General features: G+C 35.9%; 1 pseudogene; it reads left to right on the forward strand.

The window, feature by feature from the left end:
- The first annotated feature begins 17927 nt into the window (after window positions 1-17927).
- On the forward strand, window positions 17928-18372 carry LOC102120085 (small ribosomal subunit protein eS17 pseudogene; annotated as a pseudogene).
- The last annotated feature ends 53717 nt before the right edge of the window (window positions 18373-72089 follow it).

Raw genomic sequence — 72089 nt, forward strand, 5'->3', positions numbered from 1 at the left:
CCTTTCTGCTGAACATTCATTTAACATGCCAGTTCCTTTATAAACCCATCTCCAAGCCTCACTTTCTGCTTCCTTCATGTCTTGGATTGAAAGTGTCTATTTAAATACTCATTTACTTAACTCTACCTTATGGTATTCTCTTTGTGTTTTTTGTATATGTTTTCTTGAGAGCAAAACCAGATCTTAATTGCCCTTCTCTTGGTTGTACAACAGCATCCAGGAAGCAGAAAAGGATTAATAAACTCTGGTTGATTTATTGATTAGGATTGATGCTGCCTTCTAGAGCAGACATTTATTTTAAAACATAAAGCTGTGACTTTTAAAATATTTTATAGGCCGGGCACGGTGGCTCACGCCTGTAATCCCAACACTTTGGGAGGCCAAGGCAGGCAGATCACGAGGTCACGAGACAGAGACCATCCTGGCTAACACAGTGAAACCCTGTCTCTACTAAAACTACAAAAAATTAGCCAGGCATGGTGGTGGATGCCTGTAGTCCCAGCTACTCGGGAGGCTGAGGCAGGAGAATGGTGTGAACCTGGGAGGCGGAGGTTGCAGTGAGCCGAGATTGCACCACTGCCCTCCAGTCTGGACGACAGAGCGAGACTCCGTCTCAAAAAAAAAAAAAAAAATTACGAACTTTCTCTAAATTCAAATATTAGCATATCAGAAAGGTTTTAAAACACCAAGGATTGGATAAAGGGTGAGCTCCTAATCCACATAGGTTAGGTTTTAGAGGTATGAACAGTTCAATATTTTAATACACAGACAACTAGATTCAAAAAATTATAATTATATTTTAATTATATATCTTTACTGAAACAGAACCTCAGTAATTTAGCTCATGTTTGCCTGTTGCTTAAACAAAACCTGAAATCATATCATTTAGTAATCCCAAAATCATCGACTGTTGGTAAACTTATGCTACCATTTGAAGTCATTGTTAAAAATACTCACTGCATCATAATGGTGAGCTCTCTTTTTATATATTTAATTCTATTAAGTTAGAATTCTACTAAGTTACTCTACCATGTTAGAAAATTTAAACATATATTGCCAAATATTAGCACTTCAGGTATTTCCAGCAAAGTTTACAAAACTGGAAGAAAAAAACCAAGCATATGAAAATAAAAAAACATGAAAAATGAGCAAAACAACTCTATAATTTCACAAATGTTACAGAAAGCACCAACGCTTTGTAGTTAATTATCTGATTCTATATTCTGGATCACAGAAATTATAATGGAATAATAAAATAATATAAAGCAATAAAATAAAAGGGAGGAAAATTTCTAACATTTATTATAAGCAGATAGTTCAAATTTAATTCTATGGTTAATAAGTACATACCTTGGACAAGCTAACACCTCTGAATTTCCAGTTTCTTCATCTGAAAAATGATTCAATAATTCTTATCTGTAATTATAATGAGAATTAAGTGTGACAATATATGTGAAGTGTCTAGAACAATAAGCAGATGCACATGAGTCATTTACTTATTTTCTTTACCAGCTCCACGGAATTCTGAATAATGAATGACCTAGAACTGGGGTCAACTTTTACTGCTCTGTCTTCCCTTTCAGATATTTTTTGTTCACTTGCCTGATCTCATTGTTCAACTCCAGAAGCATGCATATCATTTCTAAGTGGGAAGAACATGGCCTCTGTTTCCAAGTTGTCTATCAACTGCATACATTGACTTCCTTGCTTAATGTTTGGGTTCTTCACCTACTCTGTCTTGGATCCTGACCAGCTCTGGGTTCCTCAGGCCTCAGTGCTTACCTTTCCTGTTACTTCAAACTCTTATGTATATGTATGGATGTTGTTTGTTAGTTTTCCCTTCAGTGTGATAATGCATCTGCCTACAGCCTCTGCTGAATCCCTTGGAACTAGAATCCAACTTGACTTTTATCCGTACAGTGCTATCAGTTTTTATAATCATCACTGCAACATACCACTTGTTTAAGTGATAAATGTCCCAGAAGCTGGGGTCTCATCATCCCCAGGACAGCTAAGTGAGGTCTATATCCAAGTGAGTGAAAAATGCTAGTGTCTAAGAAGCTCTATACAATCAATTCAATATAATTTAGAGCTTGTTTGTCTCTTATCTCCCATGGCATGGCTGAGGGGATTAACAAGAGAAATGAGAGTGATCAGAGTTTTTAGATATCCAGGAGCTTATCTCTTAGTGGAATCATCATTGTGATTTCTATCCTGCTTGAAAAATCCAGTCACTACCGTATTGGTAACATTGCTTTAATGACTAGAAGTAGGTAAAAGAATCCAAACCAGATCACAGTGAATACTAGATACCTAGAATACTAGATACCAGTGAATACCTAGGGAGATTTTATAAGATGCTTCCCTCTACCCCAAACAATTAAATCAGAATCGGCTGGGATACAATGCCCTGAAAGAAGTTGAACACACACATTTGCTTCCTGAGACTTCTATGCATGGCCACCTCTCTGGCTTCTAACTGAGCAGGCTAGGGTTTCAGGTTCTTAGTATATTAATAGATTTAAAAGTTCCCAAGCAATAAAATTGTATTTGCACATTTTCTCAGCTAGCAGGAAAATTTCTTGGTAATGGCTGCAGCAGATGCCAGGAAAACATATAAAGTAAAACTTTACAAATTTCATTGACTTTTATTTCCAGAAAACATGACCCAAGAAAATGCATTTTGGAAGATTAATTTTTATCTATAGTTTGTTGTCTTTGATGATAAAACCTTATCTGAGAATTGCTGTGAAGCTTTTGTGAGTTCCTCTTACCATTTTGAAACATCAGTAAAGTAGAAAATGAAAGCACTTATTTACCAGAGTGATAAAGCATACAAGATTTACATGTGGTCTCGACACAGTTTTTCTTTAAACAACCTGGTTTCTTCAAGGCGCAATTTAAGGAGCTGATATCAGTTCATGTTGCTTAAGTTGTGTTTACAATGAGATTTAGTTTCCTTTCTTAAGTACTTTAAACTTAGTAGGTTCAAGGATGCTCAGTGAGTCCAGACACTCAATAAATGCTTTTTGATGATGATAATGCTGAAGTTGCAACATGAGTGTTCTTGTATTTACTTACACTGAATGTCTTACTAAAGTTCAGACTGGCCTGGCGCAGTGGCTCATGTCTGTAATCCCAGTACTTTGGGAGGCTGAGGCGGGCAGATCATGAGGTCAGGAGATCAAGACCATCCTGGCCAACATGATGAAACCCCATCTCTACTAAAAATACAAAAATTAGCCGCGCATGGTGGTACAAGCCTGTAGTCCAGCTACTCAGGAGGCTGAGGCAGGAGAATTGCTTGAACCCGGGAGGCGGAGGCTGCAGTGAGCCGACATCTTGCCACTGCACTGCAGCCTGGGTGACAGAACGAGACTCCGTCTCAAAAAAATAAAAATAAATACATAAATACATAAAGTTCAGACTACAAGTTGTCTTATTCGGTTATTTTTTATCTTAAGGTTATAGAATGTCATTGTTCCTTAAGGTTATATAATGTCAGTGTATTAGTCCACTGCTTCCGTGTCTTCATTTTCTTAGTGCAGAATCCAAAAACACAAAAAAGGAAATAATGGCTGTGTTTTCTTAAAACAAGCTGGGATCTTCTATCCATAAGACAGGTAATACAGAAAAACTTCAACATGCTGTTTTGATGCTGTTATTTTTCTCTAGTACCTCCACATTTTTTTTTTTCTTTTGCCTCCTTTCCCTGATCCTGAATACTGCTCTTCAGGCAGTGTTCCCACAGGTAATGCTGTGAAGTAGGGGTTCAGGGTCAGGGGCCAGTGGGCTTGCTTTCATGTGTGTAGCTCTAACTGTAACCCAATGCATCTCTTTCCCCTGAGCAAAGCATTTGTCTTCTCAGCATGAACTGCTACATGCAGAGCAGGAGAGGATCCTGCAGACTGTTTGAGGATCAACATTTGGAGAGTTAAGACTCACACGAGGTTTAATTGTATTACAGTTGATGAGAAAATAAATATTGAACCATTGCTAGCACCTCATCATGCTTTGAAAATTTAAAATTCCTGATTGGCCTAAGTACCAAGAAGTCGGTCTCTAACATCTGAGTTGACTAGAGACTGCATGCTGAAAGAGTCATGCATAGCTAGTTGTTGCAGTGGCTTCTCTATAAAACAAAGAATAGCCAAAAACAGTACACAGACCCCTTCCAATCAAAGAGACTGAACTTTAAAAGCTCACTTTACTGCCTGATTCTGAAGTTTTTATTTTCTTTGCCAGACAGGTTCAAAAAGAATGTCTGTTTTCATTTCATCAAGCTTAATCCATACATAACATCCTTTCCCACTATTTACTAGACTATAGCTATCAAATGAAGATATGATGTCTGTGTTTGGGTTAGTTACTTTAAATTCTAATGACCATGATGTAATCACTGTAATCAAGAAAAGCTTGTCTGTCTTTAGATTTAGGTCCTTTGCCATTGGCCTGGCACACTTTTGAGCCTTTTCATTGAGCTAACCACAATTTTGCCTAATTTGTAATTATCGGTGAGCTTGCTTTACACAATCTGTGGTCCTAAATTAAAGCTTATTGCATTGTGTGTGTTTGTGTGTGTGTGTGTGTGTGTGTGTGTGTGTGGTAATTGTTCTGGCAAAACCATTAACCAATATTTAGATAAGAAAGCTTTATCAGCAGTGTATTTTTTTACTATACTAATGTGTTTGTGCATTTGAGTGTTTCTTTCTAATTATGCATTTTTTGGTAATTATATCTAAAGTGCAGATTCTCCTTTGCTCAAGCAAATGTTTAGAGAAACTTTAAAGTTTAAAAACATTTAAGTTGAAAAAAGATGAAAATCGTAATGAGTATACACGTGAATATAAAATGTTCTTTCAATCTTTATTTCTTTGTGTTTTTTAAACAAGAGAGGTTTATATGAATAAAATAGAACTCACACACATATTCCTAATATGGGGAAAGTTAAACTGTTGTAACAAAAACCCCACAATGTTCCCATTCTAGACACCAGCTTTTAAGAATTACAGAATTGGCCAGGAATCCCAGCACTTTGGGAGAACGAGGAGGGTGGATCACCTGAAGTCAGGAGTTTGAGACCAGCCTGACCAACATGGAGAAATCCCATCTCTACTAAAAATACAAAATTAGCCAGGCATGGCAGCACATGCCTGTAATCCCAGCTACTCAGGAGGTTGAGGCCGGACAGTCGCCTGAACCCAGGAGGCAGAGGTTGCAGTGAGCCGAGATCATGCCATTGCTCTCCAGCCTAGGCAACAAGAGTGAAACGCCGTCTCAAAAAAAAAAAAAAAGTATTACGTAATTATCCTTTTGGTCAGTTGTTCACTAAAAAGCAGCCCTAAGAACCCCTCCACTCTATTTTCTAAGGAAAAATACTTGCTTATAAATTTGGAAAGCACAGATCATTAAATAAATTATTTTGGTAATAATACCCCATTCTATCTGATAAAATTTTGCTCCTCAAGCACACTTAAATCCCATTTCATCAGAGATACCCTAGATAACATTAGCATTTAGCTACATTCCTGACATCCCTAAATGTATGAAAATCTACTGAATTTGAATGCCTGCATATTTAACTTACACATCTGGGATAAATGTTTTTCTTCTTTTAGGTTGCAAGGTGAGTAGAACAAATGGGGAAAGGGAGAATGATTTAGTTGCTAAGTAGCAGACTGCCAAGGAACAGAGATTTTTAAACCAAGTCCTGATAAGTTTTCAGCAGTGATCTGGGAAAGCGATGGAGAGGGAGGGAGCATTCTCTGCCTCTCTGTGCCTCTTTTCTACTTTTTTAAGCTGGGGGTAATGGTCTATTCAAATAGGAACGTGTATAATTTTTGCTATGCCCTATGTAGGTATGACTGGGGAAGACTGTAAATCTTCCAGTTCCTAGTGATGCCTTACTCCTTTGCCTCAGCAATGGCAGAAATATATAGATGGATGGTTAGCATTAACCCCACAGGATACCATATAGCAAGGTTAATTAATTAACCTACATTAATTAATCACCGAGTTGGTTGAGATAAATGAATTGCCATATATATTCTCGTACAATAATCTTTAGCTATATGCTATTTTACTTCGACCTACTAAAATAATTCATGAAAATCAATAAAAAGAAAGAGGCAGCAGCATTAATTCAGTTTAAGCAAAACTCCATTTAGACCTTATTTATTATATTAAATAATCATTTAAATGCCTGATGTCAATATGACCAATAGAAGAACTAATTTTAACATGATAATAATGACTGAGTTCTAGGAATGTTAGGGAAACAGCAATTTTCTTAGGTGGGAATGCTGAAAATTGAAATAAAATCAATTAAATATGATTAATATAATAGGGTGTTTAGGTTAATAGGTGTGATGCATGTTCATTATAAAAAGTTGTTGCTGAATCCATGCCTGTTAACCTTTAACCCTAGAGCCTTATTTAACAGTTAACTTGCTTACCAGCAGGATATCTTCAGCATTTCTCTGCTAGGTCTAAGCATGGAGAGGCAAGTCCTGACAGTGATAGAAATGAGAAAAAACAATTTCTCTTGTTTCCTAGAACGTATTTTTTTTCATGGCAATAAATTCTTCTGGGGAAATTCTAATATAGTGAGAAAAAATACCATGTTCTTACTTAGATGAACTAATAGAAAACAACTCTAAATGTTTTCATAGTATTAAGTTTTAAATTGCAAAACTTTGAAGAACCACTGACCAAGAAATTGGAAGAAATGTGAACTATAGATGCATGCTTTTAATTTTCATTAACTTCTAGTAAATGTGCATTATGTATTCTTTATGTGTGTATGTATACATGAAATTGAGATGTACATTGTGTTCTTAGATTTTTTTTAATTTAAATGAATATATTTTTAACATTGAGATTTTAGTGAGACCCTTGAAATAAAGCTGCTCTTCCATGACAAAAACCAGGATTTAGAGTCTCTGCTTTAGGGAGATGCAGATGATGTGGGCAACTCATGAAGATTTTCATGGTGCCATTGCTTATACTGCCTCATTATACCATTCTATCACTCTTGTGATCTGTTATCCAATGCACTATATGTTTACTTAAATGTTTATGTGTTATATCCCAAAAATACTGTAATTTCCTTATGGGAATGGATTCCAGCAGCGTCCAACACAATGGCTCCCACACAGTGGCATTTAAGAAAATGTCTGTGGTCTTGGTTTGACTTAACTCTTTTATTTGGAAGGTTTGATTAGACTAAAAAGAGGCAGGGGGCCCTCCAACGTCATAAAGAAAGAAAATAATGGGATCAGGCAAACACAAATGAAGAGTTCTCTGCTGTGTTTGAAGAGTACAGAACTTACAGAGAGAGAGTGAGAGATGAAGTTAAAAATATAGGTTCGGGGGCATTGTCAGGGGCTGAGTATAGGATTAGAGAAGAAATTTATCCTTTGGATATACAAGTTACATATCCAATGTCAAAGAATGCCAGGGGGTTAGAGGTATACGTGAAGCATGCTTGATAGAGACAATAATAGGAACAGTGGCAAAGTGAAACACCGTCACTCATAAGAAATGGACACCCAATGCTCAGCTTTAGCAATCAGTGATGTTTAGGAATGCAGGCACGGTGAGGCCAGATCTCCAGATATCATCAACAGTAACAAGAGATCCATGATTTTGTAGAATATTCTAATTCTTTTTTGTCAAAGTTTTTGGTATGAATCTTTTTGTCATATTTTTATGGAATTAAGTTTGAACATTTTTATAATTGTATATATTTAGGGGGTACAACACTTTTTTTTTTTTTTTTTTTTGAGACGGGGTCTCGCTCTGTCGCCCAGGCTGGAGTTCAGTGGCCGGATCTCAGCTCACTCCAAGCTCCGCCTCCCGGGTTTACGCCATTCTCCTGCCTCAGCCTCCGGAGTAGCTGGGACTACAGGCGCCCGCCACTTCGCCCGGCTAGTTTTTTGTATTTTTTTACTAGAGATGGGGTTTCACCGTGTTAGCCAGGATGGTCTCGATCTCCTGACCTCGTGATCCGCCCGTCTCGGCCTCCCAAAGTGCTGGGATTACAGGCTTGAGCCACCGCGCCCGGCCTTGGGTACAACATTTTATAATTGTATATATTTAAGGGATACAAAGTGATGTTATGATTTATGAATACAATGTGGAATCATTGAATCAAGCTAATTAATATATGCACCAACCCAAATATTTAACATCTTTTGTGGTGAGAACATTTGAAATTTATTGTCTTAGGAATTTTGAAATGTACAACACATTTTTCTTAACTTTAATTTTAGGTTTGGGAGTACATATGCAGATTTGTTATGTAGGTAAACTTGTATCACAAGGGTTTGTTGCACAGATTATGTTGTGACCCAGGTACTAACCTTAGTACCCAATAGTTATTTTTTTTCTACCCCTCTCCCTCCTCCCACTGTCTACCCTTAGGTAGGCCCCAGTGTTTGTTGTTTACCCCTTTGTGTCTATGTGTTCTCATCATGTAGCTCCCATTTATAAGTGAGAACATGCAGTATTTAGTTTTCTGTTCCTGCGTTAGTTTGCTACGGATAATGGCCTCTGGTTCTATCCAAGTTCCTTCAAAGGACATGATCTCATTCTTTTTATGACTGCATAGTATTCCATGGCATATGTGTACCACATTTTCTTTATCTAGTATATCATTAATGAATATTTAGGTTGAAATCCAGGTCTTGGCTACTGTGACTAGTGCTTCAACTATTATCTTTATTTTTAAAAACACTGCTTGGGTCAAGTAAAACGTATACAAGCATGTTGTGACCTGCAGAGCATTAGTTTATGACTTCTAGTATTGGCAAAGAACTATGAAATAATTTTGATTTTTTTAAGCATAAGGAGTAAAGGTTTTACTGCCACTTTCTGAGTATAATAAAAGTTTTGATATGACATCACATGACACATTTGGGAATTCAGATATAGTGATGCTGCTCAATAGACAACCAGCAATTTTAATAATGAGTCCAGAGCTTTGCTCAAAGTATAGATGGGTCAATGTACTCAAACACGCTAAAAAAAATGTAGCTCCTTTTTTAAACTTATAAATAAGCGATTTTTTTTTTTCTTGAGCCATCACCCACTGGTTAGTGAAGGGAAAAATTAAAACTTCAACTTTATTCAGTTTAAAACTCAGCCTGGTGTGCATATGCAGATAGTCTCTTTAGGTAATTCTGCTTCTTATCTGACAATCCCTATCCCAACTCTTATTTTAAACAGACCTGCACATGTATACTGGCTGTATCCATTTGTTTCTAGCATAATGATCCCAATCCACCTAATTCCTGGGCATCTGCTGGCATGTATCTCTAAACTGTTTCTAAACTCCATGGCTAATTAGCCCATTGCCCATTGCTTGAGCAAAGGGGATTCCCCCTGGCACATCCACCATCTGTCCTTTGCTGACTTTCCCCACAGCTATCACAGGTTTCATAGCCAAGTCTGTGCTGAGTCTCCATCACTCCCCAAGCCTGATGGCCCACTGCAGTCTTGGCCATAGCTCACCAACCCCCAACCCCTGCACCCCACAAGTTCCCTGGATCTCATCTCAGCTACCAATCACAGGAGCTGAAGGAGGCTGAGGTGTGTCAGCCTGACCTATCCTCTCTAACTATGCTGCTTTGCTTCCTGGCTAGACCAAACTGCCCTATATTGGAACCCCCTCCCTCCTTGTTTCTTCTTGATGGGGAATTAGCTGATGCCATCCCGTTCTCATTGTCCTACCCTAAGTATATGACATACCTCCTAGGCAGATGAATTAGAGACACACCATGAATTAGAGACACATGAATTAGAGACACACATCTGGCTACTTTTCTCTTTTCCTCTCCCTCTTTCTCCAAAGCTTCTCATGTTTTCCTGAGGCTAGAGAGAAGAAGTTGCCTTTTACTTTCTATATGTCCTGTTTTCTACCACCAAAGTGCCTCACTGAGGGAAGCAGAGGGGACATTCTATCCACACAGAAGCCTAACTCTATGTATGGCTCCTTCAGGCTGGATCTTTGATATCTTAATGCAAGTGAAAGAAATTTGGACAATTCTTTCCCTTCCCCTAAACCTGGCTTTCAAGCTTATTATCTTCTGTGCAAACATAGCTAAATATTAAGTCTCTCTCTCTTTAGAAACATGTCCAATGTATTAATCTATACAACACTACCCAACCCCAAATCCCATGCCCAGAGGCAGGGAAATGCTCAAGTCCAATAAGCAGGAAAGTCATGTAGTCAGAAATGCTAAAGAGAAAAGCATATAAGAACCCTCAAAATATTATTTGCATTACTTAAATTTTATAGAGAGCTATAATAATGAAAGTTAAATGAAGCTACAACTCCCTTCGTCCCAAACTTACTTAAATCTTTTTGCAAATTTTGTTTCTCTAGTTGCATTCCAAGGCAACTTCTAAACATTCAAGGCTTATACATTGCAGGTCTCATATAAATATGCCATGAACTTTTTTGATACTGGGGAACATGGGTTCTGAGGCTTTTGGACATATTGAATGATTTATCTTTTCATTCTAACTAATTTTTACTTTCTGAATCTAGAAAGCCCTCAAAACACAAAATGATTTAATACAAATGATGTAATGCTGTGTATATATTTTAGGCTTTTCCTTGCCAAAGTTCCATTTAAAAAATAAAAAGAAAAGAAAGAAAAAAATTATTCTCCAAAGACACTGCACACGATGAAAGCTATTTATATCCTTCCTCTCCTCCATTGCACAAAATGAAAACCTCCTTTTAAAAGCTTGTCAACAAATGCTTCAGTATAGTAAAATACAGTAAAGCATCCCTTTTTAGTGTGTCACAATTAATAACAATGACTAAACATATGCCTCCATAAAAAACAAATATTCTCTGATTATGTAAACAGAATCAACATTCAAACCCCAGTGTTTTTATGTTACTTCAGGAATATAACAGCAAACTAAAATTATATGTTAATGGATTTGAAGTTAATGTACTTCTTTCAAGTCCACTCATCTATAGATTTTGATTAGGTAGAGAAATTAGTATATAATCTGTACTAATTTAAGGATGTGGATTTTTCTTCACAGCATTATGAGAAATTAATTTTATTTTTAAAGACAAAAAGAAAATATGTACAATTTCTATTAATATCTATCTCTCAAATTTTAACAAACTGCCACTGAAATGAAAACTGTGAAGAATTGTAACTATTGAATGAACATAAAAATAGAAAATAGCAACGTTTAAGACATTTGCTGTTCTTATTTTAGAAGATGACTACACAAAGCCAGCCTAAAGAGAGGGATAAGATTTCACATTTTATTGGCGTTTAGGGAAACTTTATACCCTGTCTCTGGAAAATCAGAAAGGGAAGTGGTTATAAGGAATCCACATAATAATGTATGGGAAAGCCAACTAGAATTTACAAGGGAGGGGACTCTGCTGGTGAATCAAAGAGCTGCCAAATCACATGTTGAACAATTTATTAATCGTGGGCTGTTCCACCAGCCAGCAGTTTCTCCATTTTCTCCTCATTTATGACTCTATTCCCAGTAACCCACTAAATTATTTTTGGTGCAAAATATGTGTTATGAGTGAAAACACAACACAGGACAAAATTAGAAGAAAGTAAACATTTGGCAGCTTTCACAAGCAGGTGGAATGGATCCAGATTGTACATTGTCTACAAGTGCAGCGTTAGATTTTGGCCAGGGAATATTATTTGTTGCTAAACGCTACATAATTCTCAGTTTGGTTTTTAAGAAACAGGGACTCAGCATGGTTTTGAAGTCCAATTACTGTGGATCTGTTGGTGCTAAGAAATGCTATGTGCCCTTGACCCTGCTCCAGTTTCCCAGCTGTGACTCCAAGCCAGGGAAGTTTATAGATGACTACTGACAGAAAAGATTTTTCTAAGAGTTCACGAAGACTCTCTTTACTCACTTTGAAAATGTCCAAACATCACATGTTACCACTGCTATGTTCTACATGTGTATAAATTTTCTCATTAAAAAAATATTAAGCTATCTTTGTAATCCCTTTCTTTGATCTTTATATGTAGCCAATATTTTAAACATTGCATTTCTATGTACCTTAGATTCTCTAAGGCCGGATAAAATCAGACAAGAGGTTTAGCTCAGTACTTCTCACCCTGCTTTCCTTTTTGCCCTCTATCAAAAGCTAAGAAACTGCTGACTATGATAATTTGGGCTCAGTGGATGTGAAATTGTAGTGAGGAAAATCCTCTCTAACAATCTATCTATACCAGTTACTTTAATGAAGTGCAATGGATCACAGAAACACCATCTCCCTTTCAGGTCATATCAAATGCCTTTTGTCCCATGTCAGGCCTGCATGTCCCTGGGCTTTATAGCCTCAATTAACCTCACTGAAGAGGGCTACAGGACAAATACATTCATCTATGAATATGTTTTTAAACATTCTAGATTAACACTCTCTGCTTAAGGAAATCATACAGAGAGGCCATGCAGACAAAGGAATGTGTAGACTCAAAGGAATCTGCTCCTCACTGCTATTTGGCAATTTTCAGTGCATCTCCTGTCTATTGCACTCCTGACAGCAGATGTTACTGATCCCACCAGTTCCCTCTCCTTACCCCTTCATTCCCAGAAGAGAAACATCACTTATTAATTTACTACTTGGGCTGAGCCCAACGAAATGCACTTCCTCAAATCCTTTCTCTAGCCTTCTTCTATCTTTACCCAACGCCTTTTTCGTCAGTGCTCCTGTGGAGCTGCATCAGCTTGCCACAGCAAATGTCCTCATCTCTGCTTTAGCTCTCCTCCAGGGATCTTGCTCCATCATTATCATTTTTTTTCTTTGTCACTGTCTCTTCCCTTGCTGACCATTGCCCTTTATTGACAAATAAAATAAAGCCTTCCTTATATACAACACCTCTACTTATCCACTTTCCAATCTCTCAAGGAGATCTAAGATTCACAGAGTCTTAGAATTCCAGAATATTAAAGCTGGAAAATAACTTGTGGAATTTTATTCAAACTAAATCCTTTTGTAAAATAAAGGAAAAATCCCATGTCCCTTTGTAGTCTTTCCTCTATGCCCATAATTTTGAAAAATCCATTCATCCAAAGGTAAGAAATGAGTCTTTTTTTTTTTTTTTCTTTAGACAGGATCTCACTCTGTTACCCAGACTGGAGTTCAGAGACATGATCATGGCTCACTGCAGCCTCAACTACTCAAGTTCAGGCGATTCTTCTACCCCAGCCTTCTGAGTGAGCTGCCACTACAGGCACCCAACACCACATCCAGGGATTTTTTTTCTGTTTTTTGTAGAGACAGTGTCTTACCATGCTGCCCAAGCTAGTCTTAAATGACTTAAATTTTTCTTAGTCTTTATCTTTCCTGGCTTTGCTATTTTTGGTAGTTGTTTCTTCTCAGATAAATTATTTCTTCCCAATCACCCAGACCCATAAAATTGTTCTAACACATAGTCATCGGGATGATCCCAGGCCCACATAGCTGTAACCAAACTTCCCAGCAAGTGCTTGACCCAAATTCTTAGAACCATCCTTGTCTCCCTCCTTCCTTTCATCTTTAATTTAAAAAGTTTGAAAATAATATGAAATCACATCCATTCTATTCCTTCTCTTCTGCTGTCCTTTATAACTTCCATTTTCTCTTTATGGATTATTATAATAGGGTTCTAAACAGGGTCCTCACAGGCATTTTCTGTCCTCCTCAGTTCACCTCATATATTTGGACCTCATTAATTTTCTTCAAGTGAAACTCTGATATGATCATTTTACACTTAACACCATATTTAAGCTTAGAGCTCCAATCCACAAGGAGGCTGCCAACTAAGTAAACTACAATTCCTAGCATTCAACGTTCTTCTTAATCTGTTCCCAATTTTTATTACAGATTATTACTCACTAGTCTCCTTTTTGAATCTCAAATTGTAGTCAGAATGAAGGACTGGAAGAGCTGTAAATGTTTTCCACATACCCTGCCTCTATACCATGCTGCTTTCTGTTGTATCTTTCTCTAGCCTCTGTTTCTTCCTTCCTTCCTTCCCTCCTTCCCTCCTTCCTTCCTTCCTTCCTTCCTTCCTTCCTTCCTTCCTTCCTTCCTTCACCACCATTTCTGCTAACCAAAGCACTCATGAGATTCACATGGCGAACCTCAAGGAACATCTCACTCATGCTGCCCATCCTGATCACACAAACAGAAGAGAGTTTTCTCTTTGGCAAATCACAGCACTCTTTGTTCCTGTTTGATATCACCTAGGAATCTGAAAGATACTTGGGTGTTTGCATTATTCCTTCCCAGAAAGCAAAATTGTTGAGGCTCAGAGCTGTTTGATTTTGAATTTTTCAGAACTCTTAGTATAATGCCTTGTGTTTCGGTGCTCAGCTATATGTTTAGCTGTTGTCCTATAGGTTCTAGGAAATTCAACAGGTCCAAGACTAAACTCTTTCCTCACACTCTCATATGATCCCTCATTAAACGTCTTTTCACAAAATTCTCTAGACCAGGCTAATTGTTTTACCAGTGATGCAGTAATCAAATCTGGAAATCTGGAAATCTTAAATTTCTCACCTTTCAACATAATTCTTATTGATCATTCACATTTGTAAACAAGTCTTGTTATTCTCATCTAAAGTCCTTATAAATTTCTCACTTCTTTCCATCTCACTCTCTTTCTGAGATCAATCCTCAACATTTCTTACTCTTACCTGGATTATTGTCATAGTCTGGTGACCACATTTGACTTCTTTGTTACCTGTCCTCCAGGCTGCTATTAGGATGATTTCTCTAAATAGCAAAACAGACCGTTTAATCCATCTTTAAATTTTCCCAGACTTCTTATAACCTACAAAGAAACACCTTAACACTGTGTATGGTTTGCAAAGCTCTTCGCCATCTGGCTTCTGCCTTCCTTTCCAGCTTTGTTTTACACTACCAGTTTACATACATCATGCAAACATAAAAAATCTTGGAATGCCATTATCCCTTGTTGCTTAAGTAAATCCTGCTCATTCTTCAAGGCTCAACTCAGTCCACTTGCTAGTACATATCATAAAGCATTAGGAGTCCTTTCTCTGTCAAATCACATAATAACTGTAAGTTTATTTGTCTGTGTTCACCAAAAGAATGAGAACTCCTGCAAAACTGGGAGATTGCCAAATTTTGATTCATTTCATAGAGGCTAATAAAATGTCTGGAATATAATATACTATTTGTAGAACTTTATAAGTATGAATTAATTAATTCTAAGCATACATTTATTCAGTTCTGATTCATATTAAACTACATTTAAAACCCCTTTCATAAGTTCAGAAACTAATAACTAAATAACATATTTTTAGGCATACATATTTGAGTTAGAAGGAAATTACAAACACAAATGTCAAGATAATTCTGTGAGAGGTACGATAGAGAAGCAAAACCAGGCAAATGTTAGTTACTATTCATCTAGTTCTTTGTCCAGGTGGTAAGTTCACTAATGTTCATTCTATGGCTAGTTAATTATGTTTTTTAAAATATGGCCATTCATGGGTGAACAATGATAGCATATTATGAATCAAGATGTGGGATTAATCTAATTATCTGGGGAGTTTGGAAATCATATTCAGCATCAGATTTATTTGGTTCTAACTGACAAAACTACTGAACTCATTATTTTATTAGATTAATAATAATCTTACTTTTCTAAAAAGTGATGTTTTATAGATCCATGTACCTTTTTACTACATTCTTTTTGATCTGAAAACAATTAGAAAAATAGGATAGGATAGACCACTACAGGTATGAACATAACCAAATATATCTGCTCTAATATTCACATGCATATCTATTTTGTGATGTAGGCTCCACAAAATAGATATCTTCTCTAAGGAAAAGGCAACTGCACTGGAAAGAATAACCACAATTGAGTATTTTCCTGGATACCCTGAAGATATACAGGTATTCAGTCATGAGGAATTTACTGATCAACCACCATATTTCAGGATACTGGATGCTGACGACACAGAGATAAATAAAACATTGTTTCTGCCAACAAAGAGCCTACAGAAGCAAGAGGCTCCTCTTTGTATCACATTTATACCTTGCAAAATTGACTTAACAACTTGAGAGACTGCAATTCAGAAATAACTGTCTTTAATCTAGTTCAAAGAAAATTCTTTAAAAGTTTGTGAAATATGTCTTTATATCAGTTTAATAGAATGTCTTATTTATATTCAGCAGAGAAAACGTGTTTTTTTATTTTCTACCACAGAATTTGATATTTCATAAACTATAATTATAGACTAATTTCCAGAAAATGAAAAGTAATTGCAATAATAGCAGTTAGATATTTACATTACTTTTTAAAGCCTTATTGTTCAACAGTTTGTAAGGGGGCATTATGTAATTTTATTTTAAATCAAGTAATAAATTTGGTTCACTTTATAATGATTTTACAATTATCTAATATGAAACTAAAATAGTAAGTTCTGACTTCTTATTCTTTTCAGAATTTTATAATAAAGATTTATACACCTTCTTTTTGAGATATGTACACTATTCATTCACTAATTATTGATTATATTTTCTATAAGAAACAAAAAGTTATGCAAAATTTCCATCAAATAACAGTGAAAAGAACACATGCACTTTTGGAAAGCAAATTCAATTCACATTTTCTTATGGTAAGTAAGGAAATTGATGGATGCTGTGACAATGTAGAAAGGTGATAGCTTTAAAATGGTCTGATTCTTTTTGCTTTCATTTCAGTAGTATTTAACATATATTTTACAATTACCATGTGATTATCATGTGACATGCTGTAGTGGGGGAAATCCGTGTTTAATGCATGAAAAAACTACATATGTATAACATTACTCTTAAAAGTGTCATGTGTAGTCTAAGTTATCTAAGTCATCAAAACTTTATAGAAGAAATGAAAATTTAAAAAAGGAAAGAAAATAATGATAGGTTCACTGTAAGGATAAGCTTTGTGATTTTAGTGATTTATCATAATGGAAAGGTAGTGAGAAAAGCAGAGGAAAATGAAAGCTTTAGCAGAAAGTACTTAGCATAAAACTTCAAAGAGGCTTTCCATAATGTCTGTGATCCTGGTTATAAAGAGAAAAGAAAAGAAAATATCTATCCACTTAAATCTAAAACAAATGGTCATTTATATGGCACAAGTGTCTTTTGTCCAGGCAGGAGGATCAAACCTTAGAAAAGAAAGAAGATAACTATTCCTTCTTTAGGACGCAAAACAAACTAGATTGCATGGTTACATTTTATAGTGTTAGCTACAGAATTTTAAGCTTCATTATTCTAGATTTTCTACACGTTCAGTTTTGTGAACTGAGCAGGCCATATCTATACGCATACTTATTTACATTCATATATTTGTTTATATTCCCAACCATAGGGCATCACTAATTATTAAAACACTGGAAGGTAAGAAAAGATAGTTTTGTTTTTCTTCAATATCTTGATGGGTTTTAGCCACAAAAATTGACTTCTAATGAAATGATTTATAAGAAGTTGAATATTATTTTAAACGTGAAATGCTAATTTTATGCTTATTTTTTCAAAGCATGTTATCTTTAGTAACTCTTTTGATCATCTCAACAGTGCAATGATGGTGCTTCATTACATTACAAATAAAAGCACAAAGACAAAATTATTAAATGACTAATAGGAATCCAAATGTGTCAAACCTCTTCTATCATATTTTCCGGCACTAATTCTAAATCATTTTCTAGAAATTATCTATGCTGGTTTATACAATCTTTGAATCATCAGGCCCAAAAAGCCTGTCATTACTGTGGAAACCTAGTTCTAGACACAACCTCTTGCCTTCAAATAATACATTTTGGAAAGCACCAAATAACTTCTCTCATTACTATCAGGGAGAATTCAGATGACCATTAAGACTTTCATTGCACTCTTTTACCAAGGACCCGCCAACATGGGCCGCATTTGCACCAAAACCGTGAAGAAGGCGGCCCCGGTCATCATAGGAAAGTACTACACGCGCCTGGGCGACAACTTCCACACGAACAAGCACGTGTGCGAGGAGATCGCCATTATCCCCAGCAAGAAGCTCTGCAGCAAGATAGCAGGCCATGTCACGCATCTGATGAAGCGGATTCAGAGAGGCCCAGTAGGAGGTATCTCCATCAAGCTGCAGGAGGAGGACAGAGAAAGGAGAGACGATTATGTTCCTGAGGTCTCAGCCCTGGATCAGGAGATAATTGAAGTTGATCCTGACACTAAGGAAATGCTGAAGCTTTTGGACTTCGGCAGTCTGTCCAACCTGCAGGTTACTCAGCCTACAGTTGGGTTGAATTTCAAAATGCCTCGGGGACCTGTTTGAATTTTTTCTGCAATACTCTATTATTTTCAATAAATCTGGGACAACAACAGCAACAACAAAAAAAGATTTTCATTGCTAATTTGGGGGCTATGTATTAGCAGGTCACCTCTATATTCTATATATCTCCATGTACCATTTCAGATCAACCTTTTAGTATTTGGGTTCTCCCTCATCCTAGTGTCAATCGATCACACAATTATAAAATTACATAGACTGTGTATATTGGTTACTAAAAGATGAAAGGCGAAATAGACCAAAAGTCATGATGCCTAAAATTTACTCTGAAACTCTTTGGTATAAGCAATGTGACATATTGTGCATATATATGACTTGTATTAAACCAACACCCAAGTACCTATTTAAAAAGCATATGTGAGTGGTGGTCAGCTGGCATGTTAATCACAAATGCACAGTCCTGATGCAATCTAGCTGCAGTATGCTATCAGAGAGGGTTATACTTGAGCAATGACTAACAGAGCCCTTCTGAAATTTTTGTCTTGGATCAATAACCAATATTTTGCTAATAGGTTACTGGATACCTAAAATGGCTTTTTGTTGGTGAAACTGGTAACATACCTTGCTGACTTGAGTAATGAAAAGCCTTTTTTTCTTGATAAAATTCGAGGTCATCAAGACATGGATTGCTTAAATTAACTTTAGAACTTTACTACTCAAGTAAAGTTGAGGTCCAAGATCCAACAGCATGAGCTGTTGGGTCCGAGGTCCAACAGCATCAGCATCACCTGGGAGTTTGTCAGAAAGGTAAAATCCCAGGCTCCCCTTTGGCCTTACTGTATCAGAATCTCCATTTTAACAAAATCCCCAGGTAATTCACATATGCTAGTTTAAAAGCATTCTAACTCTAGCAAGACCTGTGACTTACAGCCTTAAGAATAATGCTTGAGGCTTAACCTTAAGGGATCTATCCAATCATATCTTTGAATGCCTTTGGTCAAAAGGTGACCTAATGCTAGGGCTGGGCATGGTAGTGCATCTCTGTAATCTTAGGAACTCCAGAGCTGAGGTGGAAGGATTGCTTGAAGTCAGGAGTTCAAGGCAACAGTGTGCTATGATCTGGCCTGTGAATAGCCACTCCGCTCCAGCTGGGCAACAGGTGAGACCCCATCTCTAAATTAAAAAAAAAAAAAGACATAATATTGCTCTGGAATTTTGCATTTGCTTTGAATAAACCTTTTATTCAAAGTGCTGATCTGAATACATATCAGGGCAAAGAGTTTTGATTCATTGAACTTGTTATAAGTTGATTGTTTATCTAAGATAGTATCAATTTAAGCCCATTGTCCCAGTGTAATTATACCCTAATTAACTCTCAAAGGTTTCTGGTTTTAGGTAATAAACTATATGATCAGCCTTTGAACAAGTCATATGCAGTTTTACTTTCATATGTTTGTTTGTTGATAATAGACCCCCACAGTGACAGTTTTTACAGAGATGAGATGGGAAACTTTTCCCTTTGGGAACCTCTAGCATCTATGATGTCTCAAGGTTACCAGCTTATTCTGCCATCCTCATATGTCATCTAATCTTTAAAAAATTATTATATAATGATGAAATTGGTATTGATAATTGATGGAAGAAATCAAATATATTTTCAAACCCACAATCTGTGGCCCATCACCTCTAAGTCTTAGCTTCTCCACAAGATTTTTTTGTAATTTAATAAAGAAGAGGCTAGAAGATGCTCCAGTTCTAAAAATCGAAGTATTGTTGATGCGGAAGTGAATCAAAACTAAATTTTAAAGTGCCTTGATTCAAAAACTTAATCCAAAAAATATCTTTATTTAAAAAAAATCAAAGTAACTTGTTCTTTTTCCTGTCACATCTATGGTAGTGTTTATTCAGTCATCAAAATCAAACATATTTTAGCCAATATTAAATCTTTTTTTTTTTTTTTTTTTTTGAGACAGAGTCTCGCTCTGTCCCTCGGCTGGAGTGCAGTGGCGCGATCTCGGCTCACTGCAAGCTCCGCCTCCCGGGTTCCTGCCATTCTCCTGCCTCAGCCTCCCAAGTAGCTGGGACTACAGGCACCCGCCACCACGCCCGGCTAATTTTTTTGTATTTTTTGTAGAGACGGGGTTTCACCGTGGTCTCGATCTCCTGACCTTGTGATCCGCCCGCCTCGGCCTCCCAAAGTGCTGGGATTACAGGCGTGAGCCACCGCGCCCGGCCGCCAATATTAAATCTTAATCAACATTTTGAATCCCTATCACAATTTTTTTTGCAATTAATAGTTACATTGATGGAATTTTAATGCTTCCTAAATGCCAAAAATTCAACTATATTATCTATACCAAAATGTGTTAGTAGCAGTACAATTCAAGGTCATCCTTTAGTTCCAAGTTACTGTTTTCTGAAAGTAAATAAAAAGATTTAGAGCTCTCATTTGAATAGATAGTAGATCTGTGGTACGGTTTTGGCAATGATGTGTTTTCTTGGTACATCATTGTTACCATAATGGCTAAGGATCTTATGAACATAACATTTGTGGTAAGTAGATTACAATTGAAAATGAAAAGATGCATTTTCAAGATCATAAATAAAGCTAAATACCCTCTTATTCAAGGGAAGGAATATCTAAAACCTGACCAATTGTACAAGGATCCCAATTAACTAAGACATTTCTAACTAGTGTGCAGACCAACGTTTGATTACCCTACAATTATGGAAGCAGATTGCTGTGGATTTACTATCTCAGAAAATGCCCCTTTTATTTTCAATGGGTTTTAATTATTCTTATATTAAATGTGGCAGATCAACTAAAATATTAAGAAATAACCCAGAAATGTATTTATCAGATAAATTTGCCAAGAAAAAATGATAAATTGATTAAAATATTGTATCAATTGGTCTCAAATCTTTGTTAAAAAGATCATATTTTCTGAAAATGTTGATAATCAAGGAGGAAAGCCCACAATACACCCAGTTACAATGTTGCAACTGAATGAAATGCAAAAGAACATTGATTTCTCATTTTAACTCATGGCATACTCATCACTGAATGATTCTGTGTTAGTTTCTACTGGAAATTTATAAAGCACTGCTTTCAGTTGTTTGACAGGGTACCAATATATGTTTATAATTGATGAAATATGGACATGAAATATCATAAAAGAAATCCATCTAGGAAATTCAGCATTCATATTAAAACCTAGAGAAAAAGGAATATGGACAATTAATAATTGAAAAATTTATAATCAACAAACCACATTTCTTTGCTTTCCCAGCAATTACTACAGAGTGCAAGAGTTCATGAGTCTACAAACTGAATTACAATTTAATTCTCACCACTCTCAATTAACTACCGTGTTGTGTATTAAAGCTTAAGTGCTAGTATTGCCTTCCAACTCCCAAATACTTAAGTGTAAATTATTTTACCTATCAATTTAGCAAAATGAAAATAATGGACATCAACAACTCATACTTGGTATCCACATCAAATAGATGCCATAGAAAAAGCAATCCATCAAGTGTTTGGACATGTCACTGAAGTCTCACCTCTATTTGATTATTCTTATTCTATTCTTAAATAGTGAGAGTCCAGTATCTAACTATGTTTCTATCCCAGCTCAAGTATTTACTGGTCATGTGACTTGGGTAAGTTACTCCCCCTCCCTTTGCATCAGATTGCTCATCTGTAATAAGGGCATAATTTTTAAGTGTGTTTTGAATATAAAACATACTAATTCATTTAAAGGGATTTAAAGCAATTCTTGGCAAAAACAACTACTGAATAAATATTATGAGTGGGTCTTTGTAATGTAATTTGTTCTACAAAGATTTTAAGACAAGAAATTTTACAAGTTCTGAACTGTGTCTCCTTATGCTTAAATTCTCAGTTAAGTTGGTTGATTTCCCTTGAACTTCTAAGAATGTGCACATTCCTTTAAACTTCTAAAAAGATATGAATAACAAGGTAGTCATCTCCAAAGATTATATCTTGCTCAATACCTCATTGCTGAGGTAGTCATAAAGTTTTTTATCTAAACTTGTATTTTCCAAAAAGAATTATATGTACCTACAAGGAAATTCCAAGAGAATGTATGAAGTCACAGAATAATTGCAACAAATCTATGTGAAAGTTTAATTACAGAAAAATATTTGGAATGTTTTTTTCTAAAAAACCCCAATTGATTACATGATTTAAACACACACGGCTATGAAGTAGAAAGCACAAGTCACTATATATATTTTTAAAGCGTGATAGGTTCCTTCCATAGAACAATTTCAGACTCATTGCTCAAAACTATTGAGAAGAGTGGCTATTTTAACATTTATATCTCTGTGATTTGTACTAGTAAACATAGACCATGGGTACTACCACTGACGTGGCTGTTGACTTGATTTCAGTCAACTCTACCACTAAAGGCTAGGAAATTTCAGCTGTCATTCTTGACAAACTGCTTCTTTTATTGAGAGGTTCTTTTCTAGGGTTGTCCTTATCCTAGCTGAGACATACCAATTTTAACATAACTTAAGACTCAAACTCACAGGATTGTTTTGTAAAGCAGTCTAAAAGTCACATATATCAGTTTTATTTTTGTGATGAAATTACTACTAAAACTATGTACTTTGGAAAGCTCACAGTGGTTTGAACGAAGAGAAAAACATTGTTTTTGTCACCACACTAAAAGCAAAAGTACCTTAAAAAAAAAACTTCAAAACAAAAAGTCTTACATTAAGTTTATCTTAGAAACTAGTCATGAGTTGTCTGGCAGTGTGAAATTCTGAACTAACACAGATGAACTCTTTCCTACTTCAATACATTAAAATTTTGTATAAAAATAATCATGTTAAAATTTTAAAAATACGTACTAGATTTTAAAAGAAAGGGAAATACCAGGTTCTACAGTTATGGAGATAGATAAATCAAACCTAGAGTGGTAAGAAGTAGGAGCACATGAGAATTTCAACATACTTGGACATTCACGGGTCTGATGGGAAATCCTATTTTTACATGGATATGGGAGATGAGAAACATGACCACACCATTCCAAGGAGAGCATCTTTAATGAAGCCTGAAAGCATATTTTGTCCTTGAAAAGAGAATACAATTGTTGACTCTGGTCTAGGGAAGGATCATAAAAAGCAAAATAAAGGAAAACAAAAATCAGAAAACCAAAAATTTTAAGAAGTTTGAGTATGAAGTCTGAATTTATATTGTTTTATTTTAATTTTATTATTCTTGTATAGTTGTCCTTTCTTGTATTGGCGTTGGTTAAAATCCCTTTTATCTAAAATTGTTAAGTCTATATATTCCTAAAATACTGTTAACATAATTTTATATTTTACTTCACATCATGTTATTCCCCAACAGAAAAATGTATAAGAGTAAAGCCAGAAGAAAGGAGTGCTATGCAATGGTGAACAAAGCAATTGTAAAAACATTAGCAACGCTAAATAATTATTTGCTAAAAATGATAAAAATAATAGTAACTAATTTGAATGATTTAAATATAAAAGGTAACTAATATGCTTGACAAAAATAGGAAAATAAGATGGAGGAAATCAAAATTAAGGAGTTCTTGAATTCTTTTATTGTCCCAGGGAAGAATAAAAAGGGTAAGTTTAGACTTGCTAATTCCAATACAAATGCTTTACTCTCATACCAGTAGAGAGAAATAAAAGTAAGAAGGAATTATGAGGGATAGGCAAATAGCATCTACAAAGTAAAGTGGTTGAAATTATTCCAAATACATCAGTAATTATAACTATAAATAAATAAATCCTACCCATTAAAATACACAGTTACAGCCTAGATTTATAAAAGAAAGAAAATCTATGTGTATACTGTTAAAAAAAAAATCTCAACATTTAATAGCAAATACACATACACAGTGTAGGACAAGAAAATCAAATAAAACTATAGAAAATTAAAAGAATTGAACTAAACTGCTGCTTATTGCACACAATGCCATTTTTTGAATAAACAATGTGTAGACATCTAAAGAAAAATTATGACAAACAATAAGAAAGTTCATCAAAGTTTCTGAACTAAATGTTAACATAAAAATAAGCTGCACTCTTATATAGGAGAAACAAGTAATTTGAAAAAGGTAATTTAAAAACATTTGAAATTCATAAAAAGTTTGCTGTGAGATTTCTCTATGATGAAATAAATGAAAGGTTTTTTAAAACAAGTATTAAATAACTGGAATATTATACCATGTCAGTTGTGGAGAAATTTTGTATATAAAAGACCTCAATTTTCCTCAAATTAATCTACAAATAGGATGAATTTCAATTGTAATAACAAAAGGATGTGGGAGGTGATGTGCAACCTAATAAGCTTATATTTAAATGTATATGGAACCATGACGGGAAAAAATAACCAGGAAAAAAAAAAAAGCTTGAAGAAAAAGTAAAAGGAGTTATTTGCTTTACCAAATATTAAACCTTGTTATAAAACTAATGTATAGTTGTCCCTCCGTATGTGTGGTTTCAGTGACCCATGGTCAACCATAGTCTACAAATATTAAATGGAAATTTCAAAAATAAGCGTTCATTCATTTTAAATTGCATGCCATTCTGAGTAGCATGATGACAACTTACACCGCCACACTCTGTCCCACTTGGGGCCACGAATAATTCCTTTCAGCAATGTTTCTATGCTGTATTTGTTACCTGCCTGTTAGTCATAAACATTGTTTGTCTCTGACAACCAATCATCAGTTTTTCAAGGCTGTATGATCCAAGATCACATAAAGCAGATGAATCTTCTGACATGTCATCAGAAGGTCAATCATAGCCCAATACTACATCACAAAGGGTAAGTGTAGTACAGTACAATGTTTTGAAACAGAGAGAAAGAGAGAAAGAGATCACATTCACATGATTTTTATTATAGTATCCTGTTATAATTTTTCTATTTTGTTATTAGTTACTGTTAATCTCTTACTGTACATAATTCATAAATTGAACTTTATCATAAATATGTATATATGTACAGAAAAAAAAACATGGTGTATATAGTAGATATAGGCTTTGGTAGTTAGTATACATGGCTTAAGGCATCCACTGGGAGTCTTGGAATATGTCCCCTGTAGATAAAGGGGCACTATCATCAATGAAAAGGCCTGGTAATATTCGTGTTTTAAGAAAATTGATCAGAACGGAGAATTCAGAAAGGTACTTATTCAAACATAAGAATTTATTATATCACAGAGATATTGATAGCATTACAAATCAACAAAGAAAGGATTCTACATTCAGCAAAAAAAGATCAGAAAATTGGCTAGCCACAGGGAAAATAGTTAGATGCTTTCCACACATCTTCCACAAAATAAGTTCCAGTTGATTTAAATACAAATTGAAATATTAAAAATAGAGCATTAAACTTTTTAAAAAAAAAAGATATATTTATGATAGCCATATAAGTATTATTATCACCATTTTCCAAATAAGGCCCAGAGAGATAGATAAAGCTACATAAGGATTTAGGACTTACATGTAGCCAGGACTTGATTTGAACTCCCTATGTTTTAATAATCATTTTACTTTCTCTATTTGACTCAATATAATGAAACTCTTCAATATATCACTAACTTATTTTTAACACAAGCAAGAGACTGAGAGTAGATTGTCAAGGCTTAACATGCAAATGATTACTGAAAATTCAATAAGAAAAATATTTCTGTAAAGGATCTTTGATATATGAGTAATCAGAGATATGCAGATTAAATCTACAGTAATACACCCTTGTATGGCCAGTGAATTGACAAAAACTTTTAAATATGACAATACCAAACATTTGTGAGGGTGTGAAGAAACATTCTTATAGGCTGCTGGTGGGAATAAAATTGAAGCAACTCTTCTGAAGAGTAGTTCACCATCTAGTAATATTGCAAGTCCAATTATTTATAGTATTAAAGAACTTAGGGAAATTTCCTACACAAGGAGATACATACAAGGCTTATTATGAGATTGTTAATAACATCAAAGACTTTTAAAAGTTAAAAGTCCACCAGCATAAGAAGAGTAATGTCAACAAGATGGTGGGACAGTAAGTCCCCATCCTTAGCCTCTGTATAGAAACACTGATAAAATAGCAATATGTGGGCCAAATATCTTTATGAGAGCTCCAGAATCCAATTAAGAAGTTGACACAACTCAGACAAGCACAAAACTAAGAAAAAGCATTTTGAAATGGGTAAAAAGGGTAGTTTCAGTTTACCTGTGCCAACCTCTCCTCAAGCCAGCACAGCTCAGTGCTGAGAGAGATCCACTTGGCCTACAACTTCTCCTTCAGGAAAAAGAGTGAGTGAAGTATGCATTCAACATCCCCAGTCTTTGGGGGGCACTGCCCAAAGACCTATATTATCTTACCTTACTCAGAGTACTCTGGCAACTGGCACAGTTAGAACACTTGGGAGCAGCTAGGAAAAAAGGATAAGGTCAGAGGCTCTCAGCAGCCTGAACAACTCAGCATAATTGAGAGAGAGTATACAATTCTGAGATCTATCCTTCTGGAGACAGGAAGAAAGTGAAGTTAGCACCCAACATTCTGACATTTGGCTGCGTTGACCTAGGTAAAACAGATGGGTAATTCTCAGCATACAGCACAGTTCTGCAGGATAGGGAGAAAGCACAAAACCCAGAACTTTTTTCTTTCGGAGGAAGGGCAAGGAATGGAATTCGCCACGAAAGCTTCAGCATTTCAGTGCACTCCCTTAGAGAAAGGGGCAGAAGGTTTACCATGGTCCACACCGCTATATAAGGTTGGGAGAATGAGAAAAACCTTGAAACTTCTTCCCCAGGAATGAGGAAGAGAAGTAGAGTATGCATCTTATGTCCAATCCTTTTGCTGTTCTGCTCTAGGGAGGAAAAAAGGATGAACTACAGAGACCACTACAGCCCTGTGAGATAAGGAGAGGTTATACACCCTGAAAATCCTCCCCCAGGAGGGAGAGAAAGAAGTTGAGCACTCACTTCCATTGAAGACATTTGAGAGGCTCTTGGAATCTCCACTCAGGCTGGTTGGTGAAGGTCTTTCTCTGCCTATACCATTCCATAAAGACTGGAAGAGGTGGCTGCATTTTCAAATGCACAGACATCAATGCAAAGCTACAAGAACATGAAGAATCTGGGAAACATGACAATACTAAAACAAAATGAATCGTCAGTAACCAACCCTTAATAAATGGAGATCTATGAAATGCCTGGCAAAATATTTGAAATTATAATCTGAAAGAAACTCAGTTAATTACAAGAGAACAGATAGATAGATAGACAACTAAACAGATAGTCCAGAAAACAATAAACGAATAAAAATAGAATTTCAACAAAGAGATAGAACCAAACAGATATTCTGGAGCTGAAGAACACAACAATTAAATTGGAAAATTTCATAGAAAACTTTGCAAGCAGACAAGATCTGGCAGAGAAAAAAAATTAATAAACTCGAAGACAGATCATTTGAAATTACCTAGTAGGAAAAGCAAATAATAATAATAATAATGAAAAAAGTGAAAAATACATACAGGACTTATGATAAATAATCAAGTATCCCAATATACACATCATGAGAATTACAGGAAAGGGGAGAATAAAGAGCAAGACTGCTTATTTAAAGAAATAACAGCTGGAAATTTTTCAAATCCAAGAAAGAAAATGAACATACAAATTGATGTCCAAGGGATCCAACACAGAATGAACCCTAAGAAGTATACAGAAAACCACATAATTTAAAAGCAGCAAGAGAAAAACAACTCATGACATGCCAGGGAGCTTCCGTAAGACTATAAGCAGATTTCTCAGTAGAAACCTTCCAAGTCAGAAGGAGTACAATGATATCTTCAAAATGCTGAAATTAAAACAAAAAGAAAACTTTTAACCAAGAATATCATACCCAGCAAAACTTAGCTTTAAAAATGTGAGATAAAGATTTTTCCACACAAACAAAAGCTGAAGGAGTACATCAGCACTAAACCTACTTTATAAGAAATGCGTAAGACAGTTCCTCACTTTAAAATAAAAGATGTTAAACAGCAACATGAAAATATACAAACATATAAAACTAACAGGTAAATGTAAATGTATAAACAAATATAGACCACTATAATAATGTAAGAATAGTGTATAAATCACTTTTAATTTAAGTTAAACCTAGAAAAATATTAAAAGATATAGCTAGAAAATTTGTTAATGGATTCACAGCATAAAAAGATGTAAATTGTGATGCCAATAATATAATGTATGTGGGGATAGAAAGTAAATATGCAGAGTTTCTGTATGTAATAAAAGATAAGTTGCTATCAGCTTAAAACAGAATGTTATAAGATGTTTTATGTAAGCTGAATGTTAACCACAAAAAATATATGAGAAGCTACCTAAAAGAAAAAGAGAAAGAAATAAAAGAATATCACGATGAAAAAATAAACAAAAGAAAAACAGCAAGAGAGGAAAAAAGGACCAAAATAACTATGAACCAGTCAAAAAAAAAATGGCAAAGGTGGGTTCTTGCCTGTCAATAATGACTTTCAATGTAAAATGTAAACAGGAGTAAACATTAACCTCCTCAATCAAAAGACATAGAGTTGCTGAATTAATAAATAAAATTCAGCTATATTCTGAAAGCATAGTGAAGAAAAAAGCTATTCCATGAAAATGATAAATAAAAGAGCAGAAATGGCTGTATTTATTTTAGAAAAATAGACATTAAATAAAAAACTGTCATGAGGGTCAAAGAGGGGCATCATATGATGATAAATTCATCAGGAAGATGTATCAATTATAAATAGATATGCACCCAACAACAGAACACCTAAGTATATAAAGCACATATTAATGGAACTGAAGGGAATAATAGAAAGCAATATAATATTAGTAGGGGACTTCAAAACCCCACTTTCAACAAGAAATAAAATATCCAAACAGAAAATCAGTAAGGAAACACATGACTTGAAACAAACTGTAGACTAAATATGCCTATCAGATACATACAAAACATTCCACCCAGCAACAGCAACATATATATTCTTTTCAATTGCACACAAAACTTTCTCCGGAAATGATCACATGAGAAATGATCACATATTTGGCCATAAAACAAATCTTAAAATGTTTACAAAGATTGAAATCATATCAAATGTCTCTTCTAGTCACAACTGTATGAAACTAAAAATAAAAGGAAAAATCAAAAATTTACAAATATTTAGAAATTACACAACACACTCCTAAACAACCAGTGGACCAAAGATGAAACAAAGAGAAATCAAAGGGACAAATGCAAATAAAAACACAGTATACCAAAACTTATAAGATGCAGCAATAGCAGTACTAAGAGGGAAGTTTATAATTATAAATACTTACATTAAAAATCAAGAACATATGCAAATAAATGTTCTAACATTAACTTCAAGGAACTAAAAAAAGAACAGACTATGTCCAAAGTTAGTAGAAGAAAGGAAATGATGATTAGAGAAGGAATAAACAAAATGGATGCTAGGAAAACAATAGAAAAAAGTCAACTAAACCAAAATTGTTTTTTCAAAAGATTAACAAAATTGACAAAGCTTTAGCTGGAATAACTAAGAAAAAGAAACAAGATCCAAACTAATAAATCAATTAATAAATAAGATCCAAATAAAATTAGAATTGAATTTGTAAATAAATTAATAAACAAGATCCAAATAAAATCAGAATAGGAGACACTACAAGTGATACCACATAAATACAAAGTATCATAAGAGACTATCATAAACAATTACACCAACATGATAAAAATGTTCAACAAACTATGTGTGGAAGGATGTACCTTAACATACTGAAGTCCATATATGACAAATTCACAGCTAACATCATACATTAGTCCTCCCTTATTTCTACAGTTTCAGTAGAAAATTTCAGTAGAGTGTGGCCAACCACAGTCCAAAATATTAAACGGAAAATTCCAGAAATAAATAATGAATAAGTTTTCAATTGTATGCCATTATTAGTACAATGAAATCTCTTGCTGTCCTATTCCATCCCAGCCAGGATGTGAACCATCCCTTTGTCCAGCGCATCCTTATTGTACATATACTAATCACCCATTAGTCACTTAGTAGCTGCATCAGTTATCCAATTGACTGTTACGGTATTATAGTGCTGGTGTTCAGGTAACCCTTGTTTTACTTAATAATGGTCCCAAAGCATAACAGTACTGTGTCTAGTTTAGAAATTAAACTTTATCAGAGTTATATATTTATAGAAAAATGCATAGTATATATGAGACTTGGTACTATCTATTGTTTCTTACATCTACTGGGGGTTTTGAAATATATTCCCCAGGATAAGAGAAAGATAAAGCACTTAATTATGAAAAATTGAAAGCTTTACCTGTAATATCAGGAGGAAGACTAGGATTCTCACTCTTGCTACTTCTATTCTGTATTATACTGGAAGCCTTAGCAAAACAATTAGACAAATAAAAGAAATAAAAGAATCTAAATCAGAAATAAAAAGCAAAAATGTCCCTGAGGACATGATCCTATGTGTAGGAAACATTAAAGACTATCCCCCCCGACAGACATAGTATTAGATCTAATAAATAAATTCAGCAAACTTGTAGAATACATAACATACAAAATTCAGTTTTCCTTATATAGACTGAAAAGCCATTTGAAAAGAAAATTATTAAAACAACTACATTTACAATTGATTCTGAAAATAATAGACTCCAGATTAAACTTAATCAAGGAGGTAAAAGATTTGTACACTGAAACAAATGAAATTTGTAACAAATGAAATTAAAATAGATTCAAAGAAATGGACAGACATCCCATGTTCGTGGATTGGAAGACTTAATATTATTAAATGGTTCACTTTATCCAAAGGAATCTATAGATTCAATCTCATCTCGCCAAAAATATCAGTGGCATTTTTTTACAGAAATATAAAAAGTCCTAAACTTTGTGTATAACCACAAAATAAGAAACCCAGATAGCTAAAGAGATTTTGAGCAAAAACAAAGCTGAAGATATTAAATTCCTTAATTTCAATTATGTCACAATTATTCCGTAAAACCTGAAGTATGGTTCCAGCATAAAGGCAAACATATACACCAATAGAACAGAATACAGAGCCAAAAAACAAATCCACACATATACAGTCAATTTGTCTTTGACAAGGGTTTCACGAATACAGATGGGAAAAAGATAATCTCATCAATAAATTATGTTGGAAAAACTGGATATCCTAAAGAAAACTGACAGCAAAGTAAATAAAATTGAATCCCTAATTTACCTTATATATAGAAAAACTCAAAATAGATTAAAGACTTAAATGTAAGACCTGAAACTGTAAAACTCCTAGAAAAAAATACAGTGAAAATGTGGACATTGATTTTTGCAGTGATTTCTTGGATGTGACAACAAAAGCACAGGGAGCAAAAGCAAAACTAGACAAGTGAAACTACATCAAACTAAAAATTGTCTGCCCAGCAAAGGAAACAATCAGCTAAAAAAGGCAACCTCTTGAATGGAAAGAAAATACTTTCAAACCATATACCTGATAAAAGGTTAATTTTCAAAATGTGTGAGACACTCTTATAATTCAATAGCAAAAAAATTAAAATAAAAAACCCAGTTAAAAATGGGCAAAGTATTTGAATATACATGACTTCAGAGAAGACATGCAAATGTCCTAAAGGTGTATAAAAGATGCTCAGCTCATTAATTATCAGCAAAATGCACATTGAAATTATAATGAGATATCACCTCAAATCTGTTAAGATGGGTATTATTAAAAAATGAAAACAAATGTTGGCAAGAATGTGTTTATTGGAACCCTTCTACACTCTTCATAAGAATGTAAAATAGCTCTGTACCTATGAAAAACAGCTTGGTGATTGCTCAAAAAGTTGAAAATAGAACTATTAGATGATCCAGCAATCTCATTTCTACATACATATTTAAAAGAATTGAAAAGAGAATATTGAAGAGATACCTGCATTCTCATGGCAGCATTAATCACAATAGCCAAGACACAGAAGCAACCCAAGAATGCATAGACCAATGAATGGATTAAAAAATGTACTATATATTAATACACACAATGGAATATTATATAAACTTGGAGAAGAAGCAAATCCTGCCTTTTGCAACAACATGGATGAATCTGAAAGCTGGAACTCTAAGTGAAATAAGAACGTCACAGAAGGAAATACACTATATTATTCCTCTTATGTGAGGTATCTATAATAGCCAAACTCTTAGAAGCAGAAAATACAATAACGATTTGCAAGGGCTGGCAGATGGGCGTGGAGAGTTGTTTAAAAGGTATAAAAGTTTCATTTATGCTAGATGAGTAAGTTCTAAAGATCTGCTGTATAACATACTGCTTGTAGTTAACAATATGGTAGCATACACTACAGAATTTTGTAAAAGGGTAGATTTCATGTTAAGTACTCTTACAATAACATGTATAATGGTATTTGTAAAGTCATCAACTTGTAGACATTAAATATGTTTAGTCCATTGTATATCAGTTATACTTCAATAAAAGCTGTTTAAAAATATCTGTCAATACAAGAAAGTATTAAATATTTGGTTTCTTCATACAATGCAATGTTACATAACAGCTAAAGTAAATGCAAAATTTGACAGCATAAAGAGAATAAAGGTTCAGAAAATTTGCAGCTTGATGATGTGGTAGAAAAGAAAAACCCATTTTCTGAGGAGGAATTCAAGCCACCTGCAGAAATTTGCATAAGTAATGAGAAGCCAAATGTTAATTGTCAAGACAATGAGGAAAATGTCCCCAGGGCATGTCAGAGACCTTTGTGGCAGCCCCACCCATCACAGACCTGGAAGCCTAGGAGGAAAAATGGTTTACTGGGCAGGGCCCAGGGCCCTCCTGCTGTGTGCAGCCTAGGGACTTGGTGCCCTGCATCCCAGCTGCTCCATCAATGGATAAAAGTGGCCAAGGTACAGCTCTGGCCATGGCTTCAGAGGGTGTGAGCCCCAAGCCTTGACAGCTTCCATGTGGTGCTGAGCCTGCAGGTGCATGGAAGTCAAGAATTGAGGTTTGAGAACCTCCACTTAGATTTCAGAGGATGTATGGAAATGCCTGCATGTTCAAGCAGAAGTTTGCTGCAGGGGCAGGGGCCTCATGGAGAACTTCTGCTAGGGCAGTATGGAAGGTAAGTGTGGGATTGGAGCCCTCGCACAGAGTCCCCATGGGGCACTGCCTAGTGGAGCTGTGAAAAGAAAGCCACCATCCTCCAGACACCTTAATGGTAAATCCACTGACAGCTTGAACTGTGCACCTAGAGAAGCTGCAGATACTCAATGCCAGCCTGTGAAAGCAGCTGGGAGGGGGGCTGTACCCTGCAAAGCCACAGGGATGGAGCTGCCCGAGACAATGGGACCCACCTCTTGCAGTGTGACCAAGGACCTGTGAGACCTGTGTAAAAACAAAGAGCGTTTGAATACCAGCAGGCTGGACAAAGTCCTTAAACACCAACAGAACCTCTACCTTGGCCAGTATCCAGGCTCTTGACACTATTGCAAGAAAGAATTAGAGGATGAGTGAGAAAATATTGAAAGTATGGAGATTTATTGCAAAGTGAGAAGTACACCTTACTCAGGAAAGGGAAGACTGGGCACACTCAAGACAAAGTCATAAAATGGAGTTTGGAGCTTCTACCTTTATGAGTTTTTTTAACCAAAGGGTAGAATATTTATATAGACTCCTGGGAACTGTGGTGCCACCCATTTTTACACCAAATGTCAGTGTTTCTGGAACTGTCATTTTGCTGGTGGGTATATTATTTAGTTTTGGTTTAGTTTTTGAGACAGCGTTTTGCTCTGTCATCCAGGCTGGAGTGCAGTGGTGCGACCGCGGCTCACTGCAAACTTCATCTCCCAGGTTCAAATGATTCTCCTGCCTCAGCCTCCTGAGAAGTCGGGATTACAGGGATGCGCCACCACACCAAGTTAATTTTTGTATTTTTAGTAGAGAGGGGGTTTCACCATGTTGGCCAGACTGGTCTCAAACTCCCGACCTCACGTGATCCACCTGCCTCGGCCTCCCAAAATGCTAGGATTACAGGCATGAGCCACTGCGCCTGGCCGGGTGTGTTATTTGGTATGTTAATGAGCATATAATGAGATACTAGGTGAAACCCAGGTCAAATCCAGTAACATGTTGGATCCAGTTAGTCTGAGCCAGCTTGTTCTCCATTCTGGTTATTCAGGTTCTTATCAGCCTATAGCTTCTTCAGCTATTTCAACGGTTTTCTTTTGCTAGTCATGTAAAACTGTTGCCTGAAATTTTCTATTCTACTGTGACCACTCTGTATTTTTCCTGTCTCTTTTCCTGTTATTACTTCTGTAATAATAAAAGATCATTTATTTTTATAGTATGTATCTCAATACTATTTAGACATTGGGTTCACACCCTTTTGAGAGGAAAACTAAGAATAAATGAGTTAGTAATTAAGGACTAGGTTGGCTAATTAAATTGGTAAGAGAATGAACATACCAAAAGATAAAATTACATATTTGAGCTAATGCCACTAACTTTGACCAGTATCTTGAAAAGTGGTTCTCTAAGAAAAGCATACAGTTCTTTCTGGCTTTTTAATTCAATTTGGTAGTCTTCGTCTTTCAAATGGAGTTATTAGAATATTAACGTTTAGTGTATTTTTGGATATGGTTAGGATCTTACAATTGATTTTCTCTTTGTCCCACTTGTTGTTTATTGCTTTTGTTTCCCTCTTTTTCTGTTCTTTTTGCAATTAATTGAAATTTTTTAATGTGGAATTCCACATCATTAACATTATCTGCTTATCACCTAAACACTTAATTTGCTTTCTTATTGGTTGCTTATTTAACTTATCACAGCCTACCTTTAAATTATATTATACCACTTTACATATACTGAAAGAATTCTAGAACATACTTTTTACTTCCATCCTTCATGCTATTTTTATCATGTATTTCACTGCTACATATTTTATAATTTTCAAAATGCATTGTTAGTAGTTTTGCTTTAAGTGGTCAGTTATATTTTAGATTTTTTTTAATGTAGGAGAAATATTTTGTATTTTATACTTAAATTTTATATTTAATGAATATTTATTATTTCCAATTGTCTTCAGTCCCGTATGAAGATGCGAATTTTCATCCATTGTCATATTTTACCTGAATTTAATATTTAACATATTAAAACTTCTTATAGTATAAGTTTGCTGGTGAGTTTTGTTTTTGTTTATCTGAAAAATTCCTTCTGTTTTTAATTTTTGGGAGATACTTTTGCTGTATATACAATTCTAGGGTGAAAATTGCACTTATTTTTACCTTCATTACTTTAAACGTGTTGCGCCACTGTCTTCTTACTTCCCTAATTCATGATGACAAATCTGCTGTTATTTTTAAATTTATTTTGTGTATGTAGCACCCTTTTATCTCTACCTACTCAAGTTTTTCTCTTAATCACTGTTTTTTTGATATTTTACTATCATATGGCTTGGTGTTGTTTTCTTTACATTTTTACTTCTTGGCATTTATTGAGCTTTGTGGATCTATGTTTATACAGTTGTCAACAAATTTCAAAAAATTATGGCCATTAATTCTTCCATTATCATTTCTGTTCCTCCACATTTTCTTCTGGGTTCTTATTACACATGTGTTCGAACACTTAGTATGGTCCCACAAGCAAATTTTTAACTTTTTTAGGCTTGTTTTTTCTTGTTCATTGTGGATAGTATTCACTGCTGTTCCTTCAATCTCAATGAACTTTTCTGCAATGTTTAATCTGTTATTAATCAAATACAGTGTATTTCTTCTCATTTCAAATATTATACTTTTTATCTCTAGAAATTCACTTGGGTCTTTCTATATCTCTTTTCTATGCCAATAATGTTCATTTTTTCTTTATTTTCTTGAACATATGGAGTGCATTTATAAAAACAGGTTTATATCCTTATTTGCTAATAACGTAATTGAGCTCATTTCTTGATCTACTTCTATTTACAATATTTTTTAGTTCTCATGAATTCTATTTCTCAGTTTATTTGCAAGAAGATGCAGATAACTTAAATAGATCAATTTTAACCTTTGAGGCTTCCTTTCACTCATTTTTTTAAGCTCAGATCCAGAAATTCCTTTAATTGAAGATTATTTCGTTTCACCACTAAGACAATACTCTTCAGCAGATTCTACCCGAAGTCTTGTATACTAGATATTTGCACTTTGCCTGGGGACAATATAGATTATTGCTGGCCCTGTGTGAGCTACAGAGTTGCCTTGCCTATTTATTTCTGTTGGTTCATTTCTTTGGTGTCATTTACTTACCTCACATGTGTGTGCACAGCAGTACTGAGCTAGAACCTCAAAGGAATCCCTGCAGATATTTGGAACCCTGTATCGGTGCTGTTCCCGCATATCTAGCATGTTGTTCTAAAAATCCTAGATGCCTTGGCCTCCTCAATTTCTTTCTCCTCAACTTCACAAGCCCTTTGAATATCATTCAGACTTCTCTTTCTTATATCTCCTCCTGGATACTCCAGGCCGTGAATTGGGACAGCTGTAGGACTCATTTCCATTGTTTTCCTTCTCTCAGGGATCAATATTCTATGCTTCTTTCTGGCCAATGTCTAAAAATTGATGTTCATGTTTTGTGGTTTTCTAGTTGTTTATAGTATTTTAGAATAAATCTGGCCCCATTATTCTACCATAGAGAAAAAAGGAAGTCTATACTATTTGTGAGTGTGTTATTGAATGTTCAAAAAATATCTTAAAATTTAATTATTTTATTTCTATTTAAAGATCTTGTCAATGCACAGTAAATTTTCAAATAAAATCTTCCAGGAAAATAAGCGTATTTGAAACTTTGTTTTCATTGTATATTTTAATGATATGTCTTAATATGTAATCAAATTGCTACATAACACTAGGATTTTTAGAGCAAAATTGTTCTTAAATTTAATGCTGTTTTCCTTTTCTAGTGGAAATTGAGACTTTAAAGTTCTAAAGATATTTTCAATAATTTCATCTTCCTAAAATGTAAGCAGGATTAGAAATTATGACACTTTCTAAAAAGAATTCCCCCATGTAGGATTGCATTTTTGAAATTCCATGCCTACTGAGCACTATTCAAAGGTTTTATGTTATTTTATTTACGGCAGGACATGAAGGGTAAGTGCAACATCTCTGCCTATGTTGGGTCTCTCTGTTCTTGGTCCTTTATAGATAAGAGTTGAAATTATTCATCTCACAGTTTAGGAGTAAGAGAGGTTACATGCTATGAAAAACAATTCATAGCTTAAAGGAGCTGTTTTTGTGAAGACAAGTTTACTTACAAATAAAACTATACATCTCTCTGGGACTTCTCTGTCAACTTCCAATGTAGTTTCGGAGACCACAATAGAACTTTTAGTTTTTCGCAACAGAATATAAAATGAAAGTTGCTCTTGGTATCTTATTCAAATGGGAATGCTTATTTCACCACATTTTGTTTATTTTCATTTTATTTTTTATGCAAGCATAGAAGCTTTTCTTTGTCCAGAAAATTGAAATAAATCCACTGAGTCATCTAAAAAATTGAAAAAAAAAAGTGACCGGAGGTAGACTCACAATGATTGTTCTTTGGGTTTTAAATCCCCATAGCTCAATCTAGCTCAGCTAAGCCTTAATCTTTCATTTACAGGGTAAGTGCTTTTGAAACACATGTACTAAGAAAAGATTCGCTGGCAAAGAATGACATGTTCAGTGGTTGGGTAATACGCAGTAATAACATTTTGATTGTGTACTACAAAGAACTATTATGTCATTATGGAAGCACTAGGCAACATTTGTCAAATCTAAGAGGAGAAATTTCAAAGTTGCACCTATAATTAGCACAGTGTGAAATTTAACATTCTTTGATTTTTCACTTCCAAAATCAGATTTTTGAAAGTGGTCAGAGTGTGTCTTCCAAGGTTCTGAATTAAATTAGAGGGCACAAACATTTTCTTCCTCTTAAAATGACAGCAAAGAGAAATAACTTCTACATTTGGGCAGAGCTTAGATATTGACTATTGACAATGGTTCCAAGACAGTTATTTGCCAGTCCCAGTGATTGTCAAATCCCTTGATGTATGAGCCTTGACTAAAATTATAGTAGGTCCATTGCATTTGAGCAATTGACATTTCCAATTTAAACTCAAAAGAAAACTTTAACAATTCCTAAAAGTCTCTGAAACTAAAATATATTTTTCTGAGCAAAAAATTTAAATTTTGTGGGCTTAGAGGCTGAGGTGGTGGAGTGAGCTTCAATGCCCATCCACAGTATGTATATATGTCTTCAGTGCACTGATTTCAAAGTTTTATCTTCTTCCCTTGAGATTTTTAATAAATCTTGTCAATGAATAAAGCATTGCTTCTGTTGCAAATACCAAAGAATGCCAAGAGCAAGACTTGTTGATGAAAGTGAAAAGAAAATAGAGCAGTCTATGAAAGCAATGATTCCTGAGGCAGAAAATAAACGTGTAGATGAATTAGAGTATACAAATCAAATGTGATGGTTGTATTAATGAATTTACCATGCATTATGAAGAAAAACCAAAAATCCAACTAAGAAAACTACTTTGGCAAATACTTCCTTCAGTACAAAAGTGATCATTAAATGAGAAAAAAACTTTAAAAGAAAACTTGTGGTGTGAGGTTATACATAGGCCACACATAATTCTAAATGGAAATGTTATTCAGGAAAAGGCCAGAAACCCATATAAGTATCCTATAAAGCAACAGGTGGCACAGACCCTGGTATGTTTTAGAAATGTAAAAAATTGGAGGCTGTTTCATAAAGCTAAGAGTAGCCCATGTGAAAATAAAGTATCTTTGCCTACATGAATCCCTCCAGTGCTTAACCTATGATCCATCAACACCATTCAGAGTTAGTATTTTAATTTTGCATATATAGCTAAGTTCATGGTTAATGTTTTCTCAGAAATGACGTAATGTAGCATAGAGTGTGTTTTACTGACATTTATTGTAATAGTTTTTTATAAATGACTTTAGCTCTTTTATTTATAGAATCATTAGGCATCTGAGGTGGTTCCTTATATTTTTCAGTTTTATGTTGCTGCTTTTCTTGAGGGCTTTATAAGCTATGGTGATATTTTCAGACTTTTTATTTACTAAGAATGATGGGATACGTTTTGTGGAAACAGATGAGTTTCATAGCAAACTTTCCTTAAAGTTTAAAAATAATTTTTAAGTAAAACTGATCAATAAGATTGGAATATTTGCAGCTATAGTACACATTATGTATTTTAAATTCTAGATTTTATATGGAGAGTAAAAAATGTATTTCAAGATTTAATTTCTATGACTGAGTTCTTAAACAGTTTCAAATACATACAATAATATAATCAAAATAAAGTGAATTCCTTTTGATTACAACCAGTTTTACCAAAGATGGGGAAAAAAATGCTACCTCAGTCCCAGTGTTGGGGATGCATTAACACCTAGACAACCGTTCAGAGTATTGCTAAATAATAGCTTGTAATCAACATCAGTTGTATAACATATGTACCCCAGATGCCAACTGGTGTCCAGTTACATCTTAAGATTTTTACCTATGTTACTCTCATTTCATGTCCTATAGATGAGTAATACCCTTCACAAATCTCTGGCCTATATGACCAGCTACTTCCACTGAATTAACTAAGTTTTAGATTACCTGAATGTTCTGAGTGTGCTGTCCATGTCTACATTGTATTAGCTCAGCTGGGTAATTCAGAATCAATCTTTAATTTCTACAAAATCAAAACAAAACCCCTCAGTCAAACCATGGGAACATGCTATCAGCTTTCCTGAAGTCGGTGACACAATCAGGAAGGGAAAAAGTTATATTACAACATTGTATATCATTTCAAGTAGAAAATTAGACACAACTATTCAAAGGCGTCATTCACCTATTTCTTAGAAACCATCCTCTTAATTGTTTTGTTTTCTCATCCTCAGTTTTCTTTCATTTTTAATGCAGAAAAATAGCTTAACAATACATTTTCCAAAAGAAAGACAGTCCCTTCTCTAAAAATAATTCAAATTATCATCAGTTAATAAAATATTTCTTTAGAAATTGGAAAAATCAGTAACAATATTAATAAAACCTTCAGTTTAGGTATTAATGGAAAAGATAGTAGTGATCAATGGTGTTTAACAGTAGTCTAATAGTAGCAATCAATGTTGTGTAACGGTCAATAGTCTTCAAACATTAACTTAAAACAGTAACAATCATTTTATTATCTCTCAAGTTTTCCGTGGGGAAGATATTCACATAGAGTTGGGCAGCCAGATGGTTTTGAGTTGGGCTATCATTTCAATCAGACAGAAACTGGAACTACAACAGGTGAGGAATGGCCACACATTTCTCTCTCTTCAGGTAGTCTCAGAGTTTTCCCATGTGGTCTCTCTACATGGGTCAACTGATGTTTGCTCGTAATATGAAAGCCTCCGGGAAGTTGGACTGCTTACATAGTAACTCAGGGTGTCATTGTTAATATTCTAGGTAGCAAGGCAGAAATAGCACCTCTTTCATGACTAGCCTCAGAAGTCAGAGTGTCACTTCTGTGACACTCCCCAGTCTACCCAGGTTCAAGATGAAAGAACGTAAACTCACTTCTCAAAGTAGCAATGTAACCGAAATATAGGATGGGAGATATCTTTGTGGCTGTGTTTGGAAAATACAACCTACCACACATGTTTAGTTATTTATTCTATATTTCCCTCAAGTCTTCTTAACATACAGCATCAAAAGTAATACTTACATAAATGTATTATTCTTTCATTTATTGCTATAAGTAGACTTTTTAGTCACTATATTTACAAGTTTGTGAAACAAACAGAAATGCATTATTTTACAAAGTTAGTAGCATTATTAACATGTCTCCCAGGTGAGACCGATACAGCTACTGAAGGTTTTGTTGAAAGCATGGCAACGCTACTAGGGTTGTAGAATCTGTGGGTGGATCTACTAGAAGATGACGGCTTGAGTTCCATTGTGATCTCTGTCTCCAATATAGCCCTGAGAAAGACATTTAAAATACCTGGGTCTTTTATTTTGATCCTCAATAAAAAGTCTTTCTGAAAAAATTATATATTGTATGATGTTGTTTTCTCTCTGAGTGCAGAGAAGATATTATTTCTTTCTTATAGATGAAGCAAAAAAATTCAAGGAGATACAGTATTTGTTTATAATCAAAAACCAGCATTAAAGTTAAGACCTGAACTCAACTCCAAGTGTGCTACTCTCAACTGCACAGCCTATTCGATCAAAAAACCAAATGTCGGCTGGGTGCGGTGGCTCATGCCTGTAATCCCAGCACTTTGGGAGGCCAAGACGGGCGGATCACGAGGTCAGGAGATCGAAGCCATCCTGGCTAACACGGTGAAACTCCGTCTCTACTAAAAATAAAAAAAATTAGCCGGGCGTGGTGGCGGGTGCCTGCAGTCCCAGCTACTTGGGAGGCTGAGGCAGGAGAATGGTGTGAACCCGGGAGACAGAGCTTGCAGTGAGCCAAGACCACACCACTGGACTCCATCCTGGGCAACAGAGCAAGACTCCGTCTCAAAAAAAAAAAAAAAAAGTCAACATCATTGTATCTAGAATAACTATATCTAGAGTGACTATAAAACTGAATGCAAATTTACATCTGTGTTACTGAGAAAGTCAATAATTACTCTGTTTCTGTCACACTGGTGATACAATTGATCTAGGACCATCCTGCTTGCCCATGTTTGACAGGATTCAAGTCTGAAGGATGCTGGCAGGCCACTCTAGAAATTTACTTCCATGTCTGGTTCACACAAGATATACTAAACTAGACTGTCATAGGTCCACCCTATTGTGTTTTTTGCATACCCCAATGTATGTTCTCTCTTAATCTTTCTATTCCCCATCATCCTAAAATTAGATACACATATGTTTGTAGAGCCTATTAATTTCACAGTTACTATGTTAACTTATTTGGAAGATGATATGCCAACATAAATCTGTCTCAACTAGTATAGGCATTGTTCATTTTTCAAAAACCAAGTTTTAATATTTTGTAAAGTAAAAACATGCACAAATGCCAAAAAGGTAACAGTTTGCATTCATTGACTGATTTTTACATACATTAGCCTTCTTAAACAAAGAATAAAAAGGAAAATCCTTTCTGGTATATGATTGAACAACTGCATACTATTTTTCTTTCCTCTTATTTTAAGAGCATTTTTGAGATTCAATCTGTCACCCAAACACATCATTCTAAGAGTGGATCTAACCAGAATATTTTAACACTTTCTTGATATTAAAATTCAGAAGATTTATTCAATGTAATTATGAAATTTTTGATTGTATTGACAGTTTTCTAGGGGGAAAAAGCAGTTATCAACATAAGCCTAAGGAAAAACAAATAACGTAAATAGACCATTAACCATAGAGAAGACTGCAAATAAAATCAACTAATTATTTTCACAAAGCTTTCAAAGACAGAAAGTTTTACCAGTGACCTTTTTAGAACTGCGAAAACATTTAATAATTTGTTGTAAAATTATCAAGATTTCTAAGTGTATAACCATGTCTCTGCAAATAAAGAAAACTTTGTTTTCCTTTTTTTTTTTTCAATTTTTTCCAATTTTTTTTTTCTTTTGAGATATTCTCACTCTGTTGCCAGGCCAAAGTGCAATGGCGTAATCTCAACTCACCGCAACCTCCACCTCCCGGGTTCAAGCTATTCTTGGGTCTCAGCCTCCTGAGTAGCTGAGTTTACAGGTATGCACCAACATACCTGGTTAATTTTAGCATTTTTATTAGAAATGAGGTTTCACCATGTTGACTAGGCTGGTCTCTAACTCCTGGCCTCAAGTGATCTGCTCACCTCAGCCTACCAAAGTGCTAGGACTGTAAGAGTGAGCCACCACACCCAGCCATTTCCCATTTTTTAAAATGTATTATATTGTAGATAATCATTACAAATACTGTTACTGGTGTCTGACTGACCCATGTTTGCATGCTGGCTCCACCATGTGCAAGATGAGAAACCTTGATCAAGTAATTGAACCTCTCTGAGCCTCAGTTTCTTTGTCAGCAAAATGAGAAAAATAAAAACAGTACATTAAATAAGATAATTTCCACTAATTTCTGACAGCATCTGACACATAGTAAGTGTCAGTAGGTATCAGGTACCAGCACATTTATTGTGTATTGGATATTCTCACCAATTCTATAAGACATCAAATGGGATAGCCCAATAGGAACAGCTCCAGTCTCCAACTCCCAGCGCGAGCGACACAGAAGACCGGTGATTTCTGCATTTTCAACTGAGGTACTGGGTTCATCTCACTGGGGAGTGCCGGACGATCGGTGCTGGTCAGCTGCTGGCAGCCCGACCAGCAAGAGCTGAAGCAGGGCGAGGCATTGCCTCACCTGGGAAGCGCAAGGGGGAAGGGAATCCCTTTTCCTAGCCAGGGGAACTGAGACACACAACACCTGGAAAATCGGGTAACTCCCACCCCAATACTGCGCTTTAAGCAAACAGGCACACCAGGAGATCATATCCCACACCTGGCCGGGAGGGTCCCACACCCACGGAGCCTCCCTCATTGCTAGCACAGCAGTCTGTGATCTACCTGCAAGGCAGCAGCGAGGCTGGGGGAGGGGCGCCCGCCATTGCTGAGGCTTAAGTAGGTAAACAAAGCTGCTGGGAAGCTCGAACTGGGTGGAGCTCACAGCAGCTCAAGGAAACCTGCCTGTCTCTGTAGACTCCACCTCTGGGGACAGGGCACAGTAAACTAAACAAACGCAGCCGAAACCTCTGCAGACGCAAACGACTCTGTCTGACAGCTTTGAAGAGAGCAGTGGATCTCCCAACAAGGAGGTTGAGATCTGAGAAGGGACAGACTCCCTGCTTAGGTGGGTCCCTGACCCCTGAGTAGCCTAACTGGGAGACATCCCCCACTAGGGGCAGTCTGACACCCCACACCTCACAGGGTGGAGTACACCCCTGAGAGGAAGCTTCCAAAGCAAGAATCACACAGGTACACTCGCTGTTCAGAAATTTTCTATCTTCTGCAGCCTCTGCTGCTGATACCCAGGCAAACAGGGTCTGGAGTGGACCTCAAGCAATCTCCAACAGACCTACAGCTGAGGGTCCTGACTGTTAGAAGGAAAACTATCAAACAGGAAGGACACCTACACCAAAACCCCATCAGTACATCAGCATCATCAAAGACCAGAGGCAGATAAAACCACAAAGATGAGGAAAAAGCAGGGCAGAAAAGCTGGAAATTCAAAAAATAAGAGCACATCTCCCCTGGCAAAGGAGCGCAGCGCATCGCCAGCAACGGATCAAAGCTGGACGGAGAATGACTTTGACGAGATGAGAGAAGAAGGCTTCAGTCCATCAAATTTCTCAGAGCTAAAGGAGGAATTACGTACCCAGCGCAAAGAAACTAAAAATCTTAAAAAAAAAGTGGAAGAATTGATGGCTAGAGTAATTAATGCAGAGAAGGTCATAAATGAAATGAAAGAGCTGAAAACCATGACACGAGAAATACGTGACAAATGCACAAGCTTCAGTAACCGACTCGATCAACTGGAAGAAAGAGTATCTGCGATTGAGGATCAAATGAATGCAATGAAGTGAGAAGAGAAACCAAAAGAAAAAAGAAGAAAAAGAAATGAACAAAGCCTGCAAGAAGTATGGGATTATGTAAAAAGACCAAATCTACGTCTGATTGGGGTGCCTGAAAGTGAGGGGGAAAATGGAACCAAGTTGGAAAACACTCTTCAGGATATCATCCAGGAGAACTTCCCCAACCTAGTAGGGCAGGCCAACATTCAAATCCAGGAAATACAGAGAACGCCACAAAGATACTCCTCGAGAAGAGCAACTCCAAGACACATAATTGCCAGATCCACCAAAGTTGAAATGAAGGAAAAAATCTTAAGGGCAGCCAGAGAGAAAGGTCGGGTTACCCACAAAGGGAAGCCCATCAGACTAACAGCAGATCTCTCGGCAGAAACTCTACAAGCCAGAAGAGAGTGGGGGCCAATATTCAACATTCTTAAAGAAAAGAATTTTAAACCCAGAATTTCATATCCAGCCAAACTAAGTTTCATAAGTGAAGGAGAAATAAAATCCTTTACAGATAAGCAAATGCTTAGAGATTTTGTCACCACTAGGCCTGCCTTACAAGAGACCCTGAAGGAAGCACTAAACATGGAAAGGAACAACCGGTACCAGCCATTGCAAAAACATGCCAAAATGTAAAGACCATCGAGGCTAGGAAGAAACTGCATCAACTAACGAGCAAAATAACCAGTTAATATCATAATGACAGGATCAAGTTCACACATAACAATCTTAACCTTAAATGTAAATGGACTAAATGCTCCAATTAAAAGACACAGACTGGCAAACTGGATAAAGAGTCAAGACCCATCAGTCTGCTGTATTCAGGAGACCCATCTCACACGCAGAGACATACATAGGCTCAAAATAAAGGGATGGAGGAAGATTTACCAAGCAAATGGAGAACAAAAAAAAAGCGGGGGTTGCAATACTAGTCTCTGATAAAACAGACTTTAAACCATCAAAGATCAAAAGAGACAAAGAAGGCCATTACATAATGGTAAAGGGATCAATTCAACAGGAAGAGCTAACTATCCTAAATATATATGCACCCAATACACGAACACCCAGATTCATAAAGCAAGTCCTTAGAGACTTACAAAGAGACTTAGACTCCCATACAATAATAATGGGAGACTTCAACACTCCACTGTCAACATTAGACAGATCAACGAGACAGAAAGTTAACAAGGATATCCAGGAATTGAACTCATCTCTGCAGCAAGCAGACCTAATAGACATCTATAGAACTCTCCACCCCAAATCAACAGAATATACATTCTTCTCAGCACCACATCGTACTTACTCCAAAATCGACCACATAATTGGAAGTAAAGCACTCCTCAGCAAATGTACAAGAACAGAAATTATAACAAACTGTCTCTCAGACCACAGTGCAATCAAACTAGAACTCAGGACTAAGAAACTCAATCAAAACCGCTCAACTACATGGAAACTGAATAACCTGCTCCTGAATGACTACTGGGTACATAACGAAATGAAGGCAGAAATAAAGATGTTCTTTGAAACCAATGAGAACAAAGATACAACATACCAGAATCTCTGGGACACATTTAAAGCAGTGTGTAGAGGGAAATTTATAGCACTAAATGCCCACAAGAGAAAGCAGGAAAGATCTAAAATTGACACTCTAACATCGCAATTAAAAGAACTAGAGAAGCAAGAGCAAACACATTCGAAAGCTAGCAGAAGGCAAGAAATAACTACGATCAGAGCAGAACTGAAGGAGATACAGACACAAAAAACCCTCCAAAAAATCAATGAATCCAGGAGTTGGTTTTTTGAAAAGATCAACAAAATTGACAGACCGCTAGCAAGACTAATAAAGAAGAAAAGAGAGAGGAATCAAATCGACGCAATTAAAAATGATAAAGGGGATATCACCACCGACCCCATAGAAATACAAACTACCATCAGAGAATACTATAAACACCTCTACGCAAATAAACTGGAAAATCTAGAAGAAATGGATAATTTCCTGGACACTTACACTCTTCCAAGACTAAACCAGGAAGAAGTTGAATCCCTGAATAGACCAATAGCAGGCTCTGAAATTGAGGCAATAATTAATAGCCTACCAACCAAAAAAAGTCCAGGACCAGATGGATTCACAGCTGAATTCTACCAGAGGTACAAGGAGGAGTTGGTACCATTCCTTCTGAAACTATTCCAATCAATAGAAAAAGAGGGAATCCTCCCTAACTCATTTTATGAGGCCAACATAATCCTGATACCAAAGCCTGGCAGAGACACAACAAAAAAAGAGAATTTTAGACCAATATCCCTGATGAACATCGATGCAAAAATCCTCAATAAAATACTGGCAAACCGGATTCAGCAACACATCAAAAAGCTTATCCACCATGATCAAGTGGGCTTCATCCCTGGGATGCAAGGCTGGTTCAACATTCGCAAATCAATAAACATAATCCAGCATATAAACAGAACCAAAGACAAGAACCACATGATTATCTCAATAGATGCAGAAAAGGCTTTTGACAAAATTCAACAGCCCTTCATGCTAAAAACGCTCAATAAATTCGGTATTGATGGAACGTACCTCAAAATAATAAGAGCTATTTATGACAAACCCACAGCCAATATCATACTGAATGGGCAAAAACTGGAAAAATTCCCTTTGAAAACTGGCACAAGACAGGGATGCCCTCTCTTACCACTCCTATTCAACATAGTGTTGGAAGTTCTGGCTAGGGCAATTAGGCAAGAGAAAGAAATCAAGGGTATTCAGTTAGGAAAAGAAGAAGTCAAACTGTCCCTGTTTGCAGATGACATGATTGTATATTTAGAAAACCCCATTGTCTCAGCCCAAAATCTCCTTAAGCTGATAAGCAACTTCAGCAAAGTCTCAGGATACAAAATTAATGTGCAAAAATCACAAGCATTCTTATACACCAGTAACAGACAAACAGAGAGCCAAATCAGGAATGAACTTCCATTCACAATTGCTTCAAAGAGAATCAAATACCTAGGAATCCAACTTACAAGGGATGTAAAGGACCTCTTCAAGGAGAACTACAAACCACTGCTCAGTGAAATAAAAGAGGACACAAACAAATGGAAGAACATACCATGCTCATGGATAGGAAGAATCAATATCGTGAAAATGGCCATACTGCCCAAGGTAATTTATAGATTCAATGCCATCCCCATCAAGCTACCAATGACTTTCTTCACAGAATTGGAAAAAACTGCTTTAAAGTTCATATGGAACCAAAAAAGAGCCCGCATCTCCAAGACAATCCTAAGTCAAAAGAACAAAGCTGGAGGCATCACGCTACCTGACTTCAAACTATACTACAAGGCTACAGTAACCAAAACAGCATGGTACTGGTACCAAAACAGAGATATAGACCAATGGAACAGAACAGAGTCCTCAGAAATAATACCGCACATATACAGCCATCTGATCTTTGACAAACCTGAGAGAAACAAGAAATGGGGAAAGGATTCCCTATTTAATAAATGGTGCTGCGAAAATTGGCTAGCCATAAGTAGAAAGCTGAAACTGGATCCTTTCCTTACCCCTTATACGAAAATTAATTCAAGATGGATTAGAGACTTAAATGTTAGACCTAATACCGTAAAAATCCTAGAGGAAAACCTAGGTAGTACCATTCAGGACATAGGCATGGGCAAAGACTTCATGTCTAAAACACCAAAAGCAACGGCAGCAAAAGCCAAAATTGACAAATGGGATCTCATTAAACTAAAGAGCTTCTGCACAGCAAAAGACACTACCATCAGAGTGAACAGGCAACCTACAGAATGGGAGAAAATTTTTGCAATCTACTCATCTGACAAAGGGCTAATATCCAGAACCTAAAAAGAACTCAAAGAAATTTACAAGAAAAAACCAAACAACCCCATCAAAAAGTGGGCAAAGGATATGAACAGACATTTCTCAAAAGAAGACATTCATACAGCCAACAGACACATGAAAAACTGCTCATCATCACTGGCCATCAGAGAAATGCAAATCAAAACCACAATGAGATACCATCTCACACCAGTTAGAATGGCAATCATTAAAAAGTCAGAAAACAACAGGTGCTGGAGAGGATGTGGAGAAATAGGAACACTTTTACACTGTTGGTGGGATTGTAAACTAGTTCAACCATTATGGAAAACAGTATGGCGATTCCTCAAGGATCTAGAACTAGATGTACCATATGACCCAGCCATCCTATTACTAGGTATATACCCAAAGGATTATAAATTATGCTGCTATAAAGACACATGCACACGTATGTTTATTGCAGCACTATTCACAATAGCAAAGACTTGGAATCAACCCAAATGTCCATCAGTGACAGATTGGATTAAGAAAATGTGGCACATATACACCATGGAATACTATGCAGCCATCAAAAAGGATGAGTTTGTGTCCTTTGTAGGGACATGGATGCAGCTGGAAACCATCATTCTTAGCAAACTATCACAAGAACAGAAAACCAAACACCGCATGTTCTCACTCATAGGTGGGAACTGAACAATGAGATCACTTGGACTCAGGAAGGGGAACATCACACACCGGGGCATATCATGGGGAGGGGGAAGGGGGGAGGGATTGCATTGGGAGTTATACCTGATGTAAATGACGAGTTGATGGGTGCAGCACAGCAACATGGCACAAGTATACATATGTAACAAACCTGCACGTTATGCACATGTACCGTACAACTTAAAGTATAATAATAATAAATAAATTTTAAAAAAAAGACATCAAATGGAAATAAAAGGTATAATGAGAAATGAATGGATTAAATGACTCTTATTATTGACAATTATATGATTTATGTACCAAAATTTTAAGAGAACTACAAATTTATCTGAATCATCCTAGACTAGAAAAATGGTCAACTATAAGATAAATAAGTAAAGTGCTATATTTTCTAAATAAATTATAATAGCAATTTTAAAAATATTTTATTCCCATATTTAACAAAATTTTCCTGGAAGAATAAATGAAAGGATAGATAACAAATTTGAAGAGAGGAAGAATAAATACAAATTTATCTTACTAAAATAATGGTAATAAAAATTTTTCTGATAACTGACAAAGTGACTAATGTATTAGGAAATCTTAGTGGAGCAATATACACACGAGTTTAACATAAGACAAAGCAAATATTATAAATTAGTAAAGAAATGATAGAGCACCAATACTTTTTGTTAGGAAAGCTATTTGGAAAATAATCAGGTTTGGTCTGCATCTCTAATGACCACTCACCTATTGATCATCTCCCCAGCTCAAAAGATTTTTCCTCCTCTGGTAACTATCCTTCTCCTGATTCGTTGGTGTATGGAATATGATCCACAGAGAATGGGCTTCTAGCAGCCAGGATTTATCCAACGTAACCTTGTTTCAGGGTGATATTCAGCACCATATCCACATTAGTAAAACAGGGTCACTTTGCTAAAAATTTGGATTGGGAGTGAAAGCCAGATTTAATCTTTTTTTGGATGATTGGATGGTTCCTACTGGGACAAGGAAGTAGAGAAAACAAGTGCGATGGTTGAGGAAGTACACGGAGAACACAAGCCAAAGAAAAAGATACAGAGACACGGAGTAGCAGTGAGTTGCACGCCTGCCCTGTTTCCCTGTATCTCCCTGAGCTGTGGCTGCATCCAAAACATGGGTTCTGTGAAACAATTTGTCCTTTTCATAAGAAAACCCCCACCTTTGACAGAGCCAGAATTCTTGTGACTTGCAAGCAGAATATTCCAAAATGAAATTGTAAATTCCAGAAGCAGTAGAGGTTACATTTTAAAATGAAGCAAAATGTGACTATAAAAATATTGGCAAATATTTTAGTTCATCTTGGGAACATAAAGAACATCCTGATAGTAAAAACTGTGTGACAATAAGAAAGAAACTACCTATTTAATATATCATATATGTGGCATTACTCCAGTATATAAACAAATGACAAACAGGAAATATTTCTGCACCAAATATGACAAAAATACATATAAGACTTATTTACATGTTTAAGGGGAAAAGATCTCTAAAAAATGAAGAAATATACTAGCATTCTTCAAATTCAAAGCAGGAAAAGGTCATGAACAGACAAATCACAGAAGAAATATAAAGCTTCCTAAGCATGTGAAAAGAATTCTAGAAATGTAAAGGAGTATTTTCACATATAAAAATGCATATTACTTGTGTAAATATTGGTGCATAGATACATGATTGGTAGTGTTGCCTGGAAATTAATGTTAAAACACGTGTAAAGATCTTCACACGTATTAATACCCTTTGGAGCCAATGCACTAAAACAGCTGCCCTGCTTCCAAGTGCAAAAACCCAACTCAAAATGCTCTAGTGAGAAAAGGGATGGGTTGGCTCACTCATGAGTGAAAATTCCAGCAGTGCTTGTGTTGGATACCACTGCTACAATATGTGATTATGGCTCTTTCTCTTCATGTCACTTCTGTTTTCAACAGGCAGATGGCTCTCCTTCAAGATGAAAGATGGCAAGCTAAACTTTAGGCTTACATTCTACCAGTTTAATAAGCTGACTGAAAAGTGGACTTCAACTTCTCAATGATTTTCTGTAAAATCACAAGATAATACCTCATTATATCTTATTGGCAAGACTTTGGTCACATGTGTCTCTCTGAAACAATCACTATGGTCAGAGAATAGGTTTAACTCCTTAGCAAACAGCAGGGTATGAGAATCATCCTGCCTGAATCAAAGTGATGAAGAGTAGATGGAGATGGATCACAAAGGAAAATTTCAGGTGCTGTTTCCAGAAGAAGGAAAATGCATGCTGTGCACATAAAACTAATAAATGTCCACCATACTCTCATACCTGCTCTTTTAACTTTTAGGAATCTTGTCTGAGAAAACAATTGGAAAGGAAGTAAAAATTAAGGTATACAGTACTTAAATAACCACTGTATTTCTTCTTATAGTACAAAAATGAAAACATTGATAGGGAAATGGTTAAATAAACTATAATAGAAACATAATAATGAACCTATATACAGTTTTATAATGTTCATAATATTTACCACATACAGTTGGCCCTTGAATAACATGTTCAAACTGCGTGGATCCACTTATATGTGGATTTCCTTCTGCCTCTGCCACACCCAGGACAGCGAGACCAACCCCTTCTCTTCCTTCCCCTCCTCAACCTATTCAGCTTAAAGACAAGGAGGATGAGCCATTTCCACTTAATGAATATAAATCTATTTTATCTTCCTTATAATTTTCTTAATAATATCTTCTTTCCTCTAGTTTACATTATTGTAAGAATACAGCATACAATATGTATAGCATGTAAAATGTGCATTGATTGACTGTTTATGCTATTGGTAAGGCTTCTGGTAAACAGTAGTCAATTACTAGTTAAGTTTTTGAGGAGTCAAAAGTCATATGTGCATTTTCTTTTTATTTTTTATTTATTAATTATTATTATTATACTTTAAGTTCTAGGGTACATGTGCATAACGTGCAGGTTTGTTACATATGTATACTTGTGCCATGTTGGTGTGCTGCACCCATCAACTCGTCAGCACCTATCAACTCATCATTTACATCAGGTATAACTCCCAATGCAATCCCTCCCCCCCCCCCATGATAGGCCCCGGTGTGTGATGTTCCCCTTCCCGCGTCCATATGTGCATTTTCAACTGTGGCACCTCTAGCCCCCACATTGTTCAAGGGGCAACTGTTTAATATATTTATATATGTATATATACACATATTAATATCAGTATTAACATATATATACATGTTAATATCAATATTATCACCATATTATTAACATTATTTATACATATATTACATACATATCATATATAAATAATATATAAAAATACATAATTATATAAAAATACTATATAATTATATACATATCATATATGTATATGATATGTATGTAATATATGTATAAATAATGTTTATATACATATATATTGCAGCCACTGGAAAAACACAACAGTATATTAAAAGGTATGATAAAAATATAATTACATTGTAATTACATTGTATGATCACAGTTTTATTCAATTTGCATTTGTATAGAAAAAAAACTGAAAGGAAATAGACCATAAAGATAATCTAGTGTGGTGGAATTTAGGATATTTTCTATATGGGCAATTACCGGTTTTAACAAATAAAAATTCTGTTACATGGTTTAAAATGCAAGAATTTGGTAGATAATTATTAAGATGTTCAACACCTACTGTGTTTAGGCAACCTGAAGTCATGAAATATCTGAGTGCTAGTTGACCTCTTAACTATAAATCTGAACATTTCTTGAAATCTTTAAACTTTAACATCTACATCAGAAAAATTGGAATAAGAATGTCTTATTTGTGCACCTCATATGAATATTATGGAAGTCATGTAACATAAATAAAAGCACCTTTATTAATAGTATTACAATATGCTATAAAAGGTGATAACATTATCATCTTTTACAAAATAATTTCACATTTTACTTTAGATTCAGGGTGCACATGTCCAGATTTGTTAAAGGGTATATTGTGTGATACTGAGGTTTGGGGTACAAATTATACTAATGATACCATCATCCAGGGAGTGGAGTATCCAACAGGTAGTTTTTCAGCTCTTGACCTTCTCCTCTTCTCCCCCTTCTAGCAATCCCCTGTGTAGCTGCAGCCATGTTGCAGCAAAGGACAGGATTTTATACTTTTTCTATGACTGTGTAGTATTCCATTGTGCATATGTACCACATTTTCTTTATCCACTCCACCACTGATGGGCACCTGGATTGATTCCATGGTTTTGCTATCGTGAATAGTGCTGTAATGAACACGTGAGTACATGTGTCTTTTTAGCTGAATGATGTATTTCCTTTTTGGATATATACCCAGAAATCGGATTGCTGCATTGAATGGTAGTTCCATTTTAAGCTGTTTGGGAAATCTACAAACTGCTTTCCACAGCAGCTGAACTAATTTACCAACAGTGTATAAGTGTTCCCCTTTCTCCACAGCCTAACCAGCATCTGTTATTATTTGACTTTTTACTAATAGCCACTCTGACAGTTGGAAGTTGATATCTCCTTGTGGTTTTTATTTGAATTTCTCTAATGATTAGTGATGTTGGGCATTTTTTCATGTTTGTTGTCTACATGTATATCTTCTTCTGAGAAGTGTCTGTTCACGACTTTTGCCAACTTTTCAATGAGGTTATTTGTCTTTTGCTTGTTAAATTGCTTAAGTTACTTATAAATTCTGAATAAATGACCCTTGATGAATGCATAGTTTGCAAATATTTTCTCCCATTCTGTACATTGTCGGCTTATTCTATTGATAGCTTCTTTTGCTGTGCAGAAGCTCTTCGATTTTATTAAGTCCCACTTGTCAATTCTTTTGTTGGAATTGCTATTGAAGACTTAGTCATGAATTACTTGCAAGACCAATGTCCAGAATGGTATTGCCTAGGTTTTCTTCTAGGATTTTTATAGTTGGAGATATTAATATTATATTTACATCTTGAATCTATCTTGAGTTAATTTTTGTATATTGTGAAAGGAGGGATAAAAGACTACACATTGGGTACAGTGTACACTACTTGGGTGACAGGTGCACCAAAGTCTCAGAAATTACCACTAAACAACTTATCCATGTAACAAAAAACCATCTATTCCCCCAAAATTATTGAAATAAACAAATATTAATGAAAAAGAAAGGTAGAGGTCTAGTTTTATTTTTCTGCATATGGCTAGCCGGTTATCCCAGCACCATTTATTGAAGAAAAAAAAAAGTTCTTTCCCCATTGCTTACTTCTGTGAAGTTTGTTAAAAATCAGATGGTTATAGATGTGAAGCATTATTTCTTGGTTCTCTATCCTGTTCTAGTGGTATGTGTCTGTTTTTGTACCAGTACCATGCTGTTTTGGTTACTATAGCCGTATAGTACAGTTTGAAGTTGGGAAAGGTGATGCCCATGGCTTTGTTCTTTTTACTCCAGATCTCTTTGGCTATTTGGGCCTTTTTTTTTTTTTTTTTTTTTTGGTCCATAAAAAGTTTAGAATAGTTTTTTTTAATTCTGTGAAAAATGACACTGGTATTTTGATAGGAATAATGATGAATATATGTATTGCTTTAGGCAGTACAGTCATTTTAACAGTATTGTTTTTTTGCAATCCATAAACATGCAATGTTTTTCCATTTGTTTGTGTCATCTATAATTTCTTTTAGCAGTGTTTTGCAGCTATCCTTGTAGAGATCATTCATCTTTTTGGTTAGATGTATTCCTTGGTGTTTTATATTTGTTTTCGGCCATTGTAAATGGAATTGTGTTCTTGATTTAGCTCTCAACTTGAATATTATTGATGTATAGGAATGCTACTGATTTTTCAACATTGATTTGGTATCCTGAATTTTACTAAAGTTGTTTATCAGTTCTAGGAGTCTTTTGGGTGAGTCTTTAGGGTTTTCCAGATACAGAATCAGATTGTCAGCAAGGAGAGATAATTTGATTTCTTCTTTTTTATTTGGATTTATTTTATTTCTTTCTCTTGCCTGATTGCTGTAGCTAGGACTTCCAGGGCTATGTTGAATGCAAGTGGTGAGAATGGCCATTTTTGTCTTGTTCCTGTTCTTATGGGGAATGCTTCCAGCTTTTGCTCGTTTAGTATGATGTTGGCTGTGGTTTTGTCATAGATGCTTGTATTAATCCATTCTCATATTGCTGTAAGGAAATACCCAAGACTGGGTAATTTATAAAAGAAAGAGGTTTATTTGACTCACAGTTCTGCATGACTGGGGAACCCCAGGAAACTTACAATCATGGTGGAAGGCACCTCCTCACAGGGCAGCAGGAGAGAGAATGAGTACCAGCAGGGAAAATGCCAGACACTTATAAAACCACCAGATCTCCTGAGAACTCACTCACTAGCATGAAAACAGCATGGGGGAAACCACCCCCATGATTCAATTATCTCCACTGGGTCCCTCCCATGACACGTAGGGATTATGGGGATTACAATGCAAGATGAGATTTGGGTGGGGACACAGCCAAACCATATCAATGCTATTATTATTTTGAGATATGTTCCTTCAATGCCTAAATTGCTGAGGGTTTTTATCATAAAGGGATGTTGGATTTTGTTGAAAGCTTTTTCTATCTATTGAGATGATCGTATAGTTTCTGTTTCTAATTATTTATGTGGTGAATCACATTTATTGATCTTTGTATGTCAAACCAACCTTTCAACCCGCAAGAAAAGCCTGCTTGATCATGGTGAATTAACTTTTTGATGTCCTGTTGGATTCACTTTGCTAGTATTTTGTTGATTATTTTTATGTCCATATTCATCAGGATATGGGCTTGCTGTTTTCTTTTTTTCACTGTGTCTTTGCCAGATTTTAGTATAAGGGTGGTCTTGGCTTTATAAAATGAGTTAGGGAGGAGCCTCTGTACCTCATTTTTTTAAAAAACATAATTTCAGTAGAATTGGTAACAGCTCTACTTTGTAGGTCTGGTAGAATCTTTCTGGTCCGGGCCTATTTTGTTAGATAGGATTTTTTATTAATGATTCCATTTTGGAACTCAAAATTTGGCTGTTCAGGGTTTCAATTTTTTCCTGATTCAATCGTGGAAGATTGTGCGTTTCCAGAAATGTATTCGTTTCCTGTAGTTGCTGGTCTTCTTTGGACTTTATTTTTAATTAATAAATGAGGATAATACAACCTCCTTGTTCGATCCTCTGTGAGTTAAACCTAATTGATGTGAAGCAACACTGAACACCTACTAGTGCCTGGTGCATAGAAGGCACATAACAAATGTAAATTATCTGTCTGACATCTTCTTATATCATGCCTATTGCCTTATCTATAAACTTTGTATGACATAAATGTACAGAGTTGGTGAGAAGTAAGTAGACAATATCCAAGAATCCTTTCCACCTTTTGGTTTGGATTTTTCCATGAAAGCCAAATCCCTTTCACATAGTAGGGTACTGGATTATGCCATACAAATGACCAAATCAGTGGCTTCATAGATTAAACACTATCTCTGGCTAGGGTTTGATGATAAAGAAGACAGCACACAGAGCTGCTGTGCCTGTGTGCCCAGCAGATAGTAATTCTTATATAAAGGACCACTGAAATTCACCTCCTCCCAGTATACCTCTGCCAGGATTGCTCCCCTAAGAAAACTGGGAACCTTAAACACACATGGATTCCATATGGAGTCATAGTGAAGATATAGGCTACTGGCCACATTCCCACAGGTTGCCAAATATTCAAGTTTGACTCAATAAAGAGCGGTCAAGAATAATAAAACAAACTACTTGGGAAAGACATAGAACCTTCCGAATTTCAACTATAACTTTCCCTCTTCTCCCATAAAGTTCAGACTACCCCTACAACCTTGTGAACTCGTCACCACCTAGACTCTGCTCCTCCCTTCTCCTGCAACAGCTAGGAAAGCGTGTATAGAATGTGGGTTCACTGGGGCCACCCTCCCTTGCTCTCACCTTGACCCTGTGGCAATTTTTCAACACTCAAGACAAGAGTCTGTTTCTTTACTGAAATTGCTAGAGCCTGCCTAAAATCTTGGGCAACTGAGAACCTAGCTTGTCCCCACAGGGTAGGAATGTATTAACCACCCTATAAAAGTTATTTTTAAAGTTTTATTTAAGGAACAGCAGCTGGAGGATAAAGCAAAGAAAGGTGAAACACGATTCCTGTATAGCCAGGCTGTAATCCCTCTCACGTCAATCCCCCATGGCTTTCTGTGGGAACTGCCTCCATGTAAATCTTTAAATCTGACCTCAAAAACTGGAAACTGAAGAATTCAGAGATAAAACAAACAGGAAATACAAAAGGGCCATGTTTGATCAGGCCCTTGCTGAATTATATTAGGGGAGTTTGACAATAAGCTTGGAATTATTTCAATAGATTTGGAGGTAATTACCACAAAAATTAAAACAACATTAAAATACCATCACATATAATGAGCTCACTACCATTTGGAAATTGTTTCCAATCAACGCATTGTAAATGTTAGCAATGGGAGGTTTTCTAGCAGTTTCTGTGCTGTGGTTGAGAGAATAATCATTTGAATAATGGGGAAAAGAGATTTAGCAAATTACAAAGTCATGAAATGAATAAATACTGATAAATTTCTAAATTATGCAGAGAATTTATTTTAATTTTTATTGTTATTTTAATAATGCTATGTTTGAATTATATGACTGCTATATCTTTTTTCTTTAAGAAAACAATGCATTGCCAAGTTGGAATTTATCTCAGTCGAACGAGAATTTTTGAGAGCACCTACTGTATGTGAAAGGCTGTTCCTACCTCAAGATAGTTATGCTACTGCAGAAATAAAATATATATATGCATGCAGAAAACTGAATGCATGTGATGCAAAGAACAGGAAGGAACAGCAAAAGCTGGGGCAAAAAGTGGGAAAGCACTGTTTAGTTCAGAAAATAGCAGGTAACTCCTCAGCAGCAAGGTATGAGCAAAGATTTCAAAGGAAAAACAGGCTCCAAGCCTAGTTCCACACTTGGTAGCTTTTGACTTTTAGCAAGTTACGTAACTGTTCGGAGCCTCTGTTTCCTCTGTTTAGAACTGAGCCACTAATAAGTATGCTGTAAGAGTAAGATCATGCATGGGAAATACCTATCATGATGAGTAGTATATAGGGAATACTCAATAAATGTTTAAAGCCAAAGAAGAAAGAAGAGAGGGAAGGAGTAAGAAAGGAAGAAAAAGAGGGAAGAAGGAAAAGAAGGAAAGATATAGGGAGGGAGGGAGGGAGGGAGGGAGGGAATGAGGGAGGAAGGAAGGAAGGAAGGAAAGAAGGAAGGAAAGAAGGAATGAAAAGAAAGAAAGAAAGAAAGAAAGAAAGAAAGAAAGAAAGAAAGAAAGAAAGAAAGAAAGAAAGAAAGAAAGAAAGAAGCAAGGAAGGAAGGAAGGAAGGAAGGAAGGAAGGAAGGAAGGAAGGAAAAGAGAAAGAAAGAGAGAGAGAGAAAGAGAGAAAGGGAGGGAAGAAGAAAGGAAGGAAAATAAGTCAGAGATTTCTGAGAGACTTAGGCTTAATGTATTTATTTTGTATCAATTTGCATATAAGCCTAAGACATGAAGACAAACACCATGAGCTAAACAAGGCAGAGGATAGAACTTTTGTGGTGGAAGATATGCAAGTGAAATGGTTTGGCTGTGTCCCCACCCAAATCTCATCTTGAATTTTAGCTCCCATAATTCCCATGTGTTGTGGGAAGGACCCGGTGGGAGATAATTGAATCAGGGGCAGTTTCCCTCTTACTGTTCTCATGGAAGTGAATAAGTCTCATGAGATCTGATGGTTTTATAAGGGGAAATGCCTTTTGCTTGGTTGTCATTCTCTCTCTTGCCTACTGCTATGTAAGGTGTGCCTATTGCCTTGTGCCATGATTGTGAGGCCTCCCCAGCCATGTGAAACTGTGAGTCCATTCAACCTCTTTTTTTAAAATAAATTACCCATTCTCAGGTATGTCTTTATCAGTAGCATGAAAACAGACTAATACAATAAGGTCATGTGATACTACGAAAGAAGAATAGAATGTAGGTTCACAAGGTTTGTGTGGCTTTGAAAAAGTTTCTAGAACTTCTTGGGTGGAAAATATCTTTCTCACAAAATCATTCTGAACAATACAAGTGATAAGATCTATAAAAGCATGTAACACAATGCCTGACATTATAGAAAACCATTGATAACTATCAGGTCCCTCTTCACTCTTTTGCTTTCCTCAGACAGAAGAAAGGAACAGTCCTTTCCTACAGACAGAAGAAAGACAGAAGAAAGGAACAGTAAATTGAAAGAACAAGGAAAAGTTGGGAGTTAAAGTGACTATAATGGAATAAAAGAAGACAGGGAATAATAAAGGAATATTGTGAGGGTTGTTGTATACAGTTACTATTCATCTTTAAGATTTTGGTTTCAGTGGAGGGTTTGGAGAAAGAAGCCAGATTATATATTGAAAATATGAAAAGACTGATGAAGTCCTGCAGCAGAAGTACCACCATTTGGTGTGTTCCCAACTCCTGTCAGACCATGAAGCATTAAGAGAAAATAATAGCATGCACGAGTGTTAAGGTTAAGTGAGTTGTGTTTTATCTAGCCAATTATTTTTAGGGAATGGACAACATAAAACCAAAAGGAAAGCATAAGGAAAGAAGAGATTGAGGTTGAAGACAAAAGAGATGGCATGTTCTAGTAGATGTGAGTTAAGTCTAAAATTTGGGTTAAAAGTTAGTCTCCTGGTAAGTCAAAAATACTCATAGTTCATAGAAATACACAAATTTCTTCAGGGGGTGAGGAAAATGGCTGAGAGAGGTCATGCCAAAAAGAGTCTATCTTCTGAATTAACAGAGTTCCAAGAATGACTTTTGTAAATTCTCGACACTCTAGAATTGGTGTGCTGCCAGTCACTAAGGATTCACAAATACTAATGAGAGTCTTATAAAAATTGCTATCATGTGGTCTCAAAAAAACACATGGAGACAAAACAAGAGTGATAGACCAAATATTTGCATGTGTGGAATCAAGCCCTGAAAGATCCATGATCAAAGTGTACAAATAAAAGTGCAAAAGGCAGAACATTGAGATCAGAGAGGGCCATTTAGAATTTAAAGGGTGGAACTACAAGTCTTGAATTTTGGTTGAGCCCTCTCTTGCTCAAGGGTATCAGAGAGTTAGTAAAATTAGAAGGGTTCCCTTGAGTCTAGAGATTCTTCTCACCTGAAGCTTCAGGGGGATGCTAACATCAAGAAAGCAGAAAGAAGGTTGACTAACTAGGAATGGGTTAATGTTTTGATGGTAATGTTTAGATGGATTTAATTTAGATGGTTAAAACTAAGGATACTGAAAGCAAATAGTGAATGCTGAGGAATAAGCCAGTGTTCAGAGAACCAATAGAGAGAACCATCAAGGGTAGGAAGTATTCCTGGGTACCTTCCGGCAGGAAGGATCGGCTGCAGCGCAGCTCAAAGGTAAGCCTGCCAAAGGGACAAATGAACTTGGCAAAAGCTTTTCTATGTTCTGGGGTGGCTGAAGTGAAAGGAACACAAAGGGTTTGGGGGAGGTGAGAAGCTGTACAATCAGAATGATATAAAGTTCATTATTAAGTTACATGAAGAATTCAAAATGATGATAAGTGAATGATAATAAATGATAGTGCTAGAAAGCTCACAAGTTTGTAAGTATTCAAAATACTGATTTCTTCTGAGGGCTGTGAGAACAAATCGGTTCCATGGCTCCTCCTCTTCTGGTGGTTTCCTGACAATTTTTGGTGCTCCTCAGCTTAAAGAGTCATCTCCCTGATCTCTTCACTTGGCAATCTTTCTGTGCACCCATCTGTTGCCAGATTTCTTTTTAATCATCTTAGATTAAGTCATAGATATATTAGGTTAAGGTCCATCCTTAATAACCTCATTTTAACTTGAGTACAACTTTAAAGACTCTATATCCAAATAAAGTCACATTGCAAGGTACTGGGGGATAGGACTTCCACATATGAATGGAGGGGGTCATAATTCAACTCATAGCTCTTTACCATATTCAATACGGGGAAATTGGGAGGTCATTTCAAGACTATATGCCTAAAAATCCACACAACGCCGTACCTACTCTCTTACTTACAACCCTTGCTGGACCTGTTGCTCGTTGCAGGGTTTAGTAATTTCCCAGCTTCTCTCCATAATTGACACATTTTCCTTCTGCTTTCAAACCTCCAAATGTTGTATGTCTTAATCACAATCAACTGGGGGGCATGACTCTACTCAGAAACATACTACTACATCAAATCATTTTGCTTTCCATGTCAGAACTCTTCTCCTCAGAGCAGGAAAAACTTACTCTAAGACATCAATGCCCAGCCTTTCTAGTCTCCTATTCATAGTAGAAGTTGGAAACACTGATGCTTTCAGGGCTAAGTGTGTCTATCTGAAAAGCTTTAATTTCTAAAATTCAAAATTCTTTGTCTTGTTTTTTGACATTATTGTGTCTCTCCTGTGGCAATGAATGGAGGAAATGGAGGAAAGGTCCTGGAACAAAAAGAACTGCCAGGAATTAAACTTGCACCAGTTCACATGATGATACCTAATATGCTGATATTTTTTCCTACTAGAACCGATATTCTCCAAAGTGGGTTTCTCAAACAGTTGTTTTTCAGTGTCAAAATCAGATTATCAGAAAGTGCAAGAAAAAGAAAAGTTTTATATTGAAATACATTTCAGAAATGCTGAATTAAACAGACAAATTTAGATAAGAAAAATACCTTAGGTTTAGTCTAACTTTCTTTTTTGGCAGATGAAATACCTGATCACACAGAGGAGAAATAACTTATCCAAGATTGCAGCTACTAATACAAATTAGATTGCAGCTACTAATACAAAGTAGATTACCGCTACTAATAAAAAACTCAGTATTTGTACTGAGTACTATATTGCATACACAGATCAAATGTATAATAGAAAATAGTAACATAAATGTTGTTTAATTCAACCAACATCATTGGCACCTACTATATACTGTCAATAGCCTAGATACTAAAGATAATAGTAAAGAATAAGACATGAATATTGAGTTTCAAGCATTCATCAGATGGATGTAGTATAACCCTACAATTTCACTTGGATGACAACCATAATCATCACACATTAAAAGAAGGACATAACTATGCTATAGAATAGAAAGCATTGCACAGTATCTATTATAATGACTTGTCACTCAAACAACATAGATATACTCTATAACGTGAAAACAACATAATTTTAGTTAGTGGAAATCATACCAAATTAACCTATTAATAATATGCTTATAAAAATACTTAGAAAATATGCAAACCCAAAGACTATTGATAAGAAACTCCTTTGTTGCATATATGGAATTGTTTTCAAAAGGGAAGATAAAAGTTTAGAATAAGTAAAAATGTACCTCCATGAAAACAGAGAAATAATAACTTTTCAGAGAACTGTCAATTCCAATTTTAAGAAAACCACACACTTTCAGAATTAGATGGGATCTTAGGCATTAACTAGTCCATCCAACTCTTTTATTGATGATGTAACTCAGGTGAGAGGAATTAAGGTACTTATACATGTTTATATTTATCTTGAAATAGTGTGAGAGTAAATAGTAAAACCTTCAAGTTTTGTAAATAAAATGATACACTAAGAAAAACAAACAAGGGAAGGGGAAAGAAATGAAAGCAGGATTTTTTGATGCTGCATGAGTAGAGATAATAAGGATAAATATATTTCAATGTGAACAAGTACATTAGTGTATTTAAGATAAGTAACACAAACTACTACCACAAAGTATTTGATTAAAACATTAATTGTGATTTGAAATGAGATCTAGAAGACATTATAATCTCTTCCTTATAGAAGTTAACATGTTATTACAACAGAAAAAGCCTACTAAAGGCCAATCAACAAGATCTGTGACAGACAAATCTTATAATTCTCATATAATATTTTATCAACCCAAGGGATTGATACCAAGAGGTATCTTTACCTATATCATTTTGTGTAATTTAGGTGAAATTTGTGATAACTCAAAGAAAATTAAAATTCATCCCAGGAATCATGGCCACTATACGTAGAAAAATAGAAGAATCATATTTCTGAGACAAGAAAGGAAAAGAAAGAGAGAAAATATCATGTAAGTGTATTTTTCATGTATGTCATGGATTGTGTATGAAGTGGCTTGCTTTAATGGTGACATGATGAAAACAGAAAGGCTCTGTAACTTGATCAATGTAATGCTAAGATATATAAAACAAGGTTATCCATTCAGCAAATAGTAATGTGTGAGGTCCATTGTTATAAGGTGTGACAGCCTGATGATACTCAGACATCACTCAATAGGTAGTTTAGGTAAAAAGAGTTAAAATATTATATTTCATGACATTGCTATTTAAAAGGTAGATACTTAAATACCTACCACCATGTCATGTCACATAGTGCTTTTATGACAGAGATGTTGTCTGTGAATAAGACATATTAAGAAAAATCCCATGCTCTTTTGTAAGATTTCAAAAATTCTCACATAAGTAATTCAGAGGTCTAGAATACATGAATCTTTGAAATGAGAATAAAAGACAAAATTTTCCAAACACCTTTGTTTTCACCATTTGTACTAAATGAATTGGCAACAGCCTATGATTGTAGAATGAGCAAGATCGCCACAGGGTTAGTTGGAAGACAGCTGCTACCGTAATGGGAAAAGGAAGAATAACGTATAGCCTGTGGCTTAATCTGGTGGGAACAAATCTAGATTCGGTAATAACAGGGCAGTATTACTAGGGGCAAACTTCTTTAAAATTACACCATAGGTTCTGGTAAATTAATGATAAAATCTATGTTTGTGTATCCTATTTTTTTTCTTTTTTTTTTTTTTGTGTAATTGATTGCAAAGCAGCAAGTTTTAATAAGTATGTATCTTCACTCAAAATGAAATAAAAATTGCATAGATGATACAGATAATTTGGCCAAAACTTAGACATCATCATTTTTTAAATGAGTAGGAGAAATGAATATTTGTAAAAGATATGCTACCACCATTTATTCTGCCTTCAGCTCTAAAGCCACCAGCTTGAATCAAAGAATTTGAGACTTTGCCTTTCAGCTCAAACTATGTATTTTCTATCTTAGTACTCCTATACATTTAACTTTGTTTTACTCTCAGTCTCGTTATTTTAGAAACTACTGAAATCAATACTAGTAGAAAGCTGATGGAAACTCTGTGGATAAAATACGTATTTTTATTAAGCCACTTTACTCCTGGCAACTGCTCTCATGGTGTGGTGATGGTAGCATTCTTAAAATGCCAACATTCCACTGGTACTGAACACTGGCACTTTTCACAAATAACTGAGAACTCTGAAGTCTAATCCATATGAACTTCACACCTCATGCCTAGAAAACTACATAATTTCGGGTCGGAGGAATAAAAATGATAGAACCTCATGGTGAATATATTGATTTAGAGGTAGGTTATCACTCTCTATCTGCACTCACACCTGATAAAATTTTAACAGATAAATTTTTAAAAATCTATTAATGGAGTCTTAGTCCCTCAGTTTCTTCTTGTTAGTTAGTTAGCTGTTAGTTAAATCGGTCTCTTTCACGAGAATGTCCTCGTCATTCCGATTTCTCTTTTCTGATGCCTTTTTCATAATGCCACCTGGGTGTGTTATGCATGTGACTCTCTAGCATCAGCCTCTACAGCTCCCCCTTCTTCTCCACAAGCACCCAAAAATGGGTGGATCTTTTGCATAGGATAAACAGGCTGTGGAGAGCCAGGAGGTAGTTTTTTTTGGTTCATACATCTAGCTGCCCTCTTCCTCCAAAGGTGGCCAAGTCTCAGCAGGAAGTTATATTTCTGCTAGAGTCTGAAACTTCTCTGAATCATGTTTAAATGAGCATGTTTCAAATGCCAATACATATTCTTGGGTATCTCCATACATATCTACATGTTTACACACCCTCTTCAAGGTTTAACCACAATATAAGAACTTTTGCATCTGACTTCCTCTCCTGACTGCCTATCTGTTCTACTCTATGTATGATATTTAGCAACCTAGATATTTTGATTTAAGTTTAAGGTAAAAACTCTTTAACTCCTTTAATACTATTTTCTAACATGGATTTAAAAAAAGAAACATTCCTTTAGTCAAGGTAACATCTACTTTTCTCTTGATGAGAATAAAATTAAGAGAGTCAAAAGAAAATAGGATTTCACAACACAAAAATGCATTTGAAAATATTTTTATTGCATCCCCAACAAACAGCTATATTATACAATCTACTTTCTCAATATTGATAAATTTCCCAAGCTCAAAGAGAAAAAAGCCCTCTGTGGGTGATTGGTTTCAGAATGTTACAGCACATCTTTTAAAGCTGTTTGAAGGGAAACACTATATAGTTAATGATGACCAATAGTGAGTGATCACACAGAGCATAAAAGAGAGTGTACACAGTGTCTGTGGACTCCAATATTTTCAAGACTAGGGTATGTACACACCCTAAGGCAGTTTTTCAGAGTGTAGTCCAAGATTTGCTTACATCAATAAGATAATGTGAGGCAGATTTCATGGCCCCAGCTTAGATAGATTGAATCAGATATTTTAGGTTGGGAGTTGGTATTATCCACTTTCAACAAGTTTCAAGGATGACTCTTATGCACATTTGTGACTGAGATACTCTAAAATTTGATGTCTCACAAAGGGCTATCGACATTTTTTTCTCCTTTGGAAAAGTTGGTGAAGCCTAAACTTCACCAGTCTATAATGATACAATTAATACTAGCTTGCTTGTCAGAGATTAGAAAAAAAGGAATGTGTATATTGGATTCTAACAAGTCATAGAAAAAACACAAGGCAAAATATACTATTTCTAATATTCCTCATTTCATTGTTGCTTGACATGTAGCAAGTCTTACTAATGCTTCATAAATTATCACCTATGAAATTTACATTTAATTAGTTTATGAAATCTTCACAAAGTTGTGATAATTTCAGACTTTATAAATTTAAAATTTATCAAATACATGTATGGAATGAATGGCATAAACAACAGTATTTTCTTCCATGTATATAGACAACAAAGGACTTCAGCAATATTACCATAATTTTTGACAAACCTGTGCACTCACACAAGCACACACACACACAAGTGATTGTACATATTTCTTGTCCTTATTCTTCATGTTTCCTCAAACCTTATTTTCAATATCCTATGCTCTAGTTTAGTTATTTATTTTACTAATAAAAAGACACACAATCACTAAGTTTCCCCAGCATTTAGTTTTAAGTTATGCACTGTTAGAAAGAAATATTTATTCCCCACTTTTCAAATTTCCTTGCAGAGGAATTTCCCCTGAACTTTTTTCTCTCTATTCACTGGGAAAGGAGAAAGAGGCAGAGAAATGTATCTGATTGACAACATGTGGAATAAGGAATGGAATCTGCATGGCTCATCCCTTACAGGTTTCCTCCTTCTGAGAAATTCACTGCTGTGATGGTTAATATTGTCAACTTGATTGGATTGAAGGAGGCAAATTATTGTTTCTGGGTGTATCTGGGTGCTTTTGGGTGTTGCCAAAAGAGATTAACATTTGAATCCACGCAGCTAGAAATAAGGCAGGCAAAAGAAGGTGGAAATAGCTGACTTGCTGAGTCTTCTGGCCTCCATCTTTCTCCTGTGTTGGATGCTTCCGGCCCTCAAACACCGGACTCCAAGTTCCTCAGCTTCTATACTCTTAGACTTACACTAGTGGTTTGCTAGGGGTTCTCCAGCCTTTGGCCACATACTGAAGGGTGCACTGTCGGTTTCCCTACTGTTGAGGTTCTGGGACTCGGACTGGCTTCTTTGCCCCTCAGCTGGCAGACAGCCTGTCATGGGACTTCACCTTGTGACTATGTGAGTTAATTCTTCTTAATAAACTCCCATTCATATATACATATATCCTATTAGTTCTGTCTCTTTAGAGAACCCTGACTAATACACCTGCCTACAGAGAGTATGCATTCTGGTGTACTCCTCCAAGCCATAAATTTTACAAAATAAGCACTCTCATCTGAAGAAGTGCTGTTTAATGCTGTCTGTAACTTGATGGGTAAGCCTAATTCCAAGGTTCAGTGTTAGAAATCTCATTGTTGCCATAGCCTGCAATAACCATTTATCTGCAGTAAGCTCATATTTTGATATCCATCTGCTTGAAAGTTTTTTGTCTATCTCTAAATTGGTTTCAAACTCAGAAGGAGAATAAGAGTAATATTTATTGTACTTCTCCAATCCCCAAAACTATTACATAATTTTAGTAAATAGATGTATAATTTGTAACATATGGCCACTCTTATTGTGTTTTCTTCATATTCCTCTTTGTCAGCCTCCAAAGTCTAGGCCTTGTATTTGTATTTAAGAAAAGCTATGGCGTCTGCAAAGAGTAGTGACAATATTCCAGAACAGAAGCCATATAACAGATTGAAACATTAAATGTGGCAGCATCATTTCAACTTTTTTTAAACCTTAGTGTAAAATAATTGATAATAATCATTGGAGAATTTTCATTCCTCAGTCCTTCTATTTATCGGTGAGGGAGCTTTCTTTATACTAAAATCCAGGCCTCTTTCCTAGTCCAACCATTATTCTTATTTTTTTTCTGGAGGATGAAGTTATGAATAACCTAGGAATGCGTGCCCCAGCATTTGAGAATCTAGTCTTTGGAACATGCCTACCTCACAGGGCATATGCACCAACTGTTTCTGATAAGCATCATTTTGTGTGGCCTGTGCCTTTCTGGCATTTCTTGTGCCCATGCAGATAATTCTGCTTATGACTGGGTACAGTATTACGAAGTTTATCTTTCCACTAACCTGAGCCATAGTCTACAAACAGATTTGTCAGCAATTATGGATCTGTTTCTATCGATAATTTTCTTGTGCCTATCAGTTGTTTTCAAATCACCTTGGAGATAAGGGAGTGTTATTTACTAGGTTCCCCAAAACAAAATGCCCCAAATCTCTAGAACGTAAACTCCATTGAAGCAAAAGCTTTATCATTTTTAATTATTGCTATAGCATCAGCAACTAGAATAGTGTTTGTCACCTATTAGGCATTCAAAACTATTTGCTGAGTTTGTTAAAGGCATTGGAATTTCATCTTTTTTATTTAATTCAGTAACAGTTATATGTGTCTTTGGTTTTTCAGGGAAGACTCAGAAAATAGGAGGAACTGAAATTCTTCTTTAGATATTTATGTAGCCTCTGGTACCAAAATCTTTTTTAAGGTTCCTTCAATCTTCAAAATTCTGTGAAAATTTGAGTGATTTCATCTTACAGAGACAAAGAATACTCAAAGCAAGAATTTGTAATGAGTTTTGTTTCATCACATAACCTTAAAAACACACTGAGTACCTATGATAATGGCTGAAACAACAACAACAAAAACCAGTGCCCATACCAAATACTAATAGAAAGCAAAGAAACTATATTACTCATACATTGCTGGTAAGAATGCAAAATGATACAGTCACCCTGGAAAACAGTTTGAAATTCTCTCCAGAACAACTAAGGAGACTTCTAACAGGCCACCCAGCAATTGCACTCCCAGACATTTATCACAGAGAAATAAAAACGCGTTCACACAAAACCCTGTACACAAATGTTCATAGCTGCTTTATTAATAATAGGCAAAAGCTGAAAACTATCCATATGTCCTTCAATACCATGGAATACTACTCAACAATAAAAAACAGATAAACTACTGATATAATCAATATCTTTAATTAATCTCTAGATAATTATACTAAGAAGAAAGACCAATCCCAAATGGTTACATAATAGATGTTTCCATTTGTAAAATATTCTTGAGGTGACAAAATTATAGACGAGAATAAGAGAACACTGGTTGCCAGGGGTTAGGAACAAGGCAGGTGAGAGAAGTAAATGCTGTTATAAAAGAGTCATACCAGGAATACTTGAGGAGTTGAAACTCCTTTGTATTTTGACTGCAGAGATAGACAAAGGAATCTACATAAGTGATAAAATTGCGTAGAAATAAATACACACACATCTACACAACTACATGTATAGCTGTGGAATTCTGAAAAATATGTTATTTGACCTTACCTGGAGCTGAGACAAATTTAGTGAAAGTGAAATATAGGAGTAGATAAAACAGCAGGAAAAGGCCTGTGGGCACTCTTGGTCCCCAAGAAGCCATTCTGACTTTGTCTCACAGAGGCACTTGGGGGTGAGGGGAAGGGGGGCTGCCATTGAAACTGAGGAAAGACAGCAGGGAGAAAGAAACTTCCAGCTGAACTTTGTAACAATTTTGATTGAACACGAAGTTTCCTGGATAGAACCTAGAGGAGGGGGCAAAGCTGGACTGCAGATTTGTGCACAGAAGGCATGGCAGGCAGGAAGGTACAAAACGTAAAAGCTCTGCTAGCTTTCTCAGAGGGGAGGCTTGTAGCCTGGGGTAAGTTCTCAGCTCTGTTCACCAGCTGCTTGAAAATAAACTTGGCGCCATTGGGCTGTGAGGGAGCATGATGAGAGTGTAACCAACCTTTCAGGCTGCATGTGAGCTGGGTAAGACCTGTCACTGCCAGATTTCCCCACTTTCCTGGCGACCTGTATGACACAGCAGAGGCAGCCGTAATCCCACTGGGAACATAACTCCTTTGACCTGGGAACCACACCTGCATTCCTCACAGCAGCTGCAGCAAGCCTGCCCAAGGAGAATCTGAGCTCAGACACATCTAACCCAACTCCCACCTGATGGTCTTTCTCTACCTGCCCTGGTAGCCAAAGACAAAGAACATAATCTCTTGGGAGCTCTATGGCCCTGTCCACTACACGAGAAACACAAATACTTATTCAGGTGACCTAGGGCAAGCTGGTATCCTCCCTATACCACCACAGCTGATGTTCTCTTGAAAGCACCACATCCTGGCTGGAGGCCAACCAACACAAAACTACCATGCTAAACAAAGATACAACCAAGGACCTTAACAGAGTCCACTTCACTCCCCTGCTACCTCTGCAGGAGCAGGCACTGTTATCCATGGCTGACAGACCTGAAGACAGATCACATCACAGGACTCTTTTGCAGACACTCCACTGTACCAACCCAGAGCCTGGTAGCTCCATTGGGTGGCTAGATCCCGAAGAGAAGAAACAATCACTGCAATTCAACTCTCAGGAAGCCCCAGCCCTAGGGAAAAGGAAAGAGCAGCGCATCGAGGGAGCACCCTGTGGGACAAAAGAATCTGAACAGTAGCCCTTGAGCTCCAGATCTTACCTCTGACATATGCTACCCAAATGAGGAGGAACCAGAGAAACAATGCTGGTAATATGACAAAACAAGGTTTATTAACACCCCCAAAAGGTCAAACTAGCTCACCAGCAATGGATCCAAACTAAGCAGTCTCTAAATTGCCAGAAAGAGAATTCAGAGGATTGATTATTATGCTACTCAAGGAGGTACCAGGGAAAGATTAATACCAACTTAAAGAAATTTGTTTAAAAATGTTACAGGATACAGATGAAAAAATCTCTGAAGAAATAGCATAAATAAAAAACAATCACAACATCTATAAATTCAGGACACACTTAGAGAAATGCAAAATACACTGGAATGTCTCAGGAATATAATTGAGCAAGTGAAAAAAAGAACTTCAGAGCTCAAAGACAAGGCTTTCAAATTAACCCAGTCCAACAAAGACAAAGAGAAAAGAATTTTTAAAAAATGAACAAAGTCTCCAAGAAGTTTGGGATTATGTTAAGTGACCAAACTTAAGAATAATTGGTGTTCCCAAGGAAGAAGAGAAATCTAAAAGTTTGGAAAACATATTTGAGGGAATAATTGAGAAAAATTTCCTGGGCATGCTAGAGATCTAGACATCCACATACAAGAAGCTCAAAGAACACTTGGGAAACTCATCACAAAAAAGATCATCACCTAGGCACATAGTCATCAGGTTATCTAAAGTCAGGATGAAGGAAAGAATCTTAAGAGTTATGAGGCAAAAGCATTACCTGTAAAGGAAAACCTGGCTGGGTGCAGTGCCTCACACCCATAATTCTAGCACTTTGGGAGGCTGAGGTGGGCAGACCACTTGAGGTCAGGAGTTTGAGACCAGCCTGGCCAACATGGCGAAACCCCATCTCTACTAACAATACAAAAATTAACTCAGCATGGTGACGCATGTCTGCAATCACAGCTTCTCAGGAGGCTGAGGCATGAGAATTGCTTGAACCTGGGAGGCAGAGATTGCAGTGAGCTGAGATTATGCCACTGCATTCCAGCCTGTGTGATGAAGCAAGACTCTGTCTCAAAAAAAAAGGAAATGTATCAGATTAACAACAGATTTCTCAGCAGAAAACTTATAAACCAGAAGGGATTGTGATCCTTTCTTTAGCCTTAAATGAAACAATTATCAGCCAAGAATTTTGTATCCAGCAAAACTAAGCTTCATAAATGAAGGAAAAAAAAACAGTCTTTTTCAAACAAATGCTGAGAGATTGGCCACTACCAAGCCAGCCCTACAAGAACTGCTAAAAGGAGCTCTAAATCTGAAAACAAATCCTGAAAATATACCAAAATAGAACCTCC

This window comes from Macaca fascicularis, chromosome 3 (assembly GCF_037993035.2).
Source record: "Macaca fascicularis isolate 582-1 chromosome 3, T2T-MFA8v1.1".
In the NCBI taxonomy this organism is placed as follows: domain Eukaryota; kingdom Metazoa; phylum Chordata; class Mammalia; order Primates; family Cercopithecidae; genus Macaca; species Macaca fascicularis.